Source organism: Miscanthus floridulus, chromosome 8 (genome assembly GCF_019320115.1).
Source record: "Miscanthus floridulus cultivar M001 chromosome 8, ASM1932011v1, whole genome shotgun sequence".
Classification (NCBI taxonomy): Eukaryota; Viridiplantae; Streptophyta; class Magnoliopsida; order Poales; family Poaceae; genus Miscanthus; species Miscanthus floridulus.
Window position 1 is genome coordinate 933151 of NC_089587.1, and position 72089 is coordinate 1005239.

Genomic DNA, 72089 nt, shown 5'->3' on the forward strand with positions numbered 1-72089 from the left:
AAAACCAACAGAAGACCTTAGAGGGGGAACTATAGCAGCAAAAATATCACCACCACCCTACGATAGGAGTGGCGTGGTCGGTATCGGAGCCCCAGAAGAACTCGAGCTCAATGACCGCTTACTACAAGAGAACAAGGTCAAAGTCAGAACAAAAAGAGGTGTTCAACATAAGAAAAACAAGAAAACAACTCACCGACGCATGACAAGGGCCGCATCATCATCCTCATCTTCCTCACTCTCAAACATCGCAACCACAGCGCCATCTGAAAAAGAAGAAAAGTACTCGGTTAAAGGAAAAAACAAACAACAAAAAGACAAAACATATTAATATGCTCACCTAGGAGCACGCTACCTACAACTTGAGTACCTAGATGAGTACTCGACTGGCGAGACTTCTTGGTAGCAGACAAACCAGAAGAAGAACAATCCGCTCGCCCCCTTTTTCTGACACTATGAGGAGCTCGAGGAACTGGACAAGGAACATACTCTACATATGCATCAAGAACTACAGAAGAAACACCAGGAAACATCATGGTGGTTTGAAACTTACTGGTGAAAGATGCCCCAGCAAGATTCTCCCCAGTCTCCACCATGGCAGGGCGGTCATCAAGGGGGGTCGGATCAACGAAGTTACGCCCTAATTCCTATAAAAGAGTAAAACAATCAGACGAGAAAGATTAAGCAAAAAGTGGAGACAACAAAGGAAATACAAAAAGTACCCGCATAAGAAAAAACAACTCACAGCAGGAGGTGGGTTGTTAGCACAATACTTAGGGGCAGCATACAGGATGACGCTTACTCCTTTCAACATCTTCTAAAGGCACTCTAGCACCTTCTCATCAGTCAACTCAAGGGCAGGGACCATACGAGAAGGGTCCTCCACCGCAGAGTACTCAAAACCATAATTCTCTTGCTCCTTTAGAGGTTGAACATGGCGGCGAAGAAAACTGGAAACGATCCTGAAGCCGGTCAAGCCTTGCTATTTCAGAGTATATATCCTCTCAAGAAAAGGCTTGATCGCCTGGAGCTCATCCATCATAAGGAGATTTTTATCCCATCGGTCGTTAACCACGGGACCAGAAACAGAATGAATAGCAAGAAGAGGAATCATATTGGCAGCATAAAACCAGTCGGCACGCCAATCCCTCACAGAATCAACCAAGTCATAATCAAAGAATTTACTCTTATGACCCTGACGAAACTAAATTCCACAGCCACCAAGAACATGGGTGTCATCGCTGCAGGGTTGGGGCTTCAGATGGAAGAAGTAACGAAAGAGAGAAACAGAAGGAGGAATTCCAAGAAAAGTTTCACAAAGATGAATAAAAACAGAAAGATGAAGGACAACATTGGGAGTAAGATGGTTCAAGCTAATCCCAAAATAACTGAGAAATCGATGAAGAAAAGCGAAAGCAGGAAGGTAGAGTCTAGCATGGATAAAGGAGACAAAAAGAACAATCTCACTAGGGCCTGGAGTTGGGACCCGATGCTGGCCTGGAGCTCTCCATTCAACAATCTCCTTGTCCTGGATCAGGCAATCACTGACAAGCTCGCGCAACTGATCCTCAGTCGTAGTTGGAGCCGGCCAGATCTTCTGAGCAGCCCTCATGGCCATGAATTCTTGATTTTCAATCACAGAAAGCGATGCCTACTCATCTACAAAGGTTGCCTAGGACTTGCTCGCTGATTTCTTCCTACCCATATACTAGCGAAAGCAATAAAGCACTAAGAAACGATGATGCTCAGACGGCGACAATGGCGACGGCGGAGTTTTGAAGACTAGGGTTTCAAGGCAAAAGCAGGGCAGCAAAGAAAAAGAAGAAAGAAGGCCTTTAAATAGATTTTTACAGCAATAAAAATGTAGCCCACTAGGCCCGTTTAAACACAGCATGAGAACGCAACGATCCATTTCCCAACACAACTGACATAGCTGAAATGACGGATGGCATATTTCTACACAAGGGTACAGTTCAACGGGTAGATTTCAGACTTATCCATCCAGCACCACGGCAGAGTTATCATATTGCTAGAAAAAGAACTCATCAAACATGAAGTAATGAAAGGTTACCTCACAAGGAACACAAGAACTTGGATCTTATAGAAAGAACTCAGGAATCTCATAAACAACCAGGACATCAGCAGAAAAAAGAATGACAACTCAGAAGAAAAGATTCTTTCCATTATAAATGGCTTCAAAAAATACAAGATTACACATCTTACAAGAACCAACGAACTCGGTACTATGATGAGCAAGGTAGCAAAAAGGAACCCAGACACAACTAGGCTCTGGAACGACTACGTGTTCCAAATTGCTACTCGGTAGAACAAACCGCACTCGGCTACACTGTTTTCTTCAAAGGACAGTACGTCCGAGGCAGAAGTCAGCAGCACGGCGGGACAACATGGACCAGGGAAGGCATACAGGCATCTGTCTACCCAAGTCCAATGTGACACCGAATCAGGCGTTGATCTGCACTGGACAGTCGGAGGGCAGGCAAGGGGGATCTACCTAGAACTACTGGATGAAGGAATGTATCCCACATCACAAGACTTCCTCCAACTACCGCCACATACCTCCTGGTACAATGCCGCTGCGAGATTAGTCTACCTCTAATCTCTATCACAAGACTCCCTCTAGCTATGACAAGATATACAAGAACTACAAGATACGCCCGGGGGCTGCTCTACTTCACAAACTATCAGACTCATGACTATAGAGATTTTTATTTTAGACCACGCAACAAAATGCTCGATGAATCAAAACAACACACCAGGAGGGTATTTATAGACCAAAGAAGCGGTGCACATGGATCGGGAGCACCAACAGAACAAAACCAACAAAGGACACAGTGAAAAGATAGAAATCAATGAAAGAGGACTCAGGCATGAAGGAACAGTACTCAAGGACGAGCATATTCGAAAGGATATACCAACACTGTACAACTCATGAACAAACAACATTTACACTCAACCACCACCATACAACTACATCTGACAACAGCAGACTACCAGAGAATATGCCAAGACCATGCATCCGAGTTCTTTTTGAATAAAAGAACCTGGATATATGCTCGGGGGCTGCAACAGGAGAGGTTTTCAGTTCTTTGAACAACTCAGATTCAAGACCCTCCAACTCTTTGTTCCAAATAGTAAGAGGCTCGGGGGCTACACTCAGTGAGTGCACTTTTTTCAAAAAAAAACGCACATCACTCAGAAGACTTCTTCAAGACAGCAATTTTCAAACAACATAAGATTCAAGACCCTCCAACTTTTTGTTCCAAATAGCAAGAGGCTCGGGGGCTACACTCAGTGAGTGCACTTTTTTCTTCGAAAAAGCGCACGTCAACAAGAAGACTTCTTCAAGATAGACCACTTTAAGGCCCCACGACAAAAAGAACCTGAACCGAGCTATATCTGAGTTCTTTTTGATAAATAACCCGGGTATATGCTCGGGAGCCCTTCGATGAAGAATTAGAACAATTTCAAGACAAGACCCTCCAACTCCTTGTTCTAAATAGCAAGAGGCTCGGGGGCTACACCTAGATGGATGTACTTTTTCTTCAAAAAAGCACACACCACTCGAAGATCCCAAGAAGCGCTACACGGTTTCACTCAGGAAAGCACTCGGACGATGCTTGTTCCTGCTTGGCAAGACCTGAAAGAATAAGATGAGGCTTCCACTACACCCAGATGGATGTACTTTTTCTTCAAAAAAGCACACACCACTTGAAGATCCCAAGAAGCGCTACATGGTTTCACTCAGGAAAGCACTCGGATGACGCTTGTTCCTGCTCGGCAAGACCTGAAAGAACAAGATGAGGCTTCCAGAGCTCAACCATGAAGTGCTCGGGGGCTTGTCGATACGGGACCCACGGGATACCCCACAGGGAAGGGAGAAGATCTAGTCTAACTAGGATTCTTTCCATGTAATCTTAGTAGTAGTATTATTCTGTAATCCTACTAGGAATTCTCATTGTAAACCGACTAGGACTCTGGCCTCCTGACTATATAAAGGAGGGCAGAGTTCCAGCAGAAGGGACTTAGATAATACAACACTTTACAATCAATCCAACGCAAAAGGCTAATGCCGACTAGACGTAGGGCTATTACTCGATCATGATTGAGGGTCCGAACTAGGATAAATCGATTGTCTCTTACGTTTACCGTCGAGTTCTGCATACGCTGAAGTCCGAACAAACTACCCCGGGTACCCCCGTGGCAGGCTATCGGTGGCAAAACATCGACAGAGTGTCACATCTGCGATCTACCACATGACCCGACATATAGAGTGCATTCGTAGGAAGACAATATCTAAGCACCATGCTCACATAATGTTGACCACTTAACTCACTCGAGTACTGAATTAAGCGCTTTGCGATCTTATGCATAAACTCATTATCAATCATGACTATATCAAATATACTACTAGAGCAAACTAGGAACATAATAAATAGAAACATAATATTGAAGTAGAATAAAGTCATAACAAGAGTGATACAATGGCTATACCAGCCTGCAAATGACGATGAATCCAGAATCCTAAGCCGGAGCCTGAACTTTACGAAAACCTTGCTAGCTAGCCTATACTAGAACTTTGAGTAGCTATTCTAATTCTCTGGTGGAGAAGAGGACCTTCTAATCTTCTGGCTCCTTTGCTTAATGGCTTCTCCCTCAGGAGGGGGTTGGGGCAAACTTATATACGCCAACGGGATGAACCAGAGCCCTCGGATCAAACCGATCTTGATCAACAGCATAGATGCAAACCCTAAGGCGGTGGAGGAACCGACGTTGAAGTGGGAGCTAATAGGGGTGGCCCACTGGTCGGCCGGCCAAACCCTTTGGCCGGCCGGCCAGGGTCCCTGCCAGGTGGGCCCCTCCTTCGGGGGTTCGCCTTCTCGTGATCTCTAGAACCTTCTCAAGTTGGTTCCCGTGTGGAATATGCTTTTTAGCCCGACATATTAGGTTTCTTGCCCCCCCCCCCTTTTCCTGTTTACTCCCTATAAAACATAGATTCACCAAAACTCATGGAAACTGTCAGTTAAAACCCTAATTCTATGTTTGGTGACCATTTTTACATGTTAAGTTGACGGTTCTTGATGAACGATAACTACCGTCAACAATTCCCCCAAGCTTAACCTTTGCTAGTCCCTTAGCAAAGCTAAATTCATAGATGGATCAGGAGTTTAAAGATTCTTGAAAACATTGTAACAACTCCTTAAAAGTGTTCAAACAATAATTCTCCTCCGAATTAGAGTAAACGATCTGACTTTCAAACTCACCCATATTACCTTCAACCATGGGGCTTTTCACTTTCACTTGGGTCTTGGGTAATTGAAAGACAGAAAAATCAAGCACTATGTCTTAGGCTCTTTGTTTCACCTCTGTTCCAGAGTTTTCATAAATTTTCAAAATAAAACTCAGAGATTCTAATGTATAACACTCTCTAGTCTCTTATATATGTGGTATTTGTGGATCTTCGTCAAGGCAATAATGATGTTATGCCTTCTCTCTCACACCCTACAACTAATAAAGCTTATGTGGGGTTCATAGGTGTGGAGACAGCTCATGCATACTTGCAAAGCATATGTTGTAAAGTCAAACAATGGATCCAAAGAGAGTTAAGTCATACAATCAAATCAAGATGTGCATGTGTGTGGAATGATGGGTGTGGCTAACCTAATTCTACATGCTCCTTGAAAACATATCTCTAGTTGGGATGTGAAAACTTATACAAGAAAACATGGGCTATCTTATTCATATATTTTTCTTTTCACTTCTTCTCTCTCTTTTTTTCAGGCAGGCATCGGAGTACCCATTGTTTTATTCATTCAGACACTTATCCATTTTTTCAATACTTTCTTTTCCTGAATAACTTTTGCCTAGCCCATGCTTCTCTAATGAAAATAACTTAGAGATAGCAACAAAAATTTAGAGCATTTATTTTGTGGAAACCTATATGGAATATTTTTGGTGTTCTCTCCCAATGTAGGAGCAAAACACTTTTGACTGGATCTGGATGGATGGCATGTTTTGGCGCCTACCTCTAGTGTAGGGATAGTGCCTATGGGTGGTGTGTACGTGACCTTGATTTTAAGAGTATAACAAAGCTCTCATAAGGCATCAACAAAGCTCGACTAAACTCAATGCAAATACAAGCTGTAAAAATGTGTGGTTTTCCTAATCTAGCGTCATGTATGGCTGTGGTAGGAATTCAAGCTCTGTCATACAAGGAACTCATCATGTTGCATTTTTAGAGTTTTCAAAAAGTAAACCATCTGGAATTTAGTGTCACTTAGAACCAGATAAATAGCAGCTTAGACCATCTCATATCCGTCAATTACCTAGACCTAGATCAAGCATACTCCCACAAGTTTCAAGTTCGGAGTGAATCTTTATATCAGATCAGTTTTATCCAAAACTCGGGAGAACTCTAGGTTGAGGACTAGGTACTTGGAAGAAATTTTATCAGAGCAACTCTTCATCATTTCCATAAAGAGCACTTTTCAAAGTTCTTTTTATTAACTTTAGGAATTTAAAGCAACTTTATGTACACACTTTCTTTTTTATTTTCATTTTTTTCTAGATCACATTGATAAAGAACAAAAGACAGAAATCTTTATTTCTTTTTAGTTTTATATTTTTGAATGATTTAAACAAAGGATAAATAAAGCAAATATAAATAGAAAGAGAAAAAAACTTACCTCGAGACGATCCTGCTTGGCCGAAGTCTTGATATCCGGTGTAGGCAGGGCCTTGTGGAGTGGTGTCAGCACCGTAGTAGTGTGTCAGTGGGGCGTGTTCAATTCTTGTAGAAGCGCTCCTTGCTACAGCTGCCCTGGGTGGCAAGACAATCAAAGAGTTCGTGGTGTAGAGACCAAGGTCCGGGTTAGGTAACGGGACCTCGGTATCGCGACCACGGTATATCATAATAATTCCTCCATTCTTCGCATTTTTCACCATTTGCCCTTGGCGGAAATAATCTACGGTTATGTACGGCCGCCCCCCAGAGATGTATTCTACCAAAGCGTCATCCATGAGCCTATGTTGGCTAATCGAGTGACCAAGGAGGTACACTCGATCGCACCTGTCAAATTAAAAACACCTGCCCACTAGGACATCATTGTAACACCCTCGGTGTTACCTCGTTAATGACACACCAAAAATCTTCATGAGCATTAGGTTTGAATGTTGGTGCATGTGATAATATGAACAAGTAAAGCATTGTAATTTCAACGAAACGAAAAAAAAAACCTAAAACAAAAAGTCATTTCGCAACTGAGGAAATTAGCAAGTAAGGATATTCATGAATTTTTATTGAACAAGAACACTATAGAACATGTAGGTGACACTGAAATAAAGTTGGGAGTGCAAACTTTGTAGAGGGTGATGAAATACTTGCTATTGAAAAACAATATGGCTAAGTGGTATTTCTAATAGCTTAGAAATGCAATCTGAAATAGAGTTGATTCAAGACTTGGAGAAAATTTCACATTGGGAACAGCTTGACATAACCATGTTTGTCAATTTATTTAGGAGAATTGGGTTAGGGTGTGAAGTTTAGCTCGGTTTAGTAGACCTATGTGCCAACATGGGGGTGGAAGAAGTGGTTTGGAGGTAGGAGTAACGGCTTAGGAATTTTTTGCGCTTTAAAAAGTGTGCATGCATTGTTCCCGCCCGCCGCCTCTGTCTGAGCGCGGTCACCAGGCCTGGCGAGCTCAATGTCGCGGCCCTAGCGCACCTGGCGCGCGCACTCGTGTTGCCACGCGTGGCTGGCCGTCACTGCTACTGCCCCCATGCCAGCTATCGCGCCCATGTGTCCCTGCGCCCGCTGCCGCGACGTCGCGGCGCCGGTGCATAGGCGCGTGTGCACCATGCGCGTGGCCACCTGCTACGCGCCCATCGCTGCCTCTGCTGCCGTCGCATCACCTTGTTGCGTGCTGCCCTGCACCGCACCACGTGCTTCCACACGCTACGCTGCTGCGTTCCAATCAATGTGCCACGGCTCTGCTCAGCGCTATGTTTCTGGCTCGCCTGGGCTCCGCATGCGCACAGCCGAGCCACCGTCGCCTCGTCATTAATGGCGTTGAGGCTTGCGGGCCGCACCGGCCGTGGGGGTGTGCCCGTTGGCTTGTGCTTGGCCACGAGGTGTTCCTATCGGGCCAATAGTGTCATGCCAAGCCATGTTGAGTCGCAGTCGCGTCCCCACTGCCGTCCATTCCCTCTCTGCCCACACCCCTAGCCCCGCCGTCGCTGCACCGTGCCTGTGCTCCTGGGGTGAGACGTCGCGTCCCACCATTCATTGTGCCACTGCTTCGCCACCACGCCCCTCTCCGGCCGCCCCACCCACTTTGATTGTGGCTCAGACGAGCCCCAATTTGGAGCAGCGCCTGCCACCGTGCCGTTAAGACCCATCCCCCCCGTGTCATGGTCAGCCACCGCATTGAGCCCCTGGTAAAATTGACTGCACCTTTAGCTCTGCCCTGAGCCTCTTTGCGCCGTGCGCACGCTAGCCACAGCCCTGGTGTCGTCTCCTCGCCGTGGACGCGGTTGTGCCATTGCGGTTGCCGGTCACCCCCCGTCGTGCGCACGTGGCCAGCTTTGCTTGGGTTGGCTCCGGCCGAGCCAGCACCCCGAATAGGTCTCAAGTGAGTCGTCATTGCTCGCTTACCCCCCCTATCGCCTTGTGGTTGTGGCGGCTCACTGAAACACCATTGTCGTTGTCGCAGGATCCGCGCGGGCGTGGCTAGGCCTTGCTACGGTGTCCCAGCCCATGTTTTCACCGCCCATCGATTCACGTCGGCGTCTAGGTGAGCATCGGTCCCTTAGATAGGGCGGGGAAGGTCTCGGTTGATCGGCGGGGTCGCTAGTGCCATCGGCCGCCGCGCCGGCGTGTGCGGCCAGGGCGAGAACCTCTCCATTGTGAAGGAGAGAAGGAGCTAGGGTTTTGTTGCAAAGTCGTAGTTTGTTGAAATATTGTATATAGTGTTAGTAGTATTATCGGAGAACGCGAGGACGTTTTTGCAAGTTGGTCGGCGCACGCGCGTGCTCCCCCGTCGCGGGCCGTTTGCGCGCGTGGGCCGCGCCCTGCGTGGGCCGAGTTGGGCCACGCGGGAGGGAATCATTTTCCTTTTTAAGGATTAGAAATAGCTTATTATTTTATGTTGTAAGTAGAACTTTGGAAAAAGCCTATCAATTCGAGCATGTGTCCAAAAATAGTGAAACAAAATTTGTTCGATTCATAAAAATATGATCTATCTGTTGATGTAGTTAGTTTACATTTATCTGTGAGAATGTTAGGTCCATTAATTTATTTAGGAAAGCTTAGCATTATTTAGATTAATATTTGTAGGAATTTTTATGGCAAATTGGTAATAGTTTTAGCCATGGAACTTTTACAGTAGGTTCATTGGATTATTATGTGCCTACTATAATTTTTGTAGCCCTAGAGTAGGTTAAGAAATGAGGTAGCTAAGTACCCTTTGTTTTGCTATATATGGAACCGTTAATAAAAGTGGAGATGCATTTCTGTCATTAAGTTAATGCTCGAATGGTTTCCTAATTGCTTAATAGAAATGGTAGATAGCTTGGCATCTTAGCTATTAGAGTTAGCTTAACAGTTTGATAGATGTAGTTGTATTTTAAGAGTTGTTGTTGCCGTAATACAAAGCATTGCATCATCATTTCATACATGTAGGGAACGAGCTAGTGGAGTTCGTGACTGCGGGAGAACAAGAGTACGAGGAGGTGATCGAGGAATACGAAGAGGAGTTCCTCGTCTAGGAGGGAGCCCAGGAGCCACCAGCTACTGACTTTGCTGACACCCCGCCTGCCCAAGGCAAGCCCCGGTGCATAACCCTTATTTTTGAATAATCACTGTGTGTGTGTATATATATATACATATACATATTACATTTCAAAACTTTGGTGAAAACTACATGCATAAATATATATACCTATGAGTCCTACTAGTATAGATCGAGTAGCTGCTATGCTTAGGTTTTTCGGTAGTGTGAGTAACCTGCCATTACTCACAGCAGGTGATTATCATTACTACTCTCATAATAAAATGGTGAAAGGAAAAATGGAGACCGGGCAAGGATATGCTACGGATATTGGTGGGTGTAAGAGGTTGTGTTTCACGGTCAATGGGGCATAGCTTGGTTACACTGTTTTCCCTGTCTGTCGGTTAAGGATCGGCCATTGCATTGGGTTCTAGACAAGTCGCAGACTTATTATCCTGAGCACATATTTGTTTGTGGGAGCAGGGAAGGTTTGTTGCTCTCTTGTCGTGGGTTTCTGGTTCTTTCTGGACCAACTGATTGGAGGCAGGGATGGTGGAGGTCTAAGCACCACACTGAGTCCGGGACTCAGGTGTGGGGGCTTGGAGTCTAAGTTTGGACGGGGACCTAGACCCCTTGATAGGAGAGTGGTGGGTTGGTCCTGCTTATGCCTGGGGTACAAGCAGGGCGTGTGTTTCGGGGTATCCAGCTGGGCACATTGATTCATGAATCACCGGGTAATCCGGTATGGCCTGTCTACAGTCTAGCACCTTAGTAAGAACTGAAAAATGAAAGATGATGAAATGGATCTGTTTGCTCAACTCTTACTTGAAAGTAGAAAAGGTGCTTACATAGAATGGTTAGATAATGAATTAATCATGACTGCTAATAAGAAACATCAATAAGGATTCGCTACTGGTATTGCTTTCCGCAAAAAGGAAATCCAGCAAACCATAAAGCTTATCATATCCTTTGGAGTCGGAAAATTATCCCCACTAGTCGGGTAAGTCTTGCGAGTACATTGTGTACTCAGGGTTTATTTACCCCTTATTGTAGGTGCAGCTTGAAGAGTAGTTATTGTGTGGAGGATTCTTCTGGTGGGCACAGATGGATCCCTGTATCGTATCGCTAGATGTTTATTTTAATTCCGTTGTTTAATTTCCGCACTCTGAACTCTAGTATTTAAATAATTTATTTCCACGAACTCTTGTTGTATGAAATGGACTAAGTATTATAAACTCGTTCTTATTATTGGATCCTGGATGAAAAATATGGATTATTCGGGTTCTCTTTTGAGGTGTGCTCGATGAAACTGCTCGAAGTATCTCGCTTTCGGGATGCTTAATGTCTAGTGGAAGACAAGCGCCTCACTAAGTATGTTGTTTCGCACAGTTCTGCCAGAGTCATGAACTGTAACGGTGAGACTCTCGTACGTTTTATCATTGCATACATCAATTTCATATCCTCCTTTCTAACGGGACGTGTGTGTGGTCTGGGAAAAAGAGTCATTCCCATCCACTTATGCATGAACCGTAAGGTAGGTAACTGGATAGAATTTGTGTGGGGGTGACCAACAACATCCTCATCGGAAATCTCTTTCCAGAATTGGGCTCGCTCATACTCGGGCATGACTGAGTCTGCATCTAAAATGCAATTATCGTGAAATCTAGATGTTGGCTAAGCTCTTTCCAAGTAAGGAAAAATTCTTTTGTGAAAAGCCTAAAACCTACCCCATTGCTAACCGGTTGAAACTGGGGCGCGGTGTCTAATGGTCAAATTTCAACAAACTAGAGTGTCTGCTGGCAAAGCGCTCGAAAATGGGTGTCTGCCAGCAAAGAGCCATCACTTGGCATGCCCGCCAGCAAATTTTGCCTTAAAATTAAGATTGTTTGACTTCTCGATAAGCGACAATCATATTCTTTGGGAGAGTAGTTATTTAAATTCAAAATAATTGCAAAGACATGTGCTGAAATTTATGCAGAATCTATCACCCAAGCAATAGAAACAAAACAAAAATTCACATCATATTCTTTGGGAGAGTAGTTATTTAAATTCAAAATAATTGCAAAGACATGTGCTAAAATTTATGCAGAATCTATCACCCAAGCAATAGAAACAAAACAAAAATTCAAAAAAAAAACGCGCCAGGTAGGGGTCGAACCTACGGCCTTCTGCTTAGGAAACAGACGCTCTATCCACTGAGCTACAGGCGCCTGTGTGGCTGTGTTTGATAGTGTTTGTGCTGACAAGTGATCACTCTCTGTCTATTTCTCAACACTATAGAAAATAAAAGTTACCACTTTCATTGCTGAGCAGGAAATAAATGATGTGCACTAACGACAGCAAAATGGCAAAAACTTCAAAAACCTGGATCGTTAACTTGTAAAGTTTGAGGAAATGCCAGAGAAGATGTGCACTAACAGTAGGAAAATGACAAATATTTCAAAAACCTGGATCATTTCTTAACTTGTAAGGTTTCAGCATCAAAATAAAAAGGAATTCTTGCAAAAAAAAAGGACAAAAGAGGATTTCAACAAAAAAATGAGAAAAGCTTGTTGTGGAAAGATATGCATTTAGCTCGTTGTTTCGAATATATGAATAATAAAAAAGGACATGTGTGCACCTTTTTTAGGCAACCAACATATTCTTTACAGTTGGAACAAAAAGAGTACATATCTGCTAACATTTTCCTGTTTTTTCTTGTATGGATAGACTATTCATAGTACAATGCTCCCCATGAGTTTTTTCTAATTAAAAGAACATCGTTGTGATGACAGTCCAAATGGATGAATTCACATGGAGTCTCTCCTGCATGTATGCAGTCATGCAGAGGACCAAATATGCCATTCCATTTCTCTGCGACTTTTGTCAACTCCTGTAAAACTGTAACCCACGAAACATGAGCTATTGTTCGCATACGCTTGCAGTTTTTTCTGATCCAGGAAAAAAGTTACCTCACCTCAAGTCATTTATGTTTTTCCTTGTCAAGCACAATTTCAACAAGCTGAATGTTCCCCTGAAGCGAAGCAGCCTTGCATGGTGGCAGGAAGGAGAAACCATCCAGCAGTTTCAAACACTTCAAACCCCACTTGACCATCAAAAACTCAATCAGATGATGACCACTGCGTAGACAAATCCAACAGGTGAGGTAATTTATCAGAAACGGTGCTTGCCACACTTCTTCCAAGTGCAACAGGGGTGTGAAATGATTCGTTGGTACCTGTGGTTGTGGTATGTGGTTATGAAAACCGCCCCAGAAGAATTTTCGAGAAGAAAGGTCACCGTCGCGAACAGATCATCAAAATCTTGCCAAATGGACGCAGTGGTATGTCAGTCAGCCAAAACAATGACAATACAAATGGAAATGGGTAGGTAGTCAGTGAATGGATGGGACACAAAATGATCATTCACATTTGAGAAATAATAGTAATACAGTAATAGATAAACTGAACACGGTAGAGTAGAATGGTAGCTCACTTGCTGAGTCGTAAAGTACATCAGCTCCAAGAATAATGTCAGGATGTAAATCAAATAGTGGTTCATCCCATTCTCCCCACGTAAGTCCTGAAACTTGCATGGTATGGACTAATCCTAAGTTCTCTGAATTCGATAGGATGCAACATGTAAAGCTCTGTAGGTGAAATGAAACCATACAGTACAGCTGGCGTTATTGAGAGCACATATGCTTCTGATGTTGTTTAGTACCTATAATAGTCAGTAAAAACAAGGAGGAAATCAACCATACTGAAGCTCTGACAAGGATCAAATGATAAGGATTCCTAAGATGGATTGGAGCTCACTTCTGAATTCTGTGCAATGTCTGTTAGTGTTACATCTGCTCCAACCTTTGCAGCTACTAATCCCGGCAGTGAGGTCCCAGCACCAAGCTGCAGATGATATGTGCAAATTAGACAAGAGCGTAACTGTAATATTGTTCCGTCAAACAATAATGTATGTACAGAGGAATGCAGGTTTCCATAAAGAGAGGATTTTTCGGCCTCAGACATGGAGAATAAATACCAAGCCCTTGGGACACAGGAGCAAGTACTCCCTGTTCGCTTCTCTTGTAATCCGTCTTTTTCAGCTTGTTTTTTCAGCCGGAACAGTTTTTTTCTCTCCCAACGAATCAGCCAGAACAGTGTTTTGGCTTGTTTTTTCAGCGAAGCGAACGGGGCCAGACCCAAGATTGTTCAGTGAACTGACAACTGACATTTACAATTGGTCACAGTAGCAAGTGGACCACATTGGTGATCGGTGGATGGGAAGTTGAACGAACACAAAGATGAGAAGTAGTGGTAGTACCTCAACAACTCTGGAAGCAGAGAACCGTGACCTCTGCTGCCACACATACTCTGCAAGAATGACACTGCATGGCCACACAAACATGCCGTAGTCCTCTTCGATGTTCTGTATGTAAACCCAACCAAAAGGATGTCAGGACACAAGAGCACAGCAAGAGAAGCGTGGGTAAAACTAATAAAGGATCGAAGCCAAGCGCGTGTGCTTCGTGTAGCACCACGAGGCAGCAAACGCCTTGGCGGCAAATTATCAAGCACTTGCTCGGCGTTCCAGCATGCACCAGCATGGCAACCGCCGCATTGGATCGCCGCCTAGACGCGACGCGATCGAGGTTTAAAGACGCCGCAACGACTGTCCGGATGAAACACCCGGCCCCAGGCCCCCCAGCATATGAGCAGAGCAGTGGCTCTCGGCTAGCTATCCGACGCGAGCGTGGGGAGGTACGAGATGGCACGGATGCGCGTACCTCGATGATGTCGACACGGACGTCGTGGTGATGCTCGGACGCGCTGCCGCCGAAGTAGTGGCGCGAGACGGTGGTCATACGCGCGGGGGCAATGGCAGCGGCCCGGCAACCGGAGCCGCCGCCTTCCATCGCGACGCCTCTAGAGTGTAAAATGTCCATCTACCGGCAAACCGCAGTGAGGACGAGGCAAATCATTGCAGTGTCTCATTACAAAAGCAATTATATTTGGATTGCTAACATCTTTGGGGATGTAGCTCAGAGGGTAGAATGCTCGCTTAGCATGCGAGAGGTACGGGGACCGATGCCCCGCGTCTCCATTTTTTAACCATTCTATTTTTTATTTTTTATTTTTACTTCAAGTGCATCTTCCATTCTATTTTTTATGTACTTTTTTATTTCCACTACCATTCTATTTTTTATTTTTTTTACTTCAAGTGCATCTCACTTCTCTGTTTTTTATCTTCCATTCTATTTTTTATGTACTTTTTTATTTCCACTACCATTCTATTTTTTATTTTTTTTTACTTCAAGTGCATCTCACTTCTCTGTTTTTTATCTTCCATTCTATTTTTTATGTCCTTTCTATGGCAGCTCTTTTTATTCCCTTTTCATCAATAATGATACAATTAAAACGTACAATCCGTCCGGGTGCCATGCTCCGCTCACTCCTGCATTCACCGCTCGCCCAACGACCCTCTCCATTATTTGCTCGTTCGTTTCTAAAAGAATCACTCCCGCACGCGACGCTCGACTGCTAGCCCTACCAGGTGCGGCGCGTGGCTGCCCTCTCCTAGTCTCGGCATGCGGTCGCCGGCGAGTCACTGTGCTCGGTTGTCGGCTCTGCCAGGCGCAGTGTGCGGTCGATGTCTCCCTGCCGCTTCGCGCAGCCGCCGCCCCATCAAGCTGCTGCCTCCGACAAACTCCACACGTCGACGAGGCTACATTCTCCCAAGCAGCAAGGGGATGTTGTGATGTGCTGAAAACGCATGTATGTTGCAAGTGTTTTAGTGGGATGTTGCTAAGTAGATCAGGATGTAGCAATGGTTTATACTTATGTTGCAAAGGTCTGTTCCCAATGTTTCATCTATGTTTTCGGATGTATTGTTGCAAGTGTGTTTCTTTGGATGTTGCATACGTTTCACACATATGTTGCAAGTGTTTCATTTGGATATTGCGTATGTTTGCAATGGTTTTTAAGTGTTTTTAGGTGTTTTTGCAAGTGTTTAAACATGCTTCAAGTGTTTCATCTGTCTTTTTTTATGTTAAAAATGTTGCATCTTAATGTTTCAAAAGTTGATCAGCCGAGTGCAGCGAATCTCCATCTGGTCGGTGTGGATTAGATTTTCGACGGTGTTTCTTGCCTCCACAGCGGTTAGAGTGGCGGCGGGCAGACCACGCCCTGCAGCAATGGTCAGATGAGGCAGCTCTCGGACGGTGCCAGGTGGCACGGGCTCCGTGTTGGCGTGGTAAGCGGACTGCAGGTCCGGACGCCCGCCCGTCCGAACATCTAGGCTTTTCCTATGGCAGCTCTTTCCATTACCATTCTGAATTTTTTATTTTTTTTCTTCGGTGCATCTCCATTCTATTTTTTTTTTATTTTCCATTCTATTTTTTATTCCCTTTTGTCCTGTCCTCAAGTCAGTTCAGTGGGGTCTTCCAGTTGGGGTAAAAACTATAAGATCTAAACAAAAAAGTGGTCATATATGTACAGATTTGTGTGGGATCATGCATGGCTTGTGTGAGATCAATAGAACTTTGTGACTGAAAATATATATCCAGTGTTCATTTTTATTTTCCACTGTGTTTTAATTTCGGTACGTGACCCAACGCTTGCTTAGCTCTCTCCCTGAAACTGTACTACCACTTCCAGATATATGTTTTGTCAACTTATTAGTGATTGTCAAGATATTTGTATTTTCATTATGTGTTCCGGTTGGAATTCCAAGTCCTTCCGACTTCCGAGTCACTCATCTCTGGTGCGCTCTATTTCTCCGTCAACCTATATAAGTTGTACTTGCTTCAGTTGAAAACTGAAAAAGAAAAGACGATAAACTGCACTGGACTCGTAATGTGATGGCAATGAGTTTACATATAGAAAATGTGGGAATATTTTTACACAATTCCTATCTATCAGTCGCCTGATTTTTTTAAGTCCATTCAGGCGACGCCGTGCACTCGTGCCATCACTGGTGCGTTCCGTGGTGCTAGAAAAGCTGGTGCATGGTCGGAGCGACGACGCTGTTGCAGCACGCGTGCACCTGCGAGCTGCGAATGCTGAAGCTATGCGACGGAGCATGTATGAGGCAAAAGAGGCGGATTTCCTTGGATGCTCCTATCATTAACGTGCTGAGTAGTACTAGTAGGCTAGTAGCAGCTAGATTGTTTTGTTAATTGTTTTTTTTTGTCATACTATATATATATTTTTGGTCGTTGTCTACCTCCAGAAAACAATTGTACAATGTTAATTGTCTTTGTGCCAACATAGATCAAACTTTTTCAGGTCTGTGGTTTTGTCTAGCGAGTTTTTTATTCTCGGACCTAAAAATTGCAGATTACGGCCTATAGAAATTACGATAAACTAAAGCTGCAATTTTAACATAAAACATGTGCAATAACCGTCGCCTGAAATGAAGTTAAAATTCAGGCACCTGAATTTTAGCGACTCCCATATTTTTATGGTCTAGACTAGAATAGGCAAACAGACAATCTTACGGTCTATGCTGAAACCACAAAATTTAGGGGTCCTATTCATTTGACTTATAATCCGTATTTTTTCAACGAACAAATGGTATTTTTCACTCACAACAAATCAACCGATAGTACTTTCAATCATGACTTATCAGTCAAACCAACCGATAATGGATGGGACGTAGTAGCTGCAGTAGCAGTAGTACTAGAGGCCGTCGCGCCCCTTGCAGGAGGAGCAGAACAACTACAACCCGTCTTCTCCTCCTTGTCCTTCCTTGTTGCTATGGTCGGCCAGACTCTCCTTGAGCTTTTTGATTCGCTTGTTCTGTCTAGAAGAAGAGTAGCCCCAGGACTGGTAGCACTCTCCAGGTTAACCAGTCGTAGCGCTCCGTGCACTGTCTGTAGTTGCCCAAGTTGCGTCTACTCTGCAGGAAAAAAAAAACATATATAGAATCATGGTAGGTTGCAAAAACATAGAATGACGGTGATTAACTCGGCTTTTGAAAAAGCCAATAACAAGGTTTTACACACTGGGGTCTCCAGTTTAAAAAGGAAAGAGCAAACTCCACACCTCAGCGCCAGCTTACAGAAACAAACGAAGAACGTTCTGCTGGCTATTACAGACATATGTTATGAAGAAAACACGGTCCGAAAACCTCTCAACTGTTTTTTACTTTTACATTTGAATACGAAAACGAAAGCGAAAAGGGTAAAGCCGGACACAAAAACGAATATGAACTTACGTAATATTGAGAATTTCGAAAACGAACTAATTCGAGCGGAATTATATCGAACACGGTCGGTATACGAAAAATCAATATGGATGACGAAGTGCATAATAATTAACAAGTGAATAATAATTAACAAGTCATACAACTTTCTTAAAATGTATCTCCATTCGACAACATGTAAGGAAGACATGATTTTTCAAAGGCAAGTACACGATTTAATATAACGTTGAAACTTTGTTTAATTTTTTTGAACATCTTAAAGATCTCAAATGAAAAAACTGAAAACTAGAAAGTTGTAGATCTCGTCGAGAGCTACAATTTTCATATAAAAATCATCTTCATCCAAAATCATATGGAAAAGATACAATTTTTCTAAGGTTGGACTTCTAGTAGGCCAAATTAAGTTTAAACCGAATTTCGAATTCGGGATATTCCAAATTAAAAGTAGAAAGGTAGAAAACGGTCGGAAAAATGTCTAAGCCGTTTTCATTCCGATTTCGAATTTGCCGTTCCGAATTTCGAACTGAATTCGAATTTGTCCGAAAATGTGAATTCGATCGGATTAAATGTAGAAAACGATGCGGTTCGATACGGGATATTTCCGTACCATTTTCATCTTTAGTAACAGCAACTACGCCCTATATGACCATAATATCTGAATAGGATCCTTGAAAACTTTTCTTCTGGTTCATCCATCCCGCCAAACGCTGTATTGCCCCCTCCAGCTTGACCTGCTTGTCGGCTTCCTTGGACAAATCTGCCCACATCTGCAGATGATTGATAGCCATATGAATCACAGGATCAGGATTTAGTGGGAAGCATTTTTCAATGGCCATTTTATTACGGTTCTTCCAGATAGCCCATGAAAGACCTGCAAATAAAGTAAAGACTGTCCTCTTAGGGATCCCAGGCCTCCCTGGCACCCATTGGGATATAAGCTCAGAAACACGGATACGGCAGGGTAGGTGCGTATCCCGTATCGGATACGTATCCGATACGGATACGCCTGGGATACGGCCGGGATACGTATCCACGGCGTGTCCCCGTATCCCTGCTTATTTGAGCTGGAAACTATGGAAAGGATACGTATCCGCGCCCGTGTCCGCCGCCCGCCGGCGACAAGGAGCCCCCGCGACGGCGACGAAGAGCTGCACCCCGCCTCCAGCAACGAGCCCCTGCGACGGCAACGAAGAGCTGTGCCCGGCCGGCTGCAACGCCAACGAGCCCCTGCGACGGCGAGTCGGAGACTGCACCCTGCCTCGTGCCCCCTGCTTAGGTGAGTTCCTCTCCCTCCCCAATCCAATTTAGATCTGAGCCAGTGCACCCACGCTGGCGAGGTCCGTGCTGCATCTGCGCCGGGCGGGCTGCCCGCCGGCCACGCGCCGTGCCGCACCCCGCGCTGGGCGAGCTCTGCGCTGGCGAGGTCCGCGTGCTGCATCCGCGCCGGGCGGGCCGCCCACTGGCCACGCGCTTGGGGTGGAGTGGGACGCAGCCATGGTCGCTCGGCCGCCTGCGCCGAGAGGGACCTCGGTCACCGGCGTGGGAGGAACGCATGGCGCCGGTGGAGGAGGAGCTGCGAGGAACAGGCCAGCAAGAGCGCAGTCGCGCAGAGGAGGGCACCGTGTGGGGAAGAATGTTGGGGGAGAGAAAGAAGACTAAAAAATCTGATCTTGGGCCCAGCTAAGCACTGGCAGGAAGACGTGCTGTATATTTATATGCCAAAAATACCCCTCCAACTGCCAGCACAGCTGTGAAATGATTGTAGCAGTCTCAAGAGAGCATCCATACATACGCTGCCAATAATTTTAATGTCATTTATTATTATTTTTTATAAAAAATAATAAAACGTATCCACGTATCAGGTTTTCTCAAAAAATGGCGTATCCGCGTATCCGTATCCGTCCGATACCGATACACGTATCCGTATCTGTGCTGCTTAGGATATAAGTTCCTGAATCGACAGAGGAAAACCCTGTAGAATGACGGTATATAGACCGGCACAGTTATTATTGAGATGTATACACGTATATCGTTGATTGATACTCGATAATATAATGGTCGACCGGACAAGATTTTCATGAAGGCGAGGCGACGATATATATAATTAAGCAGGGTCAAACAGTGAGCAACAGACAGCCCTGTTCGTTTGTCTTATAAGCCGTACTTTTTCAGGAAACGAACAATATTTTTCTCTCACAACAAATCAGTCAACAGTATTTTCAGTCATGGCTTAAGCGAACAGGGAGAATGATTGCTAGTAAGACAAGACATTCAGTAGCTAGGCATTGGTCGATCATCTGTTCTTTCAAAGTTGACCTTAAGATATTTCCTAAAAAAACGACTTTTGGTATTAAAAAAAGAACTCCTTCCAACAGGAGTATACTAACCAACAGGAGTACAAACTCTTGGGAGATGTAGTATATATGTGCAGGGACGGAATGAAGGTGTGTTGTAGAGACAGTTTTTTTTTTTTTTTTTTTTTTGCACCTTCTGCTAAGATTTGGATCGAGAGATAAGTTGCAAGTCCCATGGCGTGCGATCGATGCAGAGTATGTATTAGCTAGCGCACTGCAGCGATTCATCATCCACGACCACGAGAGGAGGACCCATCATCATATATACCGAGGAGATTAATATAAGAACGAATTGAATCAGTAAATAAGGGGCCTGCAGGCGGATCGGAGGAGTGTATACACTCACCGGCCTCGTAGCCGTGGCCAGCGTCGCGGCGTTGGGAACAATGCTGCTGCTGCTGGGCGCCGGCGCTGGCGACGACGACGACCGTGCCAACAGGTGACGGAGGCAGATCGCGCGCAGCGAGGGTGAGCCGAGGATCGGCGGCATCTCGATGAGCTAGGGTGCCTGCTCACCCTGCTGCCTGCTGGCCATCTTCTTCCTCAGGGCTAAGGTTTAGGATCGGAGGGAGGGAGGCCGGCGGCTGCAGCTAGCAGACTACGTGCAGGTGAAGAAAGAAATGGAAGGAAATTACCCCTTATTAAGGGCTCCTTTGGATGAAGGGTGCCCAAAACCACGTGTGTTTAAGCCCCCCAAGGGGTTTTCTCCACTGCACTTGCCACCCCTGTCCCCCAGGAGACAGAATCCCCTTGTGGGAAAAATTACCAGCTACCGTTTAGGAAACATGAGGATGCAAATCCCGGACGACAAAAAATATTTAGAATAATCAGAAAAACACACAGAATTCAGAAATGATGTTTTCTCAAGCTGAAAACTTAACACCACAGATAAATTTAGTACTGATACGTAATTCATGACAGACATGTCCAGTTCAAGCAAGGAATAAACATAAAAGCGGCATCGTGGAATGCGGCAAATTGGAAATTTCTCAGTGACTGATACGTTCAGTAGCTTTGACACTTCATGAGATGCCTCTTCAAATGTCCTGGACACTCAAACCTGCATCAACGAACATTGTCATTATCACAGATGTAAATATAGGAACTGCAAATACTAATGTTAACTGCACACAAGATCATAGCTAGCAACAGACTATCAGATTAAATTGACGTCAATACCTGTAATTATTATGGTTACTAGTATCCATCAAGCTTGCTATCAAATTGGTAACGGATTCTAGTCAAATATCATTTGTGAAATTGGTAATTGCACTCAAAACATAATGTATCACCAAAAACGGATTCGGGTTGCATACTTAGGCCCCTTTGAAATGCTAGAGTTTCACGCAATCATACAGTACTCACAGAAAAAATATTGGATTTGTGCAAATGAAAATCTGGTTGACTAACTGAAAAGTTTCCTCAGTTTCTCAATACTAAGAAAAAATCTGGTTCACTATCATTCTTCTTGAGCAATAATTATATCAGCTTTCATTCATACAGGATAACTCAATACTAACAAAGAAAAAATTTGGTGAAATTTAGATTATGAAAAATGTTGCAGCCCCTTAACCATGGTGATTAATTGATTTCTGAATTTAATTGTTCCTATCCTAACTTCCATTTTCTAATCTTCCAAGTAATTAGTTAGTTGATTTCTACTCCTATTGTCTTTTGGTTGATTGACCATTGTCAGGGTAGGTGAATCTTGCAAGGAATTGATTAATTCATTTGATTTTTGTAGGAGGTCATCATCACGCTACAGATTTGGGCCATACTTTTGCCAGATTTTTTGGTTTTCCTTCTTCTGCATCAGGCTAAGTTGCCTATGGTTATGTTGTAGTTTCAGATCAAATGGCTATCGGTTGCAGGAAGGAAAAAGGAAGAGCTATATTCCTAAAAAAAGGAAGTGCTATCAGTTGCTGCTAAGGTCTTGTGGAGAGAACAACAGAGAGGAGGAGGTGTGCTCGCAATTTGACCTGCTGCTTGCCCATTTGGAGGAAGAAAAGAAATAAGCTAGCCATTGGGAATTGCTTGCTTGGTGGAGAGAAGATTATAATTCCTAATATAAAGTTGGCAATACAATAAACTAGAATGGTATGGTTTGTACCCCTGTCTCAATTTATGAATCATTACAGAACTAGGATAAATATATGTGCTTGTCTACACAGGGATATGATTTGCTGAAACCTGAAATGATGGGTCAGGAAAGGCAATGCTCCATTGTTTCACTAAGATTGTTGTTTTTTATGATTTCAGATTCCTATCCTACCATCTGAAAAGCGGAATAGTTTGTCACCTTTTGTCTTCAGAGCACTACCCTTTTAGCAGCAAATGATAAACTAGCCATTGACTTTTGGGGGCATTGATTAAATTGCTATTACTTATTAGTCACCTCAGTAGTTAGTTTAATGGATGCTACTGTTATTTTAGAACTGAACTATGTATCAACTATAATCAAATGGGAGTAAAAAAAGATAGACACTACATCTTCTAATCTTATTAACAGGAGTACAAGTCTTCTGTTCGTTATGCCTGTTACAGTGAAATTTACCTCGTGAATAAATCATATGACTTTATTTTCTCTCATTTTAACTGTTTATGCTTCTCCTTGTTTTAAATAGATAATAATAGTGTGGACTTTGGATCCATGATGTATTGGTGTATATACAAAACAGGTTAGGCTATCAGACATGTCGAGAATCAGAAGAAAGTTTTTACTGATAGGCACCGATTTTTCTTACCAGAGATTCAGACAAGCTGTTTCAGCGTCCCATCGTAGTGTCACAGTGCCAGAACGGCATGTTGAGAGGCGGGGGAGCTGCCCACGTTGCACGCCCGTAATGACCAGGAATCACACCAGGTGGGAACGGGATGGAGTCCGTCTCACCTGAAGCAATGTTGACTGACTAGATCCTCGCAGTGCTGGTTACTCCATCGTCGTCTGCTATGTATATAGTGTTGGCAAGCTGATTCATTGACACTACAGCAGGAACGACCAGGGCCTGGTTTGCCCCCAGGTATACTGCAAAGTCGCCTATGTCATATGTGCGGACAAGGGCATATCCACCACCAGGGAGGCGATCCAGAGAGTAAACTGTACTGCTCACCACATCTTCATAAGATACAGAACTCACTTCGTTGGTTTCCTGATACTGAGGACATACCCATGAGCTCTGTTGGTTTCCTAGACGGAACTCACTTCGTTGCAGTTTCTGCTGATCTTACAATGGTGATTGGGCCAGTTGAAGTCACATATCCTGGGCCCGTTATACCACCAGAGGTCCAGAGCAGTTGGTTTTGCTTGAAATACCGGCACAGGGATGGTGCCATGGGGCAGTTATGGTAATCATATCTTCAAATGTGGTGAAAGAGTTTATGTCTGTGTCATGAAACGACACAGACAAACTCTTTCACCACATTTGAAGACATGATTACCATAACTGCCCCATGGCAGCATCCCTGAAGCTCCCTCTGCTGTTATTTCAAGAAAAACCAACTGCTCTGGTATAACGGGCCCAGGATATGTGACTTCAACTGGCCCAATCACCACTGTAAGATCAGCAGAAACTGCAACGAAGTGAGTTCCGTCTAGGAAACCAACAGAGCTCATGGGTATGTCCTCAGTACCAGGATAAAAATCCTGGCAGCGGCGCCCATAATCATCAATATGTGGATCAGTAAACATAGTTGGGTGGCCTCATGGAAGAAAATACCACCATTTGTGATGGCATCCACTTCTGATGTCATCCCCCATCGACAACCGGTAGTGCATCCAAACGGCAGACGTGGGAGACGCACATTGTTCTGGCCACAGTTGAGGCAGAACAGGTAGACATTGAAGGTGCCCTCCTGCTGGAACGCCACGAGGCCGTGCGTGGCTCCCCACACTGAAGCATGAAGCAGGAGGCCGCGCGTGGCTCCCCATGGTGCATCGGGAGGAGGAGGAGGCCCGCAGAAACAAGGGCAACGAACGAGCGAGGTAGTGCCTCCTTCAGTAGCAACCATTTGCAGAGCAAGCATCTTGTCTATCCCGAACCGCACTACCTCATCATCCAAGCGCGACATTATCAGCAGCGGTCCATTTGTGTTTGGGACCCCGGCTCTCCACGCCGGGCAAGTAGAACGCATCGCTTGCACATTGTGCCTTGGAGGACCAAGACGACACGGGGAAGGTGTGTCGCCCTAGTCCCAACGGCATCTGAGGAGAGCTTGTGCTGCCCAGGAGAGAAGCCGAGGAAGGCGAGCGCGCCGTGTCGCAGGGTGCCCAGGACGACGCCCATTCCGCCCGCGATCACGTCGAAGGGCAGGTTTACCACCTTCCAGGCGACGCCAGCCAGGTGACGTAGAGCAGGCGGCGCGGGCCTGATCAGATCCGCCCCAAGCGGCAGAGCTGGAGCTGCCAGATCAGTCGAGTCGGGGTCGACGGGGGCCGAGGCGACGGCGAGGCTGAGGTCCAAGCCGAAGGTGGAGAGGATCCGGACACACCTGTCCTCATCGGTCTCCTCCTCGAAGGCGGGGACAGCGGCCACCGCCGAGGATGGGCTGCCCTTGTAGTCGACGGCCTCGGCCATGGCGGCCGGTGGCGAGGATGGGCTGGATCTAAAAAAAAAGATCGTAATGTTTTATGAGTGTTTGAAAAAGTTCGGTCTTCAGTGTCACTGTTTTAATTTTTTTTTTATGTTCTCCATACCTCTACCGTTAGTTTGGGTTCTAACTGTGCCAAACTACATGTGTGAAAAGTCAAAAGTACCCTTAAGTCTAAATATGTCATTAATTTTTTTGAGCACGACTTCAAATGAAAAAAAACTCAAAACTAGAAAGTTGTAAATCTCGTCGAAATCTATAATTTTCATATAAAAATTATCTTTATTTAATTCCGCAAAAAATATGATTTTTCACACCTGCAGTTTGAAATATAAATATGATTTTTCAAATCATATTTTTTTTACGAAATTAAATGAAGATAATTTTTTTTTCTTAATGAAATTGCAGTAACCAGCAACACCTTTTGTGCAGCCATATGAAATTGCAATAACCAGTGACATCTTTTGTGCATTGCATTCACAATAGCATTTCAAATCAATTTACAACACAATGGTGATATTTACAGCTTCTATAGTCACAATTTATTTGCTAGCACCTGAACAATTTACAGAAGGGATTCCCTTTACAGAACTGATAGCAATTACAGTCTCCTTCCATCAGTCTTTTACAGGATCGTTCCGACTGTGTGGGGGATTTTTCCCTTCTATTAGATTAGATAGATAAAACAAGTTTTGGAAGCTGACCTGTGGCCCCTAGACCTAGAGAGCCCTGGAGCCGCCGGGCCACCTCGCTGGGCTAGTAGTTAGTGGGCCTCCATTAAGGGCCCCGTTTGTCAGAGAAAACGTTTCTCTATTGCATCGCACTAGAAGGGGGAAAACTGAGCAAGCATATGTTATACTTGAGTCTGGCGGCCGTTTTTCTTCTCCAGCAAAACATTATCCATCCCACATCATTGTCAAGTATCTGTAGTCTACACCTGCATTAGATGCTGTTTCCATGTAGGCTTGTTTTCATGCGAATTTGACAGAATCAGCTGGAATTGTTGACTGAGCCGAGGAATGTACACTGAAGTTTGGCCAGATACATTGCTGGCGCTCAAGAATTGAAGATCCGAGGCTGTCAGGAGGATTGTTTATCACGGACCTGCTGTCGGGTTTGGTCGCCTCATCGGAACGATCGTCCGTCCTTAATTTCCACATTGCACGTGGATATGCTTTCACAGTTTGCGCTATGGAGTTTTAGCCAAACTTGTACATATGAGATTTGCTCAGAGCAAGATTAGTTTAGCAATATTGCCTCGGCCTAGGTGGCTGTTCCATCGTTTTATCGGAGTATTGCTACTGGAGCTTTGCCTAATCTGGTAGCGCTGGCCTGCTCGTAATCCAACTACCTAATTCACCTCGTAATCTAAGCTGCCGCATGGACTTTTGAACCTCGTCACATCAGTCTCTCTTTCCATACACGAAAGATTTTTTCCAAGTGGTGGTGGGCGACATGTGTGTGTGTGTGGAGAGGATGGAATGGAACTGGAACGGAGACGCGGCCTCGAGGTCGCCGGTCCACGGCCACCACGGGCGAGGCGGCGGACGCCCGAGCCGTGAGCACGACGCGAGGGCGAGGGCGATCTTTACTGGGCCGTGTGGGAACGGGCGCCAGCGAGCCGGCAGATGTTCCTCGACACGACCCCGGGGAGGAATGCGAATTTGCGCCGCGCAAGGAGCTAGGAGCCCCCAAAAAAGCTAGAGAAGACAGCAGCCGCGGCGGCAAGCGCAACTGTCCGAGGGCCAAACCAAAGATCGCCGCCTCTTGTCCAAAGCTACGCCTCTCATTTATGAAGAGAGAAAGGGAAGGGAAAAAACACCTTACACTGATATTGTTTTATTGGCAAGGTTTCAGGTCCTCTCTCTTCGGTATGGAAAGAATCAGTCAAATGGTGTGTAGAATTTGGCATTGAAGCTAATGCAGTCATTGCTGTTCCATATGAATGGAGACTGCCTCATTGCTACAGAAAATCATTTAGAAGAGGGACTTGTTTTTTTTTCAGATTATATGAATATATTTAGGGCATTTGTCCAGTATAATGTATACTCTGCCATGTTGTCTTTGAAGTTGATGGCAATTTGGCTCATATATTTATGAGTTAAATGCACCGGAGGTCCATTAACTTATACAGGAGTTTCGGTTAGGTCCATCAACTTTGAAAGTTGATTTCTGGGTCCATAAACTTTCTAAGTCGTTACCATAGGTCCAAACTAGTCCACGTGTGCATCTAACAGTGACATGGCATGCTGACTGGACAACTCCAAATGAGGCATTTCGTTGAGCAAGTCATGGATGTGAGAGAAGTAGCATGGTCACCAGCCATGGGCAGCAGGCTGCTGTCGCACACGTACAGCCCCTCCGCCTCCCAGCTCTCGGCGCGCCCATCCACGGCGCCGTCCTTCGGGCTGGACCCCATCCGGCAGCTGCCCATCTGGTGCGCCGAGCAATGGAGCGCCCACGTGTCAGGCCCCGAGAGCATGGGGCCTTTCCCTACGGTCACCTCGTTGAGGAACGCCTCCAGGTCCTCGTCGCGGAGGCCGCCGTTGCACCGCAGCCAGAGCCTGTCGCTGCGGTGGGTGCCCACCTCGGCCGCTCCGACGGCCACCAGGATGCGCAGCGCCTGGCGCAGCCCGTTGCGGAGCTCCTCCACGTCTTCCCGGCTCGGGGCGCAGCGCACGCGGCCCTCGCCGTCCACGTGCCCCGCGCCGCGGTCGCGGACCAGGGCGAAGGCATACGCGGTGCGCGCGTACCGGAGCATGCGCTCCTTCATGTCGCGGCCGGACTCCCAGGGGATCTCAGCGAAGCCCAGCACCCGGGCCCCAGCGCCGGTGTCTGGATGATGGTGCGGGCGGTGACGCGGTGCATGGTCGTGATGATGCCGCCCTCGTAGCACTTGCCACTGAGCTCTGCGGCTGCCTCCGGCGTGCCGTCCGGGAAGTAGCCCCACGCCATAGACACCCGGTGCAGGTCAATGTCAATACCAAATCTCAAAATAATTCATGAACTGTGCAGTCAATGTCAACCACAGTTTACAGGTTAGCAAGAAGGTAAAGGTTTATTTTTCTACTTTTGATGGGGTAGTGCTGCTCTGAGTTGGCTGCTAACAACTTGCTCTTCACTTTCTCTAAATTATAAAATAAATTTTCGTCATTGCACCATATATGAACAATGACGAAAATTTATTTTATAATTCAGAGAAAGTTGATAGCATCAAACGGTCTAAAAATGTTGATAGCATCACGAAGGGGGCACAAGAGGTCAGGCAGTTTTCCCCAATGCAAACGATCATAACTAAAGGAAATTCATGAAGAACTTCCTGCATCATAAAGATTTACCACAGGAATTTCATGAGGAAATTCCCTCAGCCTAGACAAAGGCCTTACCTGCACCTAACTCATTGCTTCTTAAGGGTTTTCTAGGACAAAACCAGGCATGCGGTGTCCAGTTGGGTTTTCTAGGACAAAACCAGTCATGCGGTGTCCAGTTGGTTGCGTCTTGCTTGAGCTCCTCTGGGTAAGGGATTTCTTCCATAACATCAGATCCCAAATGGAACATAGATATCCAATACTTTTGGTTGTAAGGTTTATTATCTGCGTAGTAAACACAATTCCTCTTGATCGAAGGAAACTCCTTTGCAGAGAGGGAAAAAGTGTCCCCTCGACCCACAAACAGCGAGTAGTCACCAAGGTCCATCACCCTCTCGTGGAGCTCCACTTGCAGGTCCGGCATCCACTCTGGCTTGTAAACTTCAGCCGGCGATGGATGGTTTCCCAAACGCAACACCACAAGCAACAGCTCGCCGTTGCAGGCTACCAGGTGCACCCCACGCATGGGATGAAACCTGTCACACTTGCAGAGCTGATTCACTACGGAGCAAATATTGTACATCCGAGTACACTTGGGAGAAGGAGTGTTGAGATCACAGATGATAATGTTTTTCTCCACATCGATGTAGTATGCTTTTCCTTCCAGGAATGCGATGGAGCCAATTTCGAACGTACCTCGCTCATACATCATGGTCCAGTCGGCATCTCCAGGGCGCCAGAGGAGCGTCTTCTGCCCTATCCGACCCTTGCGCTGCGTAGCAATCGCAAACCAGTTGGACGATATGAGCGGATCATCGGAGACAAAGATCCGGGTGAGAGGGCTCGGACATGGGAGAGAGATCTCCGTATTGGAGAGAAATTCCCACAGCACGAGCCGCGTTGGGGATCGGTCGTCGTCGACCAAGGCGAGCCAACCCCGGGACGTGCCGCAGCAGTAAGGGAAGCCGGCCGGAGGAGCACCGACTTCTATCCTCCGCGCACCGCGACGAGGGAGGCGGAGTGAGTAGTCGCCGATTGGTATCAATCCGCTCCGCCGAGCGCGGCCAGCAACGACCCATGGGCGGCAGGCGGCTGGGAGAGAGGTGGAAGCTCGCCAGTGGGGGCAGACCTGGTGGATGTGGAGGAGGTCGGCGTCGGAGGACAGCCGGCCGGAGATCTCCTTGAGGAGATCGGCGGGGAGGGACGACCAGCCGGCGGCAGCCATAAGGATGAGCACGAGGATAAGGACTAGGACTAACCCTTTTTATTTGTTTATTATTATTATTATTATTATTAGGATAGGAAAGAACATGTATAGGTTGTCGAATCGAACTCTAAAAAACATGTATAGGTTGCGTGGGCTTCGACTTTTCTTTACCGCTGGACCTGTTTCCTTTGCAATGATGGATGGATGGATTTAGCCGGTTGACGGGCCTAAATAGAAATAGACCAAGCTTTTGCATATAATGCCCGAAATTGCCTCTCCTGGGCGGGCGTCTTTTTGTCAAAAAAAAAAAAAGACGTACTCTCAGGGCTACCACGGTGGCCAATCCCAACGTTTTAATCCCGGTTTTAACCCGGGGTTTAATTCGGGGTACGGTGGCCGTGGCAGTGGCTTTCAAGCTGGTGGCTTCTAGCATGGCGGTTTTGGTGGTCGAGGATACAATGCGCACCGTGAAGGTTTCGGTGGTGGTTGCCGGGGAAGAAAATAGTGTGCCTCGTCAAGGCAGTTCAGCGCCTTCTAAAAGCCAAGCCAATGTTTTCACTACCCCAAATGTAAGATCAGCGGGCAAAGGTCGTCAATCGGCTGCTGGAGAAGTCCTAGGAGGTCTAGATCCAACTCAGGAGAATCCTGAACAATTTTCAACTCAAGAAACCAGTCCAGATGACAAACATTGGTCTGATCCTGATGAACCTAACTTTGTTGATGATGTTGAAATGCCTCACCCAGATGATATAGAGGATCCTGTTGGAGATTATTCTGATGATGAGGATCCATGGAAACCTTTGAATCCACATGAACCTGGCAACCTAGAGATTCGGCCTTACATGAGAGGTACAGGAAGTTGTTCTTTATGGATATATATCTTTTATTTCGTGCCTTGAAAAGCTATTTTGATGACCTATGTATGGAACTATATTTACTGATCTGTTTTGGAGCAGTGAAAGGTTCTCCATGGGGGGTTATTGGCACTTCGAAAAAAGAAAACTCTCAAATTTCTATTTCCTATGGCAAAGATGGAAGGTGTCATACCTCAACATGCTAAATCTTTTGAAGCACAGCCGTCTCAGCCGCAGGAGGAGCATTATTGTTTCTAATCACCCCCTCGTTTTGAAAAGGTACTCAACATTGTTACAGTGTCCATGTAAATTAGGCATGTCTAATCTTTTGACTTATTTAATTTATATCTTTTTGGTGAAATATAAATTATGTATTAACCATCCAACATGCAGTTTTTGAGATCATTTGAATTTGATAAGGAAATCCCAATGTGTTTGGAGATTTGAAAGATGACAATGGATCAAATACTGGCATTAATTTTGATGATGATGATCCAGACATGCCAAACGACATAGATGTTGATCCTGATGTTCCAACATATCTTGACGAGGTTTATTTTTATTGACTTCTTTGTTTCCTGGTTGCTGTGTTTAGCTATATATCCAACATTTGGGTAATATTCATTTTCATTTTTCCTCTGTTCAGACTATTGCTGCAACTTCCAATGGTACACAGGATGACATAGATACACATGCAAGCCTCGACGACTTGTGTCGGTCACATCTGGTGAGTTTTTAATGGTTCTATAGTCCATTTACATGTATGTCTTGTGCGTTTACAAGCATCTTGGTGCCCTGTAACTCTGTAAGTCAATATGTTGGCTAAATATATATTAGGTGTAAGCATGTCAAAACATGCTAGGATAAAGCTTATTATAATAGATTATTGCTGCATTAACTATGAAATTTCATTACAATCGCAATGAAATTCAGTCTCAACCGTTGTGGAAAAAAAGATTATTGCTGCACTGGACAAAATTTTGCTTGTATGATTAGTTGCAATATCTTCCCAAAAATTCATTTTTCCTCTGTTCAGACTATTGCTGCAACTTCCAATGGTACACAGGATGGCATAGATACACATGCAAGCCTCGACGATTTGTGTCGGTCACATCTGGTGAGTTTTTAATGGTTCTATAGTCCATTTACATGTATGTCTTGTGCGTTTACAAGCATCTTGGTGCCCTGTAAGTCAATATGTTGGCTAAATATATATTAGGTGTAAGCATGTCAAAACATGCTAGGATAAAGCTTATTATAATAGATTATTGCTGCATTAACTATGAAATTTCATTACAATCGCAATGAAATTCTGTTATGGTCGGCAAGACCTATGCTAGGCGAAGTGGCTAGACCTAAGACGGTTCCGATTCAGGTCCAAGCCGAGTCCCTAAGAGTCCTAGCAGATTTAGTTAGTTGAGAGTTTTAGAGATTGGGTTCAGATTAGTAGCAGAGTTTGTTAGCCTAATGAGTCAAGTTGTTTCGGTTTGTAAGGACTATAAGAGTCCAACTCTGAGAAGAAAGGAATTAGCCTGGGATTGTGTCACAAAGACACCCTTGGGCGCCTGGCGCTCCCTCCCTGTTCCTTGTCCACTCGCGCCGCAGCCCTAACCCCTCCTCGACAGCACGGCACCGCCGCCTCGACATCGAGTCTTCAAGCCCCGGCCCCCAATCCACCATAGCTACAACCTCAGGAGCTTAACCCCTAACAACCTGGTATCAGACTTGATGGCCTCGTCCGGGACCTCGTCACCAGCCGTTCCACCCACCACCGCTTCCCCGTCGCCGTCGTTTCCACCGATCTCCAACCCCTCTGCGCCCCTGGTCACGCCGACCATGGGGGTGTCGCAGCCCATCGCCTCTGCCGGGGCGCTCATCCCCACCACCACCCTGCCTCTGTCCTCGCAGCCACCACCATCGCCCTAGCTGTACGCCATCCCCGCCGACACGCTCCAGCAATTCACCAACGCCGTCCAAGGCATCCAGAACCAGCTCGCCTTCATGAACTTCCAGATGGGCGATCTGGCGGCGCGCGTCGGGGCAATCGACGGCCGCCCCCCCCCCCCCCCCACGAGGGCGCAGTTTCATCAGTCCGCGTTGCCGGGCTCCGGCGGCCGACCAGCGTCCTCCATGCCGGCGCTCACGGACATCAGTTCGTCCGCGCCATCGGCGCCCTTGGCCTCGAGCCCAGCCTTGGCGCCTCTCATGTCGGTCGTGGCTCCCCAGTTCGGTGTGCCGATCACACACATCTCCTTCCCTCACTCGTCGTCCCCCGTGCCGTCCTTCGAGTCCATCGTGGGGGCGGCGGCTGTGTCGACGGCACCCGCGGTGGAGACCCCTCCTCGCCTACATGTTCCGCCGGCGCCGGAGGCTGCATGGGAGGGTCACGTCGTGCCCAAGTATCATAAGCTTGTGTTCCCCACCATCGACGGGAAGGAGGACCCGCTGGGGTGGTTGAACAAGTGCGAGCAATTCTTCTAGGGCCATCAGACGCGCCACGCCGACCGGGTCTGGCTCGCGTCCTACCACCTCACCGGAGTCGCGCAGCAATGGTACCTGGTCCTCGAGGCTGATTCCGGCCGGCCACTGTGGGAGGAGTTCCGCACGCTGTGCCATCAGCGGTTTGGGCCTCCCCTGAGCACCAACCATCTTTCAGATTTGGCTCGGCTGCCGTTCACGTCGACGGTCGACGCTTACATGGAGGCGTTCCAGGCGCGTGCTGCACACGCTGGACGTCTCTCCCCAGGGCAGAAGGCGAAGCTCTTCACGGGTGGCCTGCCCGATCATATCCGCATCGACGTGGAACTCCATGACCCACAGGACCTGCAACGCGCCATGCACCGGGCCCGCGCCTACGAACGCCGGAACGCGCCGGCTCTGCTCGCTCTGCCTGCACCACCGCGACGTCGACCGGCCGGATCGACGCCGGCCCTGACCGGCCCGGCTGGACCGACGTCCTCTTTGGGTTCTTCATCGACACCGGCGCCTCGAGCCTTCAAGCGCCTTACACCCGAGGAGATGGCGGAGCGTCGAAAGCAAGGCCTCTGCTACAACTGTGACAAGCCCTACGTCTGGGGCCATAAGTGTGCCCGGCTGTTCTTCCTCGAGGCGGCCGATTACATCGTCGAAGAACCGGACGATCATGATGATGCTGACACCCCGCCGCCCACCGACCCTCCGTTCGACCCTGACAAGCCACTGATTTCGCTCTCGGCGATCACCGGCATACGGTCCGAGGAGACGATGCAACTCCGTGTGCAGGTGGGGCCGCACAAGCTCACTGCTCTGCTGGACTCGGGCTCTACTCATAACTTCATCAACCGAGCTACGGCGTGGCGCGCGGAGATCCAGTTCTAGGACAACGAAGGCGCTCATGTCATCATGGCTAATGGAGATCGCGTCATGTGTCGCAGCATCGCATGCGACACCGATCTCCGGATTGGGGCCGAAGCCTTCACCGTCGAGTGCTACGCCATCCCGTTGGACTCCTGCGACATGGTCCTCGGCATAGCTTGGCTCCGCACCCTCAGCCCTATCCTTTGGGACTTTGACAACCTGTGCATGGAGTTCACGTTCAAGGACCGCCACGTGCTGTGGCATGGAGTCGGCTCGCCGCACACTGCGGCTGCAGCCGCTTCGCCGCAGCGGCTCCAGGTTATCCGGGGGTTCTCGACCAAGGGGACCAAGCCTACCATCCTCGAGCGCCTGCTGGGGTCCTACGCCTATGTGTTCGCACCGCCGACCGGATTGCCTCCACCGCGCGCGTGTGACCATAGGATACACCTCAAGCCGGCCACAGAACTAGTTACGGTGCGTCCTTATCGCTATCCACAATTGCAAAAGGACGAGCTGGAGAAGCAATGTGAAGAGATGCTGCAGCAGGGCACGATCCGCGCCAGTACATCCCCATTCTCGGCGCCGGTCCTGCTCATCAAGAAGCAAGACGGATCGTGGAGGTTTTGCGTGGACTACCGCGCCCTCAACGCGATCACTGTGAAGGACAAGTTCCCCATACCGGTCGTCGAGGAGTTGCTGGACGAGCTCCATGGTGCAAAGTTTTTCACGAAGCTCGACCTCCGTTCGGGGTATCACCAAGTGCGCGTTCACCCGGACGATGTGGCCAAAACGGCATTCCGCACTCACCATGGCCATTTTGAATTTTTCGTCATGCCGTTCGGCCTCTCCAACCGCCGTCGACGTTCCAGGCCCTCATGAACATGGTGCTGAAGCCCTTTCTCTGCCGGTGCGTGCTCGTATTCTTCGACGATATCCTCGTCTACAGCGCCTCATGGACGGAGCACCTTCTTCAGCTGAGCACAGTCCTCGAGGTGTTGCGCGCCCATCGGCTCCACCTCAAGAGGTCCAAGTGCTCCTTCGCGGCTCCACCAGTTCACTACTTGGGACACGTGATCTCGCATGCGGCTGTCGCCATGGACGTCTCCAAGGTCGCGGCAGTGCAGTCTTGGCCGCAGCCGAGGTCTGCCCGTGGCCTTCGTGGATTCCTTGGCTTGGCAGGATACTACAGGCGCTTCATCAAGGATTACGGTACCCTCGCCGCGCCTCTGACCAGCCTCCTGCGCAAGAATGCGTTCCTGTGGACAGAGGCGGTGGACGCGGTGTTCGTGGCATTGAAGACGGCGCTCTCCGCGGCTCTGGTCCTGCACCTCCCGGACTTCGACAACAAGTTCTTCGTCGACTGCGATGCGTCGGGCTCCGGCTTTGGGGCTATCCTGCACCAAGGCGCCGGCCCCGTGGCGTTCTTCAGTCGGCCGTTCGTGGCGCGTCACCTGAAGGTCGCCGCTTACGAGCGGGAGTTGATCGGCCTGGTGCAGGCCGTTCGGCATTGGCGGCCCTACTTATGGGGTCGTTCCTTCATTGTCCGCACCGATCACTATGCCTTGAAGTTCCTCCTCGACCAGCGCCTGTCCATGATTCCCCAGAACCACTGGATCAGTAAGCTCATGGGTTATGATTTTAGGATTGAGTTTTGGCCAGGGCGCTTCAACATCGTCGCGGATGCGCTTTCCCGGCGAGATGGCGACGCACCCCTGCTGGCCACGCTGCCTCCAGCCACGCCGGTCCTCGCGGCAATCTCCATTCCCACATTCCAACTCTTCGACTAGCTCCGGCGCGAGGTGACCGCGTCGGACGAGCTGCGAGCGCTCCGCGACGAGGTGGCCTCAGGCGCGCGTGGCGTAGACTGGGCGCTGCAAGACGGACTCCTCCTCTACAAGGGCCGCGTCTATGTCCCAGCGACCTCCTCGGTCTTCGACGACGTTCTACAGCTGGCCCACACCAACGCGCATGAAGGCATCCAAAAGACGTTGCAGCGGCTCCGGACCGAATTCTTCGTCGAGCATGATCGCCGCGTCGTCCATGACTACGTGCGGGCGTGTGCGACGTGTCAATGCAACAAGACAGAGGCGATGCACCTGGCCGGCTTGCTACAGCCCCTGCCGGTGCCATCGCGTGTTTGGGCCGACATTGCCATGGACTTCGTCGAGGCGCTTCCCAAAGTCCACGGCAAGAGCGTCATCCTCACCGTCGTCGATCGCTTCTCCAAGTATGCCCACTTCATCCCGTTGGGCCACCCGTACACGGCTTCCTCCGTCGCCCGCGCGTTCTTCCGCGACATCGTCCGCCTCCATGGTTTCCCGGACTCCATTGTCAGTGACCGTGATCCGGTCTTCACAGGCCACGTGTGGCGCGATCTGTTCCGTCAGGCGGGCGTCCAACTCCGCATGAGCACTGCCTTCCACCCACAAACGGATGGGCAGTCCGAGGCGGTTAACAAGACGATCGCCATGTACCTTCGTTGCATCACTGGCGATCGTCCCCGGGATTGGCTCGACTGGCTTCCGTGGGCAGAGTTCTGCTACAACACCGCCTACCACTCTGCCCTACGGACGTCGCCCTTCGCTGTTGTCTACGGTCGCGCACCGCCAGAGCTCCTGCCCTATGCTCCGGGGGGCGCTCGCACGGATGCTGTGGACGCCCTGCTCGCCAACAGGGATGAATTCCTCGCCGAGGTTCGTGCGCGTCTTCTGTAGGCTCAGGAACATGTGCGACGCTTCTACGACGCCAAGCACCGACCGCTCGAGCTCGCGGTTGGCGATTGGGTGCTGCTCCGTCTGCTTCGCCACAACTAGTCTGTCGCTCCGGGCAGCAAGGGCAAGCTGGGGCCCAAATATGCTGGGCTGTTCATGGTGCTTGAACGCCTTGGCGAGGTGGCCTATCGTCTCCGGCTGCCGGAGGGTGCCCGGATTCACGACGTTTTTCACGTCGGCGTCCTGAAGCCCTTTCGCGGCACGCCGCCGTCCTCGGTGCCAGCTTTACCGCCTCTACGCCACGGCCGGCCACTTCTTCAACCAGAGAGGGTGCTGCGTTCCCGCCTTAGTCGTGGGGCGTGGCATGTACTCGTTCAATGGGCCGACTTGCCGGCTGCCGACGCCACCTGGGAGCCGGTGGAGGAGTTCCGGGCTGCTTACCCGGCGTTCCAGCTCGAGGACGAGCTGTTTCCGAAGGATGGGAGAGATGTTATGGTCGGCAAGACCTATGCTAGGCGAAGTGGCTAGACCTAAGACGGTTCTGGTTCAGGTCCAAGCCGAGTCCCTAAGAGTCCTAGCAGATTTAGTTAGTTGAGAGTTTTAGAGATTGGGTTCGGATTAGTAGCAGAGTTTGTTAGCCTAATGAGTCAAGTTGTTTCGGTTTGTAAGGACTATAAGAGTCCAACTCTGAGAAGAAAGGAATTAGCCTGGGATTGTGTCACAAAGACACCCTTAGGCACCTGGCGCTCCCTCCGTGTTCCTTGTCCACTCGCGCCGTAGCCCTAACCCCTCCTCGACAGCACGGCACTGCCGCCTCGACGTCGAGTCTTCAAGCCCCGGCCCCCAATCCACCATAGCTACAACCTCCGGAGCTTAACCCCTAACAAATTCAGTCTCAACTGTTGTGGAAAAAAAGATTATTGCTGCACTGGACAAAATTTTGCTTGTATGATTAGTTGCAATATCTTCCCAAAAATTCTGATCTCGCATCTTTGTCATGTATTGGATTTTACAGACAAGTTTCTGGAATAAAGTGTCAGGAAGAACTGAATGTGTTGTAAATTCCCATGCAACAATCCTTAGCGCTAAATTAAATAAAATATTATGCTGGTATATCTAATGTGCTTCCACCTTTCATGTGTGCACTGGTTAAGGGCTTAAGGCATGCCGTTTTGGCAATATGGTTGTTTCCCCAATATTGCGATTGAGAACTTTAATTTTGAGATGTGCTCTGAATTTGCCTTTTCTCTTCAACTTCCAAAACTGATAGATAATTCTTCATACATAATGCTCCCCTTGCCAACGTCGCTGAGATTGAAAAGCAGAGTGTGATGGATGCTCGAGTTTCAACATGGAAAAAAAGAATTGAGAATGCCATGAAAGAGCAGGTTAGTTGCTGGCTTGAACTGCTTACAGTTTTGCATCTATGAACTTGTTTAGCGCTCACTCCTACATCCATGTCTTTCAGGATAAAAATCTACCTTTTGATATCGGTGTTGACAATCTGTGGATCGACTAGGGTAGATCTAGGTGGATAAACTCATAGATCCATGAAACACATGCACATTTAGACCTAAAACACTACACCGAGAGGGAGATAGGGGAGAGAGGGGCTGGTGATGAACCTGAGCCTCCAGATGATGTCGCGGTCGTGCTGGCCATCGCGGGTTCGGTGATGGAGGCAGCACACGGGCAGCGACGGGTGAAGTAGAGGTTGCACGGACGTCGATGCAGTGCGGTCGGGCGTAGCAGTGACGACGGCGAGGATCAGCGGAGCTTCCCGTCGCTGGCTGCGCGCCCTCGTAGATCGGTCTAGGGTTTTGTCGGTGGGTTTGCGGCTCACGGCGAACCTCGTACTTTGAGCCGCCGGCCCTCACCTCTCTATATAGCGCAGTGCGATGGGGGCCCACCAACCATGTAGGGTTGGGCGCCCCCGATCAGGACGCGAGACCAAGGCCCGGTCAGGAGATCAATCTAACATTCTCCCCTTTGATCTCACTATTACTTTTATCTTTAAACTTTAAACTTCAATCCTTTAAACCTTACTCATTTCTTCACAGATGATGCATAGAGCATGTTTCATCGTCTCGGTCAATCGCCGATAGATTTGACAGCTACAATGCACGTCTCTGATCTGAAACAGTTACTTTAACTTTTGGGCCCTTTATAGTCCAGGAATCATAGGCTCTCCCTTAAACCCATGCCGGCTACATGTTCTCTGAACACGTTGGGTGGTAAGCCTTTTGTAAGCGGATCCGCGAGCATCTTTTCGGTACTTATATGCTCAAGACTTATCATCTGATCCCGGACTTTATCCTTCACAACATAATACTTTATGTCAATGTGTTTGGCAGCACCACTTGACCTATTGTTGTGAGCATACTGTACTGCTGGATTATTATCGCAGTATAATTTCAGTGGTCTATTGATGTCGTCAACCACCTTCAAACCGGGTATGAACTTCTTTAGCCAGTTCACCTGCCCCGTTGCCTCATAACACGCTACAAACTCGGCATACATTGTGGACGATGTAGTGACGGTTTGTTTTGAGCTTTTCCATGAAATAGCTCCCCCTGCGAGAGTAAAGACATATCCAGACGTGGATTTTCTATTATCTCCCGCATAATCAGAATCTGAATATCCCACTATATTGAGTGAATCAGATCTTCTATACGTCATCATGAGGCCTTTCGTTCCTTGCAAATAACGCAAGACTTTCTTTACCAATTTCCAGTGTTCTATTCCAGGATTGCTCTGGAATCTGCCAAGTAACCCGGTAACAAATGCCAAGTCAGGGTGCGTACATACTTGAGCATACTGCAAGCTTCCGACAGCTGAAGCATATGGAACCACTTTCATTTGATCGATCTCATATTGGTTCCTGGGGCATTGAAAATCCCCATATCTGTCGCCCTTGACTATAGGAGTAGGTGAGGGACTACATTTGTGTATACTGAATTTCTTTAAGACTTTTTCTATGTATGCCTTTTGTGACAGTCCTAATACCCCTTTACTTCTATCTCGGTGAATCTCGATCCCTAGAACGAACGAAGCTTCACCAAGATCTTTCATATCAAATTTTGAGGACAAAAACTTCTTTGTTTCCAGTAGTAGACTGACATCACTACTAGCAAGTAAGATATCATCCACATACAGGACAAGGAAGATAAACTTCCCATTCTTAAACTTTGCGTAGACACAATTGTCCTCAACATTATCTTTAAACCCAAAATTCTTTATTGTCTGATCAAACTTCAAGTACCACTGTCTTGAAGCTTGTTTTAATCCATAAATAGATTTCTTTAGGCGGCATCCCAAACGTTCTTTTCCTTCCATGACAAAACCTTTCGGTTGTGCCATGTAAACATTTTCATCTAAGTCTTCGTTGAGAAATGCCGTTTTTACATCCATCTGATGTAATTCCAAATCGTAATGTGCCACTAATGCCATTATGATTCTAAAAGAATCCTTACATGAGACTGGAGAAAAGGTCTCGTTGTAATTAATCCCTTCTCTTTGTGTAAAGCCTTTTGCCACAAGTCGGGCTTTATATCTCTCTATATTCCCTTGAGAGTCAAGTTTTGTTTTGTAGACCCATTTACAGCCTACTGTTTTGGCTCCTTTAGAAATTATTTCTAAATCCCAAACTTTATTTGCATTCATTGATCTCATCTCATCTTCCATGGCCTCAAGCCACTTCGATGAATGATCACTTTTCATGGCTTCTTCAAATGAGGTGGGATCATCCTCCATTTGAAATTCTTCAGTGTTGTACACTTCATAATCAGCAGGAATAGCTGATTTTCTAACTCTTTGAGACCTTCTAGGGGCCTCCTCAATTGGCACATTTTCTGTTTGAGGCTGTTGTTGCTCCCCCTCATGTGTGGCAATAGGTTCTATAGGATCCTGAGGCACAGGTTCCTCATCTTCATTCATTGTTGCCACAGGCGGGATAACAACAGGTGCTGGCACCACAGTGTCTTGTCTTGTTGGTGCAGCAATAGTAGGTAGTGAGAAAAATGGCTCATGAATGATCGGAGTAGGTGCATACACCCGCTTCTCTTCAAGGTCAATTTCTCGAGCTACCATGCTCCCCTTAATCATTTTATCCTCTAGGAAGACAGCGTGTCTCGTTTCCACAAACTTCGTATGTCTGTTAGGACAGTAGAAACGAAAACCTTTTGACTTTTCTGGGTAGCCAATGAAATGGCAACTCACTGTTTTGGGATCTAGCTTCCCAATGTTTGGGTTAAAAACTTTAGCCTCAGCAGGGCTCCCCCACACACGTAAGTGGTTAAGTGAGGGTACTCTTCCTGTCCACAACTCATATGGTGTTTTGGGCACCGACTTACTTGGTACTCTATTGAGAATATGAATGGCGGTTTTTAACGCCTCCATCCACAGACTCATGGGTAAAGTGGAGTAACTTATCATACTACGCACCATATCCATCAGGGTACGGTTACGCCTTTCAGCTACTCCATTCTGCTGAGGTTCGCCCGGTGTTGAATACTGGGCGACTATACCATTCTCCTGTAAGAACCTTGCAAAAGGTCCAGGAACTTGTCCATATGGGGTATGCCGACCGTAGTACTCTCCTCCACGGTCAGACCTGACTATCTTAATCTTTAAATCATGCTGATTTTCAACTTCTGCTTTAAATATTTTAAATTTATCCAACGCTTCTGTTCTTTCTTTAATTGGATAAATATAGCCAAAACGAGAGTAATCGTCTGTGAATGTTATGAATGAATCATAACCATCCACACTTTTCACAGGAAAAGGACCACATATGTCTGTGTGAATAATATGTAGAATTCCTGCGCTTCGTTTGGCATCTTTCTTAATTTTCTTTACATACTTTCCTTTTATGCAATCTCTACATTGTTCTAACTCTGAGAGCTCTAATGGAGGAAGAATATCATTCTTAACTAGTCTTTCTATTCTCCCCCTCGAAATATGGCCTAAACGACAGTGCCATAATTTCGACAACGCATCTTGAGCTCTCTTTCGTTTTCTGTTTCCATTGTTCGATGAGGATACATTTTCATTCACATCACATACGGAATTAACATTTTCACGAAGTGATAACAAATAAAGCTCGTCTTGTCGGAAGGCAAGACCAATACATTTATTATTAAACAATATCTGACATTTGCCATTTCCAAAATGGCAATCATAACCATCATGGTCCAACTTTGAAACACTAATCAAATTTCTTTGCAAAGAAGGTACATAAAGAACATCTCTAAGAATAATTATGAAGCCATCAGCAAGCTCTAACGGAAGATCACCAACAGCCTCAACATCTGCTTGTTCTCCATTTGCTACTTTAATGAAACTTTCGCTTCTTTGCAAAGTTCTCATCGAACGGAATCCCTGTAATGAATTAGCAACATGAATAGTTACACCTGAATCAATCCACCAAGTAGATTTTGAAAACTTTACATACAAGGATTCATTTACGAACGTAATAATGTTCTCACCTTTATTCTTCATAATCATCTTTAAGAAATCAGAACAATTCTTTTTATAATGCCCTGTCTTCTTGCAGTGGAGACACTGGTCTTTAGCCACTGGGAATTGCTGGTTCTGAGATTGTTGCATGGGACCTTTTCCAGATGATTTGGAGGAAGAGCTGTTATTATAGTTCTTTTTCTTATCTTTTAGGTAGTTGACAGAACCACCTTGTGAAACTTTTATTCTTTCCTCCTCCTGCACACACATGGCAATGAGCTTTTCTAAATCCCATTTTTCAGGCTGTATGTTGTAATTAACAACAAATGTGTCAAATTCTTTGGGCAAAGAAGCAAAAATCAAATGAATAAGGAACTCATCCTTGAGTGCCAAATCCATTGGTTTGAGCTTAGATGCCAGATTGCTCATTCTCAGTATGTGCTCTCTAATGCCACTGCCGCTACCAGAGTACCTTTCTGTAACCAGCTGCTTGATCAACTGGGTTGCATATGTCTTTGAAGAGCCAGTGAACTGACTCTTTATTCTGTCTAGGTACTCTGTGACCGTGTCACAGTCTGGAATTGAGCCCACAATAGCAGGCTCAATTGTGTTCTTTATCACTGCCAGACACTTCTTGTTGGCAGTGATACATTTCCTATGCTCAAGGTCATAGGACATCTTTATGGGAGCAAAATTCCGCTCTCTGTTCTACCATGCAGCATCAGTCTCATCTGTCTCCCTCACCGGTGCCACAGGTTCATTGGGGCACGGTGTGGTGACAACCCAGTCCACCTCAGCGAGGATAAAGGCCAGGTCTATCTTTTTCTTCCACTCAATATAGTTATCACCTTTTAGAGTGGGGATCTCTTTGATACAACTCATTAAGTTGTATCCTCCTGAAAACATAATTCAAATAGGGTGAGAAAAGAAATGACAACAATAATTGCATGTCTTAGTTTAACGTTGGTCAAAATTAAAACATACAATTATTTTCTACACTAATTCTACATCACCGTTGGGCAGAAATAGAATTAATGTATAACAAAAATATTATAATATTGCCATTAATCAACGTTGGTCAGAATAACAACAATATTATAATCTATTTAAAACATATCCATTTTCAAAATTAAATTCTCCCGTTGGTTCGAATTTAATAACGAAAATTACAACTTTAAATACGCAGCGGAAACTTTAGCATTTAATAATCTTTTTCCTATTTTCCAGAAGCAAATTTACTATTTACTGAACAAAAAATATCATTGGATAAATTTTGTACAGAAAATTATCATAAAAATCAATTCAAATCGATCAAACTGTTTTCTGGAAAATAAGAAAAAACAAAAACTGTTACTTTACTGTTTACTTGGCCATTTCGGCCCAGCCAGCACACGCGCGGCCCACGGCCTGCCCACGCGCGCGCGCGCAGCCAGCGAAAACGGCCCAGCAGCCGCGGCCCATCCGCGCGCTCAGCGCGCCCCCCGCGCCTAGCCGCGCGCGCTCTCTCCCCGCGCCCAGGCCGCAACCTGGGCCTGGGCCGGGATTTCGGCCTTGTGCCCTATCCCGCCTGGGCTGCGGCGCTGGCCCAGTCGCCCGTGGCCGTCCATCTCCATCCGACGGCTGCCCGCGCGCGTCGCGAGATCAAAACCCCACCGACCGGCGCGGCGCCCTTGACCTAGCATCATTCGGCTTCGCTCTCTCTCTCTCTCTTCGCCCCTCTCTCCTCTCCACTCAGTCCCGCCGCAGCAGAAACCGAGCGAGGAGCTTCGACGGCAAGAGAGCTCAGCAAGCCCCGGCGTCGTCTTCGGCCCCCTCGCCGGCGTGCGCGCTCCCCAGTGGGTGAACACGCCGCTGTCGAGCGGCCTGGTCGCGGCGCCCTAGTGGCCGTTCCGGCGAGCAGATCACCCCGGCCGGCCCTTTCTTTCCCCCGCGTGGCGGCGTGCAAGACGGTGAGGTGAGCCGTGCCGAGCCACCCTCTTCCATTTCTTTCCCCTTTCTATTTCTTTGATTCGGATTTGGCCCGATTTTCAGATTAGGGTTAGGGTTTGCTTTACCGATTTGAAATCGGTTCTTTTCCCCTTCTCAGTCAATCACCGAGCGGGTTAGGGTTTGCTTTACCGATTTGAAATCGGTTCTTTTCCCCTTCTCAGTCAATCACCGAGCGGGTTAGGGTTTGGGTTGGAGACGGCACTGTTTTCTTTTCCCTGAATCACCTTCGGGTTTTAGGGTTCGTTCTTTGCATGAAAACCGAGCCCTTCTTCTTGTCTCAGATCCGACTGATCGAGTTAGGGTTCAACCGAAACGTCGGGTGACCCTTTTCTGCTGAGATCCGCACTGGATCTCTTCGTCTTTTTTCTTTTCTAATCGGTACCCGTTCTAGATCTACGTGCTAGTAGGCTCTGGTACCATTGTTGACAATCTGTGGATCGACTAGGGTAGATCTAGGCGGATAAACTCATAGATCCATGAAACACATGCACATTTAGACCTAGAACACTACACCGAGAGGGAGATAGGGGAGAGAGGGGCTGGTGATGAACCTGAGCCTCCAGATGATGTCGCGGTCGTGCTGGCCATCACGGGTTCGGTGATGGAGGCAGCACACGGGCAGCGACGGGTGAAGTAGAGGTTGCACGGACGTCGATGCAGTGCGGTCGGGCGTAGCAGTGACGACGGCGAGGATCAGCGGAGCTTCCCGTCGCTGGCTGCGCGCCCTCGTAGATCGGTCTAGGGTTTTGTCGGTGGGTTTGCGGCTCACGGCGAACCTCGTACTTTGAGCCGCCGGCCCCCACCTCTCTATATAGCGCAGTGCGACGGGGGCCCACCAACCATGTAGGGTTGGGCGCCCCCGATCAGGGCGCGAGACCAAGGCCCAATAGGCCGTTGGGCCTATTGGTCAGGAGATCAATCTAACAATCGGTTCATATGGGGAGCAAATCCTTGACACACTTTCATCAAGAACTGATAGTACAAGAACTGCATCTTGTAGTGAGATTGTTAGTGGCAGACCAAAGTATGAGGTTGCCACAAAATTCTGAAGGAGAGCAGCCGGGAGTGGGGGACACGGTCGATCAGTCACGCAAATTGTGTGCAGTGCGAAAATCTCCATATCCCCTCTCCCCGGAACGACTGGCCCGTCAAGAGCTCTGCTCCAAATTGTAATTTGTTCTGTCTTTTCTAGTACATAATTTTGTATTTAGAATAAAATTTAAAATGACTTATAATTTAAAATAAAGGGAGTAATGAATTTGCTAAATTATGCATATTTATATATTGTTAGATAGCCAAATTAGCACTAAAATTCATAATGACATTGTTAAATTTTGTGTTATCTAGATTTATGCTTGATTGATGTCCTTTGTCCTTTTGTTTCCAACCATGATATGGTTGTGCAGATGGAAGTGAAGGAGCGTAACCATTTCTTCGTCGAAAAAGGCATGCTTTTATATTTCCAAAAAACATGATGTCCACGCGCTCATCAGACCTTGAAGTAGAATATCTGAAACCCACCATTGAAACGAGCCTCAAGATTTCCTGTGAGCTTCCTCCCATGGCCACCAAATGCAGGTCGTATCCGATTCACACATGAGAAACTCCGTTTGCTGGTCTGAAACTTGGCTGAAACTGGCTGAAAACACGGTTCCGGTTGAATTGTTGTGAAAGAAAAACACTGTTCCAGCTGAAAAAAGAAGCCGAACAAACCGAATATGGGGTAAGCCGAACTTGACCTTTTCATCATCTTCGTTCTGCTGTTTCCAATCTGAAGTTTCTCCCGGGTAACAAAGAGTTGGTTGCCCTTTCAGCTCTCTCCGACCCCCCTGAAGCAACTAGCCTCCCCAACGTTGTGATCTGCTGAACAACTTCACTGCTATGCCGTGGATGTGTTTGAGTGGGATGTAATTTCTTTCGGGTAAATAACACCTTTTTTCTACTGTCAAGGCCTGCTAGTTGTAGCTGTAGCGAATGGGAGGTTTGTCAGCATTTCTGTTCATGTGCATCTGCTTGTGCTTAATACTGGCCTTTAATTAATTAACCACGTGTCGTGGAGACAAGCATGCAACTATGCGAATTAGAGGGGGGTGTTTGGACGGAGGAACAGGAGGTGTGTCACGTGGAGTGTTTGATACTAACAAAAAAAGAAATTACAGATTTCGTCAGTAATCCAGGAGATGAATTTATTAAGCCTAATTAATCCATCATTAGAATATATTTACTGTAGCACTCATTGTCAAATCATGAACTAATTAGACTTAAAAAATTCATCTCGCAAATTAGTCTCAATCTGTGTATTTAGTTTCGCAAATAGTCTATATTTAATACTCCATGCATGTATCCAAACAACAGCGACTAAAGTTTAATTGGGGAAACCATTATTGCTCTCCGGCAAGGGCCGTTGGTGATGAAGCCACGATGAGGATAACTTTAGAGAAGAACTGCCCTATTTTTCTCTCATAGCAAAATATCATAACACCTCCGAAGATCCTGCCGTTGACAAATAGTAAAACCTTGGATCAGATGGCTCTGAACGTCTGAATGACCTGTTCCTGTGGTCCGACCCCGTCGGTCATGTTGCATTGCATCCCCATCAGTGGTCCTCACTGAACAGACACCTGCTCTACAGTCTGTACGATCGTATATGATCGTGGATTATTACTGCTGGTTTAGTATGAGAAAAAAATACTATTCTGACTGAAAATTTACGATTGTTTACGACAAACGAACATACTGCTAATGCATAATAAGCACCGGCACAATCGGATGATCTCACCCACTAATCTGCTAGTGACAATCTGGGAGGGTACAAGAACAAGAGCAGCATGATTGGAGCGGTTGGGCCCACAGGCAGCGAGCACACCTCAGCCAGTCCCCGCGCCACCACGATGCTTCCCTTCCCTTCACTGGCGGAGCAGGGGGGGGGGGCGGGCATGCCCCCCATGTTTTATAAAAAAAAAATTAGTAGTATGACTTAATATTTTTTATTTATATTAAGAAGAAGATTATATAAAATTCTTATCATATATACTTATTAATATCTTTTAGATAATATAATCATACATAACATAATTAGATAATAAAATTATAGTAATAAAAAAACCGAGTCGGTCCTTCTAAGTATAATTTCTGATGGTCGGCCCTCTATAATAAATCCTGGCTTTCCTCCCCTATCCCTCACCACATCACCCACCTCCATGTGGGGTCGACAAGCGGGGTCCCCAGGCGCGCGTGACTGGGGCGGCCCGACGACGAGGAGAGAGAGACGGGGGGCGACCGAGAGTGGCCGTTGCCGGTGAGGTAATCACCACCTCACGTCTCGTCCTGAGCCCCAGCGATTTACTGTCCTGCCCTCGGGCTCGGCGTCTGGGACAGTGTGGCACGGGGGGTAAATTTTCGCGAACCTGGGAGGGCAGAAGAGTCATCCTGGGGGTCCCGTCCGTCAAAGGGCGGTCAAAAGTACACTCACCTCATCACTTACTTCCCTTTGATCTCCTCCCCCCCCCCCCCCCCCCCCCCCCCCCTTCTCTCTCTCTCTCCCTCCCTCTCTCTTCTCGCCACCCACGCGCCACGCCGCCGCCGACGCAGATCTCCGACGCCATGGAGTACGAGCGCATTGAGAAGCCGTTCCCCGTCCAGGTCCCTCCGCCCCCCTACCTCCCTGCTGCTGCTACATGCCTACATGCCTTTTCTTCCCCATACAGATTCTCTCTGTCCGTTGGGCTCGGTCTGGTACCAGGATGAGTAATGCGGGAGCGCTGCTGTGTCTCTCTGACTCTGTGTGTGTCGCTTGCTTTGCTGCAGCAGGGCGGCGGGTTCTCGCCCAAGCGCCTGCGCGCGATGCTGCTGGGGGTGGACAAGCGCCGCAAGGGGCAGCAGGACGGCGGCGCCGACGAGGAGGAGGACGACGGCGGCGGCGACTATGGCGTCGTGCCCAAGGACCACGCCAGATCCGACGCCGGCGACGGTGGGTGCTTCTGCTTCGTTCCGCCTGCCTCCCCCGTTTTGATTTTATCTCGTCCTTTGCTTCGTCTCGGATTATTGTGGGTTCCTTGGATAGGCTGCTGCATTGGCATTGCTTCTTGGAATTGGATAGGGCAATTTGATTCCGTGGACAGTGCCAATGCGGGGAGCAGTTTAGGTCGTCATTGTTCATCATGATTTTTTTCCTCACCATAATATACACATCTACCGGTAATTGCTAGTGTACTAGTCTGGATATGCAGAGCCATCTTTTTTCTGTCAAGTAGAGGCACCTCTGTACCCAAAGGGGAAGGGGAAGGGGAATGGAGAATCTTCTCATACTCTGTTGTCTTCACTTAAGAGTGCGATAGCCATGTACTAGTGTACTTCAGAGGGTAGCTGAACTCAAATTGTGGGACAAGACAATGTGCTTGCCTGAACCTTCGGTTGATTTCAGAGTCTGAGACTGCATGACTGTATCTGTATTCTCATGTAGGTGGCGGAGGCACTGTGTGCGAAGAATACAAGGACGTCGACGTGGTGAGCACCATCTCAGAGTCCTCATCCTCTCTGGAGACAGGGGGCGGGCACCGGTCCCGAGACGCCCACCCCGTCCCCATGGGCTCTAGGATCAGGGTGCCCGAAGAGGACTCGTGCGACTCCGAGAGCGTGGCGTCCAACTTTGAGTTCCACAAGGAGCGGGGGGCCACCGCCCGGTCAGCGGCGTCATCGCTCGTCCCTCCATTCTCAAAGCCTGCACCATCAAAGTGGGACGATGCACAGAAGTGGATCGCCAGCCCGACGACAAACCGTCCTAGCAGGGGTGGCGGTGGGGCTCCTGTACCTAAGAAGATAGAGAAGCCTAGCGCTGGCATCGGGAGGTTGCCAGCGACCAAGGTTGTGTTGGAGGCCACAGAGGAGATAGATACTAAGAGGATTGATCCAAGCCAAGAGAAGAGGGAAATTGGGTGGCAGAAAGCGGTGAGTTGGGCGCCGCCCGACCCCTGTCCAGAAGTGGATCCTTATCCAAAGACTACACTTGCTGCAGAAAGTACAATGGCTGCTTCAGCTGGTAAGCGTTGTATTGCTCACTTAGCCCTCCCCTCATAATATGATTTTGTTCCCCATGGTCTCTTCTAACTGGAAAAGTAGCACTCATAGATGCAAACTTTTTTAATGAATGCAGTTACTTTTAACCGTCATGATGCATCCACCACGCTTCAAAGTGCAACAACATGCATACCTCCTCCATCGACAGTTCGGTCAGTGTCAATGAGGGATATGGGCACAGAAATGACTCCTATTGCAAGCCAAGAACCATCTCGGACAGGAACACCGGTGAGAGCAACGAGTCCAAATTGTTCTCGGCCAACAACTCCACAAAGGACGTTAGGACCCAATGCAATTAGTGCTGTTATCACCCACGGAGAATATAGCAATTCGGAGTTAAGTGAACAGGAACTGCAAACAAAAACTAGGAGGGAGATAATGCTTCTTGGCACACAGCTAGGTAAGACCAATATTGCAGCATGGGCAAGCAAGAAGGAAGAGGAAAAAGATGCATCACTTTCACTGAAAACAGCGCCCGTGGACCAATCAACACAGAACATAACTGCATTCCGTGCAGCTGCATGGGAAGAGGCAGAGAAGGCCAAATATTTAGCAAGGTGCTTATATCTCATTGTCTTTATTATCTATGTTTGAATTCTCTGGTCCTCGGTGACTTAATATGTTTTGCTTTTTACTCTCCAGATTCAAACGAGAAGAGATCAAGATCCAGGCTTGGGAGGATCATCAAAAAGCCCAAATAGAAGCTGAAATGAGAAAAATTGAGGTTAGCAGATTATTTCCTGTCAATTTTGCACGTCAACATAAACATAACAATGACAATAGATCCCTTACAAATTCTGCAAGTTACTAAGATGCATTTTCTACCTCTTGAGTTTTTTAGCAACCTTGTTTTATTCTTTTTGCCACAACATTTGCAAAATGCATATGGATACAACAATCCCTTCATGGGAAGCTTGTTCAAAATAGTTATCCTAGCTCTGTTAATAGTAAGTGCCTTGGTGCAACTTGTAAAAGCTTAAACACAGAGGCAAAATATTTGCAGCCTCTCACACCTCCTGCAGCTCCTATTTATCTGAATTCAATGTCATTGCCCTTTAGGCTGCAGTTATTTGGTCACTCCCCGTGAAGATGTGATGCTTTCTCTAATCTTTGTTTTGAAATTTAGCACGAGAAGGACAGCAATTTTCTATTGCATCAGCATAGCAGTTGTGGTATTAGTATCCATTTGGATATGACATAGCAAGTTAAAGTATTGTTTATTCTGATATAGGATGGTAAGTATACTGGTTACTGAACGAGTCAACGTCGTTTTGCTGCTACTCTTATTCAGTTCTTTTGTTCAGTTTGTAATATATGTTCAGGTTCAGAACATGTAAAACCAAGGAGTAAAAGTTCAGATATTTTTGTCACCATTTTTGTGGATACTGCATTGTTTGTATAATCGTATCCATAATTTTAATCATGGCTTGTGATTTGTGTCTTCCTGAAGGTTGAGGTGGAGCGGATGCGTGCCCGTGCACAAGACAAGCTGATGACCCAGCTCGCATCGGCGAGGCACAACGCAGACGAGAAGCGTGCCGCTGCAGAGCTGAAAAGGAACCGTGCAGCCGCAAGGACGGCTGAACAGGCAGAGCACATCAGGAGAACCGGCCGGGTGCCGCCTTCGTTTGGCTGCTGGAACTGGTGCTCGTAGGGAGAGAGAAAAAAAGAGCATGGCAAGTGACCTCTCTTTCCTGCCATGAAGCGCCTCCCGCCCATGAAAGAGGAAGCATCCTCGCTTGTTACTGTCTACGAGTACTAGCTAATGATATGAATGAATGAGTCACTTGTAACTATATACATACATATGTAAGATGTGAGCTCCATGTGTCCTGAGCTGTTTAGTTACTGCAAGTGTCACAGATGTACCAAATTCAAGGTCAAGTGTGGTTCAGAGCTAGGCTCAACTTGGATTCCTAGTGCATATATGTGAAAACTTTACATCAAGAGTCCTCCATGCTAGCTGTGCCTGGATAGGATTTGTGTTCATCTATCTATACTTGATGTTCATACTAACAGTCCTTACTGTAATAGAGGTAGCAATGATGATGAACAATATAATATTAGTTTACAGAACAGGAAGCCAAGCACCTCTCTAACCTGAGCACTAATATAAGGTGACAGCAAGCTCAGGAAAGAACCTTTGCTAAACATCAACCATACATATGGAACTTAACCATGTCTGAGAAGGTAATGAACTTGAGTTATGGACCAACAAGGTTCCGTCCATTAATTTAATTCGTACAACACGATCTGGGAGCAGATGAAGATAACGTCAACCTGAGTACTGGTAAGAAATTTTGTACATCATTTTCTTTTTTATGTTCATTTCTCTTGAAGTACTACAGCTGGAGGAACTGAAGAACATAACAGGACATGGGTAGCAGTGATATTGAATTTTGGTTCATTTCTCTCTTAAAGGAGTCCTACAGCTAGAGGAACTGAAGAGCAGAACCTGCCATGGGTAGCAGTTATACTGAATGTGAAGTGTACAGAACAGAATCCAAGCACTTGTCTCGTTCTTCTCACCTAGTACACAGAAGACCAGGAAAGGTTGCTTTCCATCAAAGGCCTTCTATTATTCAGATTGAGTCCGAGGGAGAGGGGTGTTTTATTGGGGCTCGAGAGATTCACATAATGGAGGCGTTTCATGTAGAAAAATAGAAACAATTTCAGATATAGCTCAATCACACATGTGCTAGTAAGTAGTAACTAGAATTATCAAGCAACAAGGTTGCATTAATCCATTCATACATGAATATAGAGAGCAGATAGATAATATGAACCTGAACAATAGCAAGAGAATCAGTACATTTCGTTTGATCTTTGAACTCTCTCTCTTGATTACAAGAGCCCTACTGGTACAGCTGGAGGAACTGAAGAAGAGAACAGGGCATGGCCATGATTGTAGAATTTCAGACAGATCATCAATCAACCACACATGTATTACTAGTATCTTGAATTATCGACCAACAAGGTTGCATCAATAGATCACGATGGAGATCGAGCAGCACATCAAGTTAACGTGAACCTGAACAAGTAGTAAGAAAAAAATTAGTACGTAGTACATCTTGATGCTGAATTCTCTCTTGATGATATTCGAAGAGAAGAGGGGGGCACGGACGGACCCTGAGCGCTAGCTAGTCTACTCGAACTTCTTGATGAGGGAGAGGTCGTTGAGCATCTTCTCGATCTTCTCGTCCCCGGCGTCGCCGACGAACCTGCCGCCGGACTTGAGGGAGGGGACGAGCGCGGTGGCCTCGCCACTGGTGTCGGGGCAGAGGTTGCCGAGCGTGCAGAGCTCGAACTCGGCCAGGCCGTAGCGGCTGAGCGTCTCGCGGACCTGGCGCACGGCGTCGGGGTTCTTGTAGCGGCTGAAGCGCTTCACGTACTGCAGCGACTTCTCGAACACCTGGGACACCTGCGACGACGGGTCCGACTCCGACGAGTGCTGCTGGATCTGCTCGTACTTGTGCTCCAGGATGATCGCCACCTCGCAGTTCATCAGGCACTTGGCCTTGAGGAACTCTGCAGCCACAGGCTTACGGGTGAGTCGAGCTCGAGAGGGACGAAACCCTAGCCGCCTGCCCAAGGACTGGACGGTGGTTGAGAGGGGAAGAGGGGGAGGAGGGAGGGCGGCGTGGAAGAGAGCGGACCCTCGCCGATCTTGAGCTCCGCAGCGTTCTCCTCCTCCTCGCCGGACATCCTGCCGCCGCCCTGGCGCTAAATCACTCACTGGACTCGACGAAGTTGGGGGAACTTGGAATTGCGATTGGAGTCGACGGCGGCGGGGAAACCAGGGGGTTTGAGGAAGGGAAGGGATGATGGCGGCGCCTAAGGCTGGATAACGGGCGAGCTCGGCTCGACTCGTTCTGGCTCGTTAAGATAACGAGCTAGCTCGATTCGGCTCGTTATCCTAACGAGCCAAAAAGTCAGCTTGGTTTGGCTCGTTAAAAGCTCGAGTTGACTCATTAAGCTCGTGAGCCAAATATAAAAAATACACAAAATATAATATTTATATTTATCTAAAGTTTGAGAATAATAATAATATAAAAAAAATACATCTAGACCAGTTATCAGTCAATTTATAAGGTCTAGATCAGGTACCCATCAATTGTAAAGTATAAGACATGAAGTAATACAAAAACTAATATAAGTTTTGATACTTTTTCCTGAAAGCTTGGCTCGTTTAGCTCACGAGTGGTTTGCGAGCTGACTCGAGTTGGCTCGTTATAGCTAACGAGCTAAAATCTTGGCTCGGCTTAGCCGAGCTGAGTAGAGTCAACCATGAGCCGAACGAGCTAACGCGCTTCGAATTTTTCATCCAGCCTTAGCGGCGCTGGAGCGGGAGGGCTATGCGTTGGGCCGGATCCCCATGGGTTCTGATCGAGAACTTCTAGAGTGGGGTGGGCCTCGGAATAAACTGACCCCGTCCACTCACTCCGTGGGTGCTTTTAACCCACATCAACTTTTACAATAGTCTGATTCCCGCTCATTTATATAATTGGATTGGATTACTGATTCTAAAAAATTTATATGTAATTGGATTAGTAACATTCCTTAACTTTTAAACTTATTTGTCCTGCATTCCAAGAGTAACTCCAATAGTATCTTTATAAATACTTTTTAACAAGCATACACCTTGTCGAGTTCATAAACCCGGGGTCCCTCATAGATCGGTTTCCCAGCAAAGCCTTGGCTCAGCAGACGACATTGCGAACGACACGCAACTCCTGGGCCGGCCCAAAAAACCTAAACGACAGGCCAGAAGGACGATCCAAATCTCCAACCGGAAGGCCTAGCCAAGGAAGAACGACGCCCACTTCCGACTTCGGCCCGCCTCTTCGACCAGAAGAAGAACAGCGCTCGCTTTCGACTTTAGCCCGCCTCCGGACGGCCTCTCCGACCGGAAGGCCTGGTCAAAGCACCACTTCCGACTCCGACCCGCTTCTCCGACCGGAAATGCACCAAACCCCTGCTTACAACTCCTCTCCGACTAGCGTCATCAGAGCCGACTAGGACCAACCGACCGGGGACGCCCGCTCAGTGAGGACCAGGAAATGGACGGAGAAAGTAAGGCAGAGCACTCAAGTCAACCGCAATACCAAGGACCGTGCCCTGTACACCTACAAAACAGTACCAACAGGGTATGTCAGAAGGGTACCCTGCAACCTTCCTGACATATCAGAATCCAAGTAGTGTTGTGGGCGCCGATATTTTTCCTACAGTGTTGTGGGCGCCGGCATTTACCATACCAGACGAACATGGTAAAACCCCCTACATGCCTCTGGGCATCAACAGTATGGCAGGCAACGACGTTTGCCATATCAGAAGAAGACGACGCAACCTTCCACGTGCATCTGACATTAAACAGTATTGTTGATGCAAAAGTGGATCTGCAAACACAAAGGACTAATACCCGAATCGATATCCAAAGCGTGCCAGTCGATTTGACCTATTAATCGACAAGAATGAAGATACGAGCACTTTGGTCCTGACAACAGCGATACGCCCGAAAGTCACGGCCAAGAGGTACTCACGCGGAACTCGAGAATCGCCGAAAGTCGCACTAAAGCGATGCAACTCGCCGAATCAATGAGAACTTGTAAAAAGGAAAAATATGCAAATTGACGAAGTCGCCGAAAAGTAAGTAGATGCAAATAGAAGTAAAAATTGGTTTTGATATTGATTTATTTATATTACATTGCCCCTCAATCTATATTTATACCCTGATCTAAAGAGACATAACCAAATACGACTAGGACACCAAGTCCATATCTAAGGAAACACGTGACTCTTACATGAATCATACTCTAACAAATATAGAAAAAGGAAATCAACTACTATCTATTTCCCTGTCCGCCTCAATTACGATGGAATTCTCACCGACCTCCTTTCCATCGGCATACTTCTTGTTTCATCGGCAGTAGTTTTCAAGCCTTCCTTCATCGGCATCGATAATAACATCTCCAACCTTATTGGCAACGCCCGAGTCTAAATCAACCTTTCCATCGATCACCACCATTCATCGGCAACCATCTTTACAAGCTGATTTTCATCGACTGTCAGCGTATACAGTAACTTTCCTCCTGCCGATTAGCCCACTCTGATCATTTTGACACGTGCAAAAAACGGTGTCAACACATGCCCCCCAATTTCAGAGTATAAAACCATTAATGCTCCGAAATTTACTCCAGATAACGTTTGCCTTCGCCCAATTACCGTAACTCATCCTCCAAGCTAAAACTTGATCTGTTATCAAATCTAATCAAATCTAGTCCTGATTCACGCACCTCAGTAAATATCGCACAATTTTCAACCACTTTTGCCCTGATTATGGTTAAGATACCGAAACAATAATCCATTGGCAAGATCCTAACATAATAATGCCGCCATTTTCAGAATTAAAATATCCTGTACCGAGATCTCTTCCAAGTCATGATTACTTGCCATCAAATCATTTGTACAATCCCTTGATTATCGTGCAAACAGTTACCATATCCATCTGAACCACCTCGACCCACATGCGCGCGGCATAGAGATAAGTCCAGAATACCCCTACTCCAAGCGGCTTATAAATAGATTTCTCCGGAACGCTCGTCTTCTACCCTCAGACTCCAATCTTTGGCATTCTCTTTTTCCAGTGGCGACTTCGACGAACAACTACGTGACCTCAACCAACAAGAACTTTTCTCCAGCATCAACCTCGAGTCTCCAGCTCGTGCCCCCATCTACCTCAAGATAATGGCAATCAACTTCGACGTCCCTGCGGTTCGTTCCACTTCCGTTACTTTTTACCTCGATTCCTCTGGTCTTTGCGAGTTCATACAGTTGGTAATTTTTTTCTCTTTTTCTTTGTTCTTCGGATCCTCTAAACTTAGGAACTTCGCAACAAATTAGTTATTCCAACCGATCAGCCGCATTTCCAATGCCTAGGACCAATGGGCAACCTAGATCCAACTGATCTGATTAATGCAGAGGTTAACAGAATCCCTTTTAGAGCCCAAAATTTCTCTCTAAATTTATAGAAAGATACATTCCGATCTTGGCCCAAAACCACCAAAGGGTGGAAAGATTGGTACTTGAGGGTCAACAGGTCGATGCAAGTACACTGGGCAGAACAGAAGCTAGACCAATGCATTAGGCTATCCATTGCCGATATGCAAAAGAACGAGTCAATGATGATTGTAGCTGTTTACTTCTGGTCAGACACAATAACCACTTTTATGTTTGGACATGGCCCAGCTACTTCCACACTTGCCGATGTCTACATGCTCACTGGCTTGGACATTTCAACTGCCGATAAAGGCTCCATCTATGGCAGAAAATCTGAATATAGGGTGAATACCCACAACATCGGCAGTTGGACGGGATATATTCAAGAATGCCAGAGGACCGGGACAGTTAACCAGACGGAACATGCCACATTCTTGAATATGTGGTTAGAAAAATATATCTTCTGTGGTCGATTAGTAGGACCAACCAACGCCTTCCTCCCCGCAGCTAAACTCTTGGCTAATGGTGTAAGGTTCCCTCTTGGCCGATACCTTCTGAGCTCCACTTATCATCTTCTTCATCAAGTGTCTCAGAAACTTTTGCTTGGCGAACCCATCGACAACTTAGGAGGCCTGTGGTGGTTTATCAACATGTGGCTGAATGCCTATATGCACAAACGTTTGCAATGGGACTTCTTTGCCCAACAATTCCCACGAGAAATTACTGAAGACCACGTGCTTGGGGATGAGGAATCGGCAACACGCTCACCCCTCAATTTTGGTGAAGCCATAATTGTCCTCCCTGGAACAGAGGCTAATGAAGACCAGATCGACAGATTCTTCCAAAGCTTCTACAATGGTCTTTCTCGTGATCATAGGGCCTGGGTACCTTATATTGACGAAGAAAACAGATTCCCCCTTCTTTTCAACTTTGCCGATGACACTCTGAATCAGGATAATAAACTCATGATGGCTATCATTACTCCCAGGACAATCCCAGTAAACACATTTGGTAGCGGGAAAAACACCAATATCACGTATGAATTTTACAATCCATCGGCAATATCCCGTCAATTGGCTTTTGGGTAACTGCCAATCAAACTTTGTTTTGCCGATGTGATCAAACCCAGAGAAACAATCACCCATGGAACAGATTGGAGCAGGGTAGTGCGACTCTCCCCCGATGCCGATACTACAGATGTCGATCTATCCATCTAGATGCTAGCATCTTTCATCACCGAATCATATAAGCAATGGTGGCGAGAGTGGAGGGAACAACTGTTTGCAACATCTGCTCACACATATCGGCACATGATCGACCCTGAATACGCCATTCCCGATGACGCAGTAAGTTTCTTTTAACTCCCTTCTGCTTTTTCCTTTCATATATCGGTAACTAACTTTCTCGTGACAGGTTAACAACCCAACACCATCTATAAGCAAAAGTGGGAAACCCTTCGATCTTCGGCCTGTTTCCCCGATATCACCGATCGGCTACAATGCCCCCACCTTAGCTGCTTTGACTCACCAGAAGACCCGTGGCAAGACCATCACCTCCAAGTCCAAATTGGCTACAGCTAGGGCCACTCCATTGGCTGCTGCTACAACCCTGATCAAGGCATTCAAGGTAACAACCCTGTTTATTTCTACTCATGCCGATCACAGACTATATTAACATTAATCATCAGGGTGTAAGAGCCGCTGCTAGATCGTCATCGGCAATTCCTCCGACATCAAGCACCACTACCTCTGACAAACCTTCAGAGGTATTCCTTTGATTTTACATTTTATCTGTTAAATATCATACCTTACACTTGTTTTGCAGCAACAAATGGGTACATCGGCAAGCGTACCAGATGTTCAAGCTCCACAACCAACAAGTGCCGATGCCCCCCAGCCAACTGTTGCTGAGGCCCAAGCAAAGTGCAAAGCCTTAATAGATGCCGAGACACAGCCAAAATGACAGAAGTCCATGCCGATCCCCACATCTACCCCAACGTCTGCAAGCCGGCAAGAATCAGTTGATGCAACTGAGCAAGCAGTTAATCCTCCTATATAGGACATACCATCGGTCATCATACCCCAAGGGCCAACCACCGATGAGGCCACAGAGGATATCCCATCGGCAAGCTCAGCCAATCCTCCACACGGCATACTCCAGGCTGCTTCCTCCAGCCAAGTACAGGAAATTGCCTTGAAACAGGTAAGCCAATTGACCTAGTCGATTTATAATATTCATACTTATCCTTAACTGACCTCCTTTTCTTTTTCTCAGGAACAAGACTCCCCAAACAGCCTATTTTCCTTTGCCATTGACGTTTCTGATGATGATGGAGAGGAAGCAAGTTCTTTCCTTGCACTGGGAACAATATCGGCAGAAATTAAGTCCAAGTTGGAAGCTCTCCTGGACTTGTTACAGTAGGATACCGCCCAACTGGTAGATGACTCAGACCCCGCAAAGGCAATTTTCAAATCAATCCGTGGCCAGGTCCCTACCGATGTTGAAGAAGCACTCTTCCCAGCAGCCCATTTAGAAAGCCACCAACTGCAATATCAACGGGCTGCTCAACGCATTACCGATAGAGCAGCTCAGGCTCAACTCAAAGAAGAGATGCTACAACTGAAACAGATTGCCGATGAGAAACACAAGGGCATTAGTAACTTGTAGACTTCGGGCGTTGAACTTAAGCAGAAAATCTTAGATTTATCGGCAAAGAGGATGGCTCTATTGGCTGAATTGAAAGAAGTCAAGGCAGCCTTAACTCATGCCCAACAAGAAGAAAGCCAGCTACCCGATGCCATCAAGGCCCTTCAGCAAGAAAGAGACATCCAGGCTCGCAAAGCCTTGGCCATGAAGAAAAAACTCAAGCCTGTGGAGGGTGCTGCCGATGAAGACATCAAAGAAATGAAGGAAGCCGACCAGATTCACCTACGTGCGATATTGGCTATCTAATCCTTGTTAAACGTGTAAATCTTGTCTATTGCATCGGCACTTTATGAGACATTGACATCCTTGTATAACTCTAGCCAATAGGACTGTTATCGGCACTTATACTTTTATGCATCCATTCAGATACTAGGGTAATATTTCTTTAAATATTTTCCATTTAATGCTCTAGGAAACACAACCCCTTCGAGGGTTTCTAGAATATATGCGTTACCAGGAATAGACTGATTTATCCGATATGGACCTTCCCAATTAGGAGACCACTTTCCAAACTTTGAACTTTTAGTCCCAATCGGTAAAATCAATTTCCAGACCAGATCTCCATCAGCAAACTCCTTTACCTTCACCTTCTTGTCATACCATCTGGCTACTCTTTTCTTATTTTCTTCGATGCTAACTAAAGCCCTTAACCGATGACCCGCCACATCTTCCAACTCATCCTTCATAAGAGTATCATAATCATCGGCTGTCAGCTGATTTTGAGAACGTATTCGCCTAGAGCCAGTTTTAATTTCCCAAGGCAATATTGTGTCGTGTCCATATACTAACTGATAGGGCGTTACTTTGGTTGCACCATGACATGACATCCGATATGACCACAAGGCTTCATTTAATACTGTATGCCACCTCTTAGGATTTTCTTTAATTTTGCGCTTAATGAGTTTGATGATCCCTTTGTTAGAAGCATCAGCCTGACCATTAGCTTGAGCATAATATGGAGAAGAATTTAAAACTTTAATTCCCATACCTACAGCAAACTCATCAAATTCTCCCGACGTAAACATAGTACCCTGATCGGTAGTGATAGTTTGAGGAATACCAAATCGGTAAACAATATGCTCTTTCACAAAATCGATCATATTAGCCGATGTCACCTTTTTTAAAGGAATTGCCTCAACCCATTTTGTGAAATAATCGGTAGCAACCAGAATAAATTTATGTCCTTTGCTCGATGGCGGATAAATCTGACCGATGAGATCGATAGCCCATCCCCGAAACGGCCAAGGTCTAATTATAGGGTTCATAGCCGATGCAGGCGCTCTTTGAATATTACCAAACTTTTGACACCCCTGACATCCTTTATAATATTTAAAACAATCTTCAAGAATAGTCGACCAATAGTATCCATTCCTTCTGATCATCCACTTCATCTTGAAAGCCGATTGATGCGCTCCACACAGTCCTTCATGAATTTCACCCATCAAGCTTTTCAATTCATCACTGCTAACACATCTGAGTAAAACTCTATCTATAGTTCGATAATATAATTCATCATTGAGGAGCACATACTTGGTAGCTTGGAACCTTATACGTCTTTCAACCTTTTTATATGGATCCTTTAAATAATCGACAATCTCCTTTCTCCAGTCATCGGTATCGACTGCCGATGTTAGCACTTCCTGAATAGGCTAATACCCTGAAGCATGCTGAGCTAGTCGATTAGCCTCTTCATTATGCAGTCGAGAAATATGTTCAAGACGAAAATCTCTAAACCCTTTCAACAATTGCAAACATCTTTCATAATACGAAATTAAAACTTCACTTCGGCATTCATAAATCACAGCCAATTAATTTATAACTAGCATAGAATCACCAAAGATTTCAACAGCATCAGCACGTATCTCCTTCAGCAATTCTAACCCTTTTATCAAGGCTTGGTATTTAGCCTGATTGTTTGTCGATGTAGCAACAATCGGCAATGAAAACTCATACTTCCTTCCTTGAGGTGAAATCAACACAATGCCGATACCTGCTCCTTCACCACATGTGGACCCATCGAAGAAAAGTGTCCAAGGAGTAACCTCCAGAGAGTCCATTGTATTACAATGCTAAGTGACAAAATCAGCCATAACCTGCCCCTTAACTGCCTTAGTCGATTCGTAACGTAGTTCAAATTCTGATAATGCTAAAATCCACTTACCGATTCTACCACTTAATATCGGTATCGACAGCATATACTTGACTACGTCGTCTTTGCATATGACCATATATTCGGCAGATAACAAATAATGTCTTAATTTGACATAAGAAAAGTATAAACACATACATAATTTTTCGATGGCCGAATACCTTGTCTCAGCATCCACTAATCTTCTGCTCAAATAATAAATAACACGTTCTTTCCCTTCAAATTCTTGAATAAGAGCTGAACCGATAACGGTATCATCAGTTGACAAATACAACCTGAAAGGTTTCCCGTGTTGAGGTGGAACTAGCACTGGAGGATTTGTTAAATATTTCTTAATTTAATCTAGGGCTAACTGCTGCTCAGCTCCCCATACAAATTCCTGATCGGCTTTCAATTTAAGTAATGGACTAAAAGCTTTGATCTTACCCGATAGATTAGATATGAATCTTCTAATGAAATTAATCTTACCGATCAAAGATTATAATTCAGTTTTATTGGCAGGAGCAACCACCTTGTTAATTGCATCAATAGACTTCCTACTGATTTCGATGCCCCATTGATGCACCATAAAACCCAAGAATTGACCTGCCGATACACCAAATGCACATTTATTAGGATTCATCTTCAATCCATGCTTCCTTATGCACTTCAGTATCTTTCATAGATCAGCTAGATGTTTTGTGATATCTCCAGACTTAATCACCACATCATCAATGTAGATCTCCACTAATGTGCCGATGTATTCATGAAAAATAAAGTTCATAGCTCTCTGATAAGTAGCACCGGCATTTTTCAAGCCAAACGTCATGACTACCCACTCAAACAACCCCACATGACCTGGACATCTGAAAGCAGTCTTGGGAATATCTTCTTCAGCCATGAATATTTGATTGTAGCCTGCATTACCATCCATAAAGCTGATAATCTGATGTCCGGCTGCAGCATCAATCAATAAATCAGCAATCGGTTGGATAGTCATCCATCGGTGTGGCTTTATTGAGATTCCTGAAATCAATACAGACACGAAGTTTTCCATTTTTCTTATAAACAGGAACCACATTAGAGATCCACTCTGCATATCGACACTGCCGAATAAACTTTGCCTCAATTAATTTAGTTATTTCGGCCTTAATATCAGGAAGTATATTAGGGTTGCATCGGCGCGCTGGCTGCTGATGTGGCCGAAATCCAGATTTGATAGGTAACCGATGTTCAACTATCGATCGGTCTAATCCAGGCATCTCAGTATAATCCCAAGTAAAACAATCTTTATACTCCTTTAACACATCAATTATTTGCTGCTTACACTTGGAATCTAACTTAGCACTAATAAAAGTAGGTCTTGGCCTATCGCCATCACCGATATCTACTTCTACTAAATCATCTGCCGATGTAAACCCTTGACCTAATTTTCCATCATCGGCAAACCTATCCATTAAAACTCTTCTTCAGAACCGACTGCTTAGATCGGTAGAATTTCATAATCAGCAACTCTAAGGAACTCTTTTTCCCAAACTTCTCCTGATATGCATTTAGTTCGCTCATAAATATCTGATTCTGCCGATGCGATGATATAAGAAGAATCACCAGGGACAACCTCAATCTTATCCCCAATCCACTGTACGAGGCATTGATGCATTGTAGAAGGAACACAACAATTAGCATGAATCCAATCCCTCCCTAGAAGCAGATTATATGCACCCTTGCCGTTAATAACAAAGAACGTCGTCGGTAAGGTTTTGCTGCCGATGGTCAATACAACGCATACTGCCCCTTTAGCCGGCGACACATTGCCTTCAAAATCTTTCAGCATCATATCGGTTTTGGTCAAGTCTTGATCTCCCTTACCAAGTTTCCGATACATCACATAAGGCATAATATTAATCGCAGCCCCTCCATCAATAAGTACCTTAGACACAGGCTGCCCATCAACTCTGCCCTTCACAAACAAAGCCTTAAGATGCTGTCTCTCGTCATCGGTAGGTTTCTCAAAAACAGCCATCATTGGATCTAGCGTCAACTGAGCTACTTGATCAGAGAGAACAACTTCTTCCTCATTATCAGATAGTGCCAAAAATTCCATCGGCAACATGAATACCATATTAACATCTGCCGATGGACCCTTATTTTTGTGTTTTACCTACCACTGCTGATGACCAGACTTCTCATTGGAGGAATTTTCCTTTTGGTATAAATCCTCCTGACGCTCACGTTGCATCCTCCTTCTCTGTGTTTTTGTTAGACCCTCCGGGCACCATCGAGGAAACTTGGTTTTCCAAACCGGCTGATAACAGGTCCTAGTCGATTCCATACGGCGTATATTAGGGTCCTTGTAGAATATTTCCTCATCGGGAACTCTTGCATTTGCCATTTCCTCAAGCTCCTCTTGATTCCTCGGAAAACATCCAGCACGTTTACCAAGCCTTTTATGTACACTAAGTCTGCCCCCCAGCCGATCATGTACTGATGCTCTGCTTCTAATCGGCTCATTGATAAATAAACCCCAATTGCCAGGTTGAAATCTTCTTTCTGACCGATTGACCCCATAATAACCATAGCACTTAGGGTAATTTTCAACAGTTGGTAATTTAATACCTTCTTCCCAGCAATGGATAAAAAACGGGCACCTCCAATGATCTTTATGCCGATGCCACTCTTCCCGACGTCTTTCTTCTTGCTGTTGTCGATATCGATCATTACGCTGACGCCAACCCTCCTGCTGCCTTCGATGAGTAATCACAATGCCAGGTCGAGGAGGTTTTTTAGAACTACTGCTTTCTCCTAGCAACCCCTTACTTCTTGCATCATCGGTAGTTATCCGATGTTGGGGATCCACTGATGTGTTTTTCTCAGCAGCCTCGGACGTCAATACTTTGGTCTTCCCTTTGGTCTCCAACGTATTTGCTGGAAAAGGGTGTTGATCAATTTTCATCGGCCTTTGGGCATTAGAAGTACCAAACTTAATTCTTCCAGATTCAATAGCCGATTGTAACTGTTGCCTGAACACCTTGCACTTATTTGTACTATGTGAAGTTGCATTGTGCCATTTGCAGTACAAGATCTTCTTCAACTCTTCTGCCAATGGGATCACATGATTAGGTGACAGCTTAATTTGGCCCTCTTGAAGCAGAAGATCAAATATCTTATCGGCCTTGGTGATATTAAAGGTAAACTTTTCTGGCTCTTTCTGACCAAAGGGACAAGATATCGGCTTTTTATTCTTAACCCACTCAGCTAAGCCGATAGCTGGTTCTTCATCAGAATCAGAATCTCCTACTTCTTCAACAAATGATACTTTTTTACTCTAATTCTTTTTAGGTTCAAAAACCCAAGTATCTTGATCAGAGATCCTTTGCACAAGATGACCGAGGCTTTCAAACTCCTGAGAAGCATATCTGTCTTTAAGATATGGCAATAACCCTTGGAAAGCCAGATCGGCAAGCTACCGATCATCCAGCACTAGGCTGTAGCACTTATTTTTTACATCTCATAGCCTTTGCACAAAGCTTTCTACCGATTCATCATTACGCTGTCTCAATTTTACTAAATCGGTAAGCTTCTTTTCATGGATTCCAGCAAAGAAATACTTATGAAATTGTTTTTCTAGATCAACCCAAGTAATAATAGAATTTGGTGGTAATGAAATGAACCATGTAAATGCCGATCCAGACAAAGATGATGAAAATAATCGAACTCTTAATTTATCTCTGCTAGCTGCCTCTCCACATTGAATAATGAAGCGATTGACGTGTTCCATTGTTGATGTATCATCTTACCCAGAGAATTTAGTGAAATCTGGTACCTTATACCGATTTGGGAGAGGAATTAAATCATATGCAGGAGGGTATGGAGTCCGATAAGAATAAGTATTGACCTTGGACTTTATCCCAAACTGATCCTTCATAATTTCTGCTATCTTATCGGCCCAAAAAGCATCAGCCTCCTGCTGACGAACTGGCTGAATTTCTACAGGAGGTGCCTGCTGATATCCCTCCACATATCTTTATGGCCCACGATCTCCAGCAATCGGTATATTTGCTGTTACTTGTGGTCCATTAACCTGTTGGAAAGGATTCATCGGCTGAGCTGCCGATGCTTGATTCTGGAAACTAGCTTGCATATGACCTTGTTGAATCCCTGCAACCTGCTAATTTTGCTGAACTGTATGTTGAACAGGTAACTATCCTGACCAACCATTATTATAACTCATTGGTACAAAACTTACCGATGGCTGCTAATTTGCTGACATTGTTGGATAATTATAACCAGCTTGAGGCATGAACTGAACCCTAGTTTGACTCATAGCAGGGGCTTTCTGCTGCATCGACAGTAAGCTTGCCGATGGACTTGAATTGGGTGTTTGAACCAAAGGCATCTGGAAACCTCCTAGAGTTGGTTGCACAGTAGTTGCTGTGGCATATTGAGGCACTTGAGCCATCGGCGAAATAGCCGATGGTATAGGAGCTTTTCCTACTGCATCAAACACTTGAAGTAACCCAAGATTGAAAGCAGATGACTCCGGAGGCATACCATATCCCCACCAATTAGCAGGAATCTGGCTATTCTGAGACACAGGGCCTGACATAGCTGATGCCGATAGATCTGTATTAAGCTGAACTCATCCTCCTAGTAGTACCAGATCTGATCGTATTGGTGTAGATTGAATATTAGGTAAGCCTGCCGATACTGGAGGAGAAGTAACTTCTGTACCCACAACGGCCGAGGGAGCCGATGGAGTATTGACAGATGCCGACTCTGGTTGGTGATAGGCAGGCCCAACGTAATGCGATGACGCTTGTCTTTTGAGAGTTCGAACCACAGCATTATGAACAGTATTGGACAGCACATTGGAATGATTAATCAAAGCATGATTTACTGCAGAATTAACCATCTCTTGAAGTTTACTAGGATTGGAGTCAAAGGTAACCTGCCGAGGCAACGACAAATCTTGCTTCTAGATGACTTGTCCACTCTTGTTCAGGCTAAACGATTTCAGACAAAGCTGCCTGTATTCTTCTATAGCCTTTTCCATAGCCTGCCTCTGCTCTTCCTTAAGATCTTCTTCTGATACCACGATAATGTTCTCTGAATCGATCTCGGGATTGAACATATTAATCGGATTGATTTGTCCTACCGGGCGTGCCAAAAGATGTGTTAATGCAAAAGTGGATCTGCAAACACAAAGGGCTAATACCCGAATCGATATCCAAAGCGTGCCAGTCGATTTGACCTGTTAATCGACAAGGATGAAGATACGAGCACTTTGGTCCTGACAACAGCGATACGCCCAGAAGTCACGGCCAAGAGGTACTCACGCGGAACTCGAGAATCACCGAAGGTCGCACTGAAGCGATGCAACTCGCCGAATCAATGAGAACTCATAAAAAGGAAAAATATGTAAATTGACGAAGTCGCCGAAAAGTAAGTAGATGCAAATAGGAGTAAAAATTGGTTTTGATATTGATTTATTTATATTACATTGCCCCTCAATCTATATTTATACCCTGATCTAAAGAGATATAACCAAATACGACTAGGACACCAAGTCCATATCTAAGGAAACACGTGACTCTTACATGAATCATACTCTAACAAATATAGAAAAGGAAATCAACTCCTATCTATTTCCCTGTCTGCCTCAATTATGATGGAATTCTCACCGACCTCCTTTCCATCGGCATACTTCCTGTTTCATCGGCAGTAGTTTTTAAGCCTTCCTTTATTGGCATCGACAATAACATCTCCAACCTTATTGACAATGCTCGAGTCTAAATCAACCTTTCCATCGATCACCACCATTCATCGGCAACCATCTTTACAAGCTAATTTTCATCGACTGTCAGCGTATACAGTAACTTTCCTCCTACCGATTAGCCCACTCTGATCATTTTGACACGTGCAAAAAATGGTGTCAACAAGTATTATGGGCGCCTACCATCATCTTGTACCCGCCAGCATGGGCAACAAGACTTAGTAGCATACGTACTCTCTCCTTCTCACTTATAAGACCATTCCCTTCATCTATAAAAGGAGATGCACTCTCTTCCAATAGATAGATCGATCATGTTCACTAGCACACAACAGCAGAACCACTAGGTTCAAACCTCGAGCACACGCTCAAACACTTAGCGCATAGCGGAGCTCCCGTCACTCTCGGCCCTTCAAACTAGAGTCCGACCGGACCTCTTGTACCCCCCATCTTTCTCTCTTTCGTTTGTAACCCCACAGTAAACTTCGAGCATCTAGGCTCAGGAATAAAGTCACCGACCGACTCAAACTGGACGTAGGGTACGTTGCCTGAACCAGTATAAACCCTGTGTCATTGAGTAACAGGGGCTCCCCCACAAACTTAATGATTCATTGAACATAACTGATGTATTCATTGATACAAAAACTATTCATACGGGGGCTCCCCCATGAACTTAACGATTATATTTGCTGACTACTTCTACTCCAAATACTACTGTGGCCGCTCGGTGACATCGGCTGATGCCAAAGGAGAGGCCATGACACATGCCGTCGAACATAACCACCACCACAAGGGCCCTGCCCGGTTTTGCTCCCTCGACTTCGGCGAGCGCAACGGGTACCTCAAGGGCCCCGCCCGATTCTGCTCCCTCAACTTCGGTGAGCGCAACGGGTACCTCAAGGGCGTCGCACCCATAGATGCTCAATAGAAGAGCATGGAGCTCCTGACCTTCTCATGCAGTCGAGGCAGCTCCTGGGTAGGGACGCTGCCCACCAAAGTATGGCCACCATGGCTAGAGGATGTCTCATCAAACTTTATAAACTGGCCAACCTGAGCAGCTACTGGGGTGAAACCTCCCACTAGCGCAGTCCTGAGCGTCTTCCCCTCCGACAAGGCTCGCCTAGAGAAGATTCGTCAGAAGGAGTCCACGTATGGCTCCATCCAAACGAAGGCCTCATAGATAGTGACAAAGCCGGCGACGCATGGCACCCTCTAGTGGGCCACCTCCTTCGGCAAAACCAGCCCCTTCTCGACGAAGGCAGCTAGCACCATCTCATCTATGTTGGGGGACCTCCAACACGACATCGCGCTTTGAAATCATGAATGGGTATATGAGTTCTCCTTTCCTTCTCCCTTCCCCTATTTAAAGAAGAGGTGGAGCAGTTCAGGAAAGGCGAAAGGATTGGGGCGAGAAACCCTCTCCCTTCCCCCATTCAATACGGATGGGAAACGACGGGACACACCCTGACCGATGGGACACAATCTGCTCGACAAAATGGCGCTTGGTCAGGCGGGACATGGCCTAGGTATGGCCCACCACTATCGCACGCTGGGCGCGAGAACCAAAGCACCACCACACGCAGGTGGCCCTCCGCCTTCTTAGGCAGGACTTGGAAAGACTCAACCATGGGATCTCCGCCTAGGAGAGACCATCAGGCTTCCTAAATTGATCGGACGGCTTAGGCAAACACCGAGAGACAAGTAAGGAGCAGAGGGACACCCCATGTGGGCCATGCCGACTCCATCACGAACGACGAGCGCGGATCCCGGTCGGACATTTCCGATTGGAGCTCCTAAAACCCCATCACTCGAGTCATCAAGGTAACATTACCAACCCCCACTATTTCTTTATATAATCATTCATACATCTATACACGCATTCATTCATTCCATACATCCAAGGCATCGCATATGCGGTTAAATGCATCACAACGCTCTATGTTGCATCACGAAGCGGCAGTTGCCTCATTCAACATGAGCAACTACCGACCGGGGTTTGAAGGCCGACCCACGAAGGGCTCGAGGCCGCCTCGCATCAAACAGAGCTAGGGGAGAAAACGCAGATGAGCCCCGAGCAGTCCTCACCTAGTCTGCCCCAAAGCAGACAAGGTTATCTCAACCTTCTCATTCGATCCTAATCCCTGCCAAACCCACAGAATCTTTATTGAGGGAAGGCCAGCGGGCCACCCGAGTCAGTCTCCGGAATGACCCAGGCATCTACCGGGTTACAGGTTAAGGAGCAGTGGAATGCCACATGAGGGCTATGCTGACCCCGTCATGAACGACAGACCCAGATTTCACTCGATCATATGAGTTAGCGAGCTCACCGAGCGCGTCACTCGAGCCCGAGCCATCGAGCCAAGCGATGTTAGCTCAGGCCCTCTAGTTGTGAGAAACCGCGGATGGGGTAACACACAAAACTCAACCAACCCCTACCAAGCCCAACAGGGTTCAGGGGCTCAAGACACCTAAAAACTGCCTCGCGTGCGCCCGATGCTAGGATCCACGAGCTCTGTCTCGCCCGATCTCTAAAACTGCCTCGGCTGCGCCCGACACGTGTGCCCGACGCTAGGATCCACGAGCTCCATCTTGCTTGATCCCTAAAATTGCCTCAGCTGCGCCTGACGCGTGCGCCCAACGCTAGGATTCGCGAGCTCCGTCTTTTCCAATCCCTAAAACTGCCTCGGCTGCGCCCAACACCAGGATCCGTGACTCTATCTCACACGATCCCTAAACTGCCTTGATTGTGCCCCATGCGTGTGCCCGACGCTAGGATCCACGAGCTCCATCTCGCCCGATCTATAAAACTACCTCGGCTGCGCCCGACGTGTGCGCCCGACGCTAGGATCCGCGACTCCATCTCACCTGATCCCTAAACTATCTCGGCTGCGCCCAACGTGTACACACGACGCCAGGATCCATGAGCTCCATCTCGCTCGATCCCTAAAACTACCTCGGCTGCGCCCGACGCGTACGCTCGACGTCAGGATCCAAGAGCTCTGTCTCGCCCGATCCCTAAAACTGCCTTGGCTGCGCCGGACGCGTGCGCCCGACACGTGCGCCCGACGCTAGGATCCGTGAGCTCCATCTCGCCTGATCCCTAAAACTGCCTCAGCTGCACCCGACGCATGCGCCCAACGCTAGTATCCATGGCTTCGTCTGGCCCGATCCCTAAACTGCCTCGGCTACGCCCGATGCCAGGATCCACGAGCTCCGTCTCACTCGATCCCTAAAACTGCCTCGGCTGCGCCCGACTCTAGGATCCATGACCTCTGTCTCGCCCAATCCCTAAAACGTCCGATGCCAGGATCCGCGAGCTCCGTCTCACCCGATCCTTAAAAACTACTTCGATCCCTAAACTGCCCGCTGACAAAACCCCCAGGCGATTCAGCCTGAATCATCCGGAGGGTCGGGGGCTACACCCGTGGGTGCGCTCGCACGCACCCGTTGACGAAATGAAACTTCACCTGCTGACAACATGAAACCCCCCCTAGAAGATTCTACCTGAATCGCCTAGGGGCTCGGAGGCTACACCCACGGGTGCGCTCGCACGAACCCATCGTCAAGACAAGAATCCCCCAGATGATTCTACCTGAATCGCTCGCTCGACGAGGACCAGGAAACGGACGGAGAAAGTAAGGCTGGTCACTTAAGTCAACCGCAATACCAAGGATTGTGCCCTATACACTTGCAGGATAGTACCAACAGGGTATGTCAGAAGGTTACCCTGCAACCTTCCTAACATATCAGAACCTAAGCAGTGTTGTGGGCGCCGACATTTTTCCTACAGTGTTGTGGACGCCGGTATTTACCATGCCAGGCGAATATGGTAAAACCCCCTACATGCCTCTGGGCATCAACAGTATGGCAGGCATCGACGTCTGCCATATCCGAAGAAGACGATGCAACCTCCCAGGTGCATCTGACATTAAACAGTATTATGGGCGCCTACCATCGTCTTGTACCCGTCAGCGTGGGCAAAAGACTTAGTACCATACGTACTCTCTCCCTCTCACTTGTAAGGCCATCCTCTTCATCTATAAAAGAGGATGTGGTCTCTCCCAACAGATAGATCAATCATGTTCACTAGCACACAATAGCAGAACCACTAGGTTCAAACCTCGAGCACACGCTCAAACACTTAGCGTATAGCGGAGCTCCCGTCACTCTCGGCCCTTTAGACCGGAGTCCGACTTGACCTCTTGTACCCCTTATCTTTCTCTCTTCCGTTTGTAACCCCACAGCAAACTTCGAGCACCTAGGCTCAGGAATAAAGTCACCGACCAATTCAAACTGGACGTAGGACACGTTGCCTGAACCAGTATAAGTCCTGTGTCATTGAGTAACGGGCCACCTCCAATCACAACGTACAACAAAACTACAAATATTTACGCGTTGGTTACTTTCTGCATCGACACACCTAAATAAATCTATAACTAAGTTATACATGATCCAATGAGTTTAAAATTTTTACTACAGTTCAAACATACAATAGTTAGCCTACCATAAAAAATTTCAACACAATTGGCCCATAAAACTGCTGCTATGAATTAATTATATAAAAGCATAGATCTAAAACTACATTAAAAAAATTGTACTAAAGCACACCATATTATATGTTTACTGTGTAGATCTAGTCACGTGGAGTTCAACAAAATTAGATTTTCTATTTTATAATTTTTCTGTGATTTACTATAATTTTTTTAAAAGATTCAACCAAAATAAATAAAAAAGAAAAAAGACAAAACCGCCTTTGAAAACCATTTATAACCAGTCAGGTAGGTAAAATGAGCGGTTCTAAAAGTTTAGGAAGGTGTTTTACCCGATTTTAAAGTTCTGGGAGGAAAAATAGATTTTCACAAAACTTAAGGGAGGTAATGACAACGTTTTCGTAGTCTGATTACCCCTCAACTTTTACAATACTCTGCTCGGTGTCGATTACTAACATTCCTTAACTTTTAAACTTACTAGGTACGTGCCCGTGCATTGCTACGAGATAGCTAATTTTTTTATTAAAAACACATAGATCGCACGATAAGATAATAATACTGTAAAATTAAATACCGATGTTACATTTAATCCAAAAATCAAAGTTCGTGTAATTAACACAGTCACAAAGAGTGCGGCGTCACAGGCTCACAAACTCTACTGTATAGATCTTTCCATGATACGGCTAATACAATGTTTTATATTGGCAAAAAGAAATCTCATCGCAAGAACAAAGATAATGTTACCCATCTTTGTTATCTGCAATGTTTTTCACGGATGAACTTCCATTTAAAGATATCCTTGTTCCATCCAGGACTATGTACATTCACTTTGGTCATGTACTGCAAGTTAAATACAAGAGTTTGCCTGGCATACATCAGCACTCGTGTGCCTTTACATCACTTTTCAACAGGTCTAGAGTCAATCATGATAAACGTCTTCTTCTACAGGTCCAAAATAGTCCTGTTCGTTTCGCTGAAATTTAGCTTATGCTAATACTTATGCTAATTTATTGTGAGAGGACTGTTCGTTCGCTGACAGTTGAAGTAGTGTTGAAGAATAGGACGAAAGAATATTTTTTCAAACGTGTAGCCATGGCAAAAGAAACTATAAACACAGTAGCGATTATAATAATAGAAAACAAATAATAAAAGCAGGA

At 46.5% G+C, this 72089-nt stretch overlaps 3 protein-coding genes, 1 non-coding gene and 1 pseudogene across 4 annotated transcripts; 1 reads left to right on the forward strand and 4 right to left on the reverse strand.

Moving 5' to 3' along the window:
* Positions 1-11919: 11919 nt before the first annotated feature.
* TRNAR-CCU (transfer RNA arginine (anticodon CCU)) lies at positions 11920-11992 on the reverse strand. The gene has a single exon. It is a non-coding gene; the product is annotated as a tRNA-Arg (tRNA).
* A 376-nt stretch (positions 11993-12368) lies between these two features.
* LOC136470826 (uncharacterized) lies at positions 12369-14673 on the reverse strand. Its single transcript, XM_066468559.1, has 8 exons — positions 14545-14673; positions 14082-14186; positions 13580-13666; positions 13434-13484; positions 13257-13377; positions 13000-13084; positions 12739-12901; positions 12369-12662 (listed from the first exon to the last, which is right to left on the reverse strand). The coding sequence occupies exons 1-7, from the start codon at positions 14671-14673 to the stop codon at positions 12745-12747; spliced, it is 735 nt and encodes a 244-aa protein (XP_066324656.1). The 3' UTR covers positions 12369-12662; positions 12739-12744.
* A 13599-nt stretch (positions 14674-28272) lies between these two features.
* Positions 28273-29471, reverse strand: LOC136470828 (putative F-box protein At1g65770). The gene has a single exon (XM_066468560.1). The coding sequence runs from the start codon at positions 29435-29437 to the stop codon at positions 28274-28276; it is 1164 nt and encodes a 387-aa protein (XP_066324657.1). The 5' UTR covers positions 29438-29471; the 3' UTR covers position 28273.
* Positions 29472-29850: 379 nt separating this feature from the next.
* LOC136476598 (condensin-2 complex subunit H2-like) lies at positions 29851-44815 on the forward strand (annotated as a pseudogene).
* Positions 44816-51549: 6734 nt separating this feature from the next.
* LOC136470829 (DNA-directed RNA polymerase II subunit 4-like) lies at positions 51550-52666 on the reverse strand. Its single transcript, XM_066468561.1, has 3 exons — positions 52499-52666; positions 51971-52370; positions 51550-51873 (listed from the first exon to the last, which is right to left on the reverse strand). The coding sequence occupies exons 1-2, from the start codon at positions 52545-52547 to the stop codon at positions 51988-51990; spliced, it is 432 nt and encodes a 143-aa protein (XP_066324658.1). The 5' UTR covers positions 52548-52666; the 3' UTR covers positions 51550-51873; positions 51971-51987.
* Positions 52667-72089: the final 19423 nt, after the last annotated feature.

What these genes read in the sequence shown, in the direction of transcription:
- LOC136470829 (XM_066468561.1), bottom strand. Translation starts at nt 52,547, where the DNA reads ATGTCCGGCGAGGAGGAGGAGAACGCTGCGGAGCTCAAGATCGGCGAG. An exon ending in GGAGCTCAAGATCGGCGAGG is followed by an intron (nt 52,371 to 52,498) that starts GTCCGCTCTCTT and finishes CTGTGGCTGCAG; the next exon opens with AGTTCCTCAAGGCCAAGTGC.
- LOC136470828 (XM_066468560.1), bottom strand. Translation starts at nt 29,437, where the DNA reads ATGGCTGCCGCCGGCTGGTCGTCCCTCCCCGCCGATCTCCTCAAGGAG.
- LOC136470826 (XM_066468559.1), bottom strand. Translation starts at nt 14,673, where the DNA reads ATGGAAGGCGGCGGCTCCGGTTGCCGGGCCGCTGCCATTGCCCCCGCG. An exon ending in CTGCTTCCAGAGTTGTTGAG is followed by an intron (nt 13,667 to 14,081) that starts GTACTACCACTA and finishes TATCATCTGCAG; the next exon opens with CTTGGTGCTGGGACCTCACT. An exon ending in TCAATAACGCCAGCTGTACT is followed by an intron (nt 13,378 to 13,433) that starts GTATGGTTTCAT and finishes TCGAATTCAGAG; the next exon opens with AACTTAGGATTAGTCCATAC.